Genomic DNA, 55,159 nt, shown 5'->3' with positions numbered 1-55,159 from the left:
CAGAAATGAGAGTGGGGCCAAGTTTTTCTATGATCCAAACCATTCATCCGTACTCCTCTCATCGAACAATTCCAGCCATCCATTTCACAAGATCGTTGCTTCTTTGTTTTATAGCCGTCCAGTCGACAGATACAAATCAGAGGGTTAGAATCGAACGATGGGAGTTGATTTTGGTGCATGGCCTATCCATAGCAAGGCCTTACAGATGAATAGTTTGGATCATTAGATGAGAGTCTCTCGCTTGTACTTCCATCGTACAATTCAAGGAGGAGATAAGAATATAACCCAAAATTTTCAATAATTTGAGTTTGCTGTTATCTACGAAGAAAGAATAGGCCCTGACAACCGATTGTCAGCTCCAAAACTACTATTGGGGTCAGAATTAAACGTAAATTTCAACCAATAATAGGTTTCGGGCTCATAATCGGTTGTTGCAATCTCAAGCGAACAGGACCTTAGGAAAAATTTCAATTTAGGGGCTATCGGTATTGGTTGCTGGCTTTCAGGTGTTGAACTCTAAGTGGAGCTGTCCCTTCTCCTATGTGCTCTCCTCGCATGACCCATAAACCAATGGTAGCATACAATTTGGGGGTCTCAAAGGGCATGTAGTCATGTACATAAAATCAAGACTATTATTGATCTGTAGAACATCATGAGGCAACCCACATGGTCTTAGTTCCATCCAGATGTACATCCCATGCGCATGATGGATTAAGAGAATCAATAGTTATCTTAGTGGAACCCTAATAAATGAGGATTGATGGATCAAGAACTTAGTATCATCTTCTTTTTTATTTTATTTGGTTTTTGAATGAAAGTGTTTTCATAGAACATTAGTTAATCAGATTGTGGAGGAGAGACTGCGAGGGTGGAAGAGGGAGGAAATTGCGAGGGCATGAGTGAGGAGCGGGTAAGAAGTGATTGAAAAATAGGAAAAAGAAAAACTCTATTCAAAATAGAGTTTGTTCTCCTTATTTTTCCGCCGCCTCCCACCATCTTATCAATCATGCCATCTGCTGAGGGTAAAATCAGCACCCCCATGAGATCTCGACATGTGTCACCAGATCATTCACCGACCCACACAACGTCGCCACCCAACTTCTTTGAAGCCCATACTCCACGATCTTGTCTACCACGTCACCAGCGGCCGTTAGGAGGCAGACCACACGAGAGAAGGGAGGCGACCGGAGAGTGAGAGGCAACCCTCTTCTCCAAGCTTGCCCCATTACTCCCCTACTCCGTCGGAAACCACCGCATTCCTCTTGTTTGGTATAACGTACTGAACCACTTTAGCTTTGCTTTGGTCGTCCTTTCATTGCTGGTTTTATCCTGTGGTGTAAAATTCTAACTTTGTCAGATTGGCTGCCCCGGAACCATAGCTCTGGGACCACTAGCGCTTTCTCTCTGAGCGCAGGTCCATAGACGGCAGAGCTCTACCAACTTGCTCGATCACAGGGACGGATTTTGGCACAATCACCATCTCAACACTCACCCTCTTCAACTCTCCTCCATCCTGATTCCTCTCTAAACCCTTGGTAGACTAATAGTCCATGAAAAAAAAATTCATAGTTGCCAAAAGATTGCCCAAATGAAAATGACATTACGGCCATACTTGGCAACCTTGAAAAAAATATTCCATGGAATTTTTATAGGGCTAGTTGTAAGAGCTGGACATAGGTGGGAGAGGGAAATTTTTTTAGAGCATGGGAGCGAGGGGAGTATGAAAAACTCCTAAAAATTATGAAAATAGAAAAACTAAATATAAGTAGGTATTTTCCTTTCCCTATTTTTATGATATTCTTAATGCTCTCTTCACTCTACCTAACTCAGAGTCTTTCCCTCTCCCTCTTTATCCACCACTCTCTCATAATTGGGCCCACAGTTATTTCATGGAATAATTTTTCCTTGCACACATGGCCCATCTATTTATTGCTTTGTGTCTCTCTCACTTGGTAGTTGGTACATCAGTTGGTAGTTGGTACATCAGTTGAGTGACAAATACATATTTGGAAATGATTTCTACACTCAAATGTTTTGATAAACAGACACTCTAATTGTTATCGTGTAGTATTTAAAGGGTTGTCAGAGGAATATTATGGTTCTCAAAGAGCTCTTAAAGAACTTTAAATACTACACGACAAACAAGTGGAGCGCATGTTTATCAAAACAATGGAGCGCTGAAATCACTTCCCATGCATATTTGTTTCTCTTTCTTCTTTCCTAACATGCCCCACCTGCAAGATTAGTGTCTCTGATTACATTGTTATGATTTGCCATGCAAGAGGAATTTTCGTGTCTTATGCAAGAGCTCGCTCCCATTTATCTCCCGTGTATATCTAGAGGTAAAAAGAGCAATGAGATATGATAGCCTAGGGATTCTCAGAGTCTCCGATTTGATCATATTTCTTGTATTTTTGTAGGATTTAGACTGTGCCAGCCCTGTGTGTCTTGTAAACCTGCCTGGGGACTTGTCCTTTTTTTCTCTAGTTAAATCATCGGGTCGAGGCCTCGGTACAAAAATTTTGGGGTAAAAAAGGGGATCACTTGTGGGCTCAAAAATATCAATAGACTAAATCGTTAGGAAAAATTACAAGACAACTGAAGCTTCTTAAATGCCATATTATTATGCGATTTTTGCTTACATGGCAAAATAATTGCTTATTAGTCCTTAAGAAAAGCATATTAGCTGAACAGTCCTACTTTTAGAAAACATTTGCTAAAAGGTCCCTAAAACTCACGAACTTCAATTTTCTCCTTTAGAAAATTTTAAATGGCAAATTTACACCCCCACCCCCTCGCCAACCCATTCAATCCGTTTTAGCGTTTTTTTATATTTCCCTTGCAATATTTTCCGAAAAAGTAGGAAATAAGCAACAATATTATCTCTTCCAATATTGACTTTCCCTTTGACATTCTCCCTTCTTCTCCTAAGATTAGAAGCCAAACCCTAGTTCTTATTCCCAAAACAAGACTAAAACCCTACCGTATTGCAACAGGTGGCCGTGATCAAGAACACCGAGACCTCCAACCGTATTACAAAATGCTTTCTACTTAGGCCTCATTGGACTGTAGGAATTTTATTGGAAAAGTTCGGAAAGGAAAAAAAAATCTAAAATTTCTTATTTCTTACACAATGAAAAAGATAAGGTAAACGAACCCTATTTAATTTTTCAGTTAGGGACCTTCGGTTTATGATATTATCCCTCTAAATTAATAAGACATAATTCCTCAATGAAAAAAAATTCCATAGAAATAATTTTCCATTAGAGATATTTTCTTGCAATCCAACCAAGATAGGAATTTCTTAGAAAAGTTAGAAACGAAAAATATTCCTAAAATTTCTTACTTCATTTATCTATAAAGAAAAGATAACTCAAACCGACCCTATTTAATTTATTTTAGAGGAATTTTTAATTTTTTTAGTTCCTAAAATAATTTTTTTGTCGAGAATATTGGAAGAGATAATATTGTTGCTTATTTCCTAGTTTTTTTTCAAAAATATTGGAAGGGAAATAAAAAAACGTTAAAATTGATTAAATGAGTTGGGGGGTAAATTTGCCATTTTAAAATTTTTACCCGAGAAAATTGAAGTTCGTGAGTTTTAGGGACTTTTTAGCAAATATTTTCAAGAAGCATGACTATTCAGATAATATGCTTTTCTTAGGGACTAATAAGCAATTATTTTGCCATGTAGGGACTAATCAGCAAAAATCCATATTATTATTGAGGAATGATAGATGCAAGGGCGCTCTGGCATAAAGAGCCAGAAAATGGCCCTTGATTGGATCCACGTCATTTTCGGTTTACTTTTAAAATGGGTTGAGAACGTAAAAACGGTTGTACATAATGACGTGGATCCAATCAGGGCCCTTTTCCAGCTCTTTATGCAAGGGCTCCCTTGCATCTATCATTCCTCTTATTATTATCAATCAAAGTTAAGATCATGATCAACATGTGGACTCGATTCACTTAGAAGAATGATAAACATAATGATATTGGGTCTATAGGCAAAACCAAATGTCTTGATGGCTTCCCAAGCTCTGTATTTCGCTGAAACTAATTGAATTGTCTTCTCAAGAAGTGTACATCTAAAAGAGAGAGACAATCTTTTTTGGAGAAACAAGAAACTCACAGTCCTGGATCAAAAAGTGCCTGCTTATCTCATGGAGATGCTCTTACCCTCTGAGATCTCATGGTGTACAATGAAAGGAATATATGTTGAACAATGAGGAGAAGGTAAATAACTGAACTGAAGGCAAACAGAAGCAAGTACTGAAATACCATTATTACCAAAATGGATGAAATAACCAAAGCTAATGGCTCTTCCTTTGTTACAAAAGGAAGGTTTCATATACAATACCAGATCACTAATCTCCCTAAACCCATCTTGGGTTGGAAAAAGGAAAGAACAATAAATAATCAAAGGGTTTCTGTTGACAATGCCTAAAACCTCTAGGGTGCGTTTGGATTGCCGGAATCGGGAATCGGTATGAGTATATGATACCGACTTAAGCAATTCCAGGGTTTGGCTGCATTTTGCAAATGGAATGGGAATGAAAATTTGAGTCATAATGGAATTAACGTGGGAATGTTTGGCGCATTTTGATACCCGCCTAAGGGGTGGTATTCTGATTCCCATAAACAAGAGAGAAAAAAAAGGAGTGAAATCTCGGGTCGATTTTAGCTTCTAATAATATTAGGTTTTCCTCACAAACATACCTCTCATCTCCTCTTCTCTCCGGATCTGCAACTCAAAATAGGTTTCTCCTCTCCAGCTCTATAAATCGAAACCAAGTTAGAAAGTATGCATCTCCCTCTCCCTCCCTCTCTCTCTCTCTCTCTCTCTCTCTCTCTCTCTCTCTCTCTCTCTCTCTCTCTATTTTTGTATTTTTGTCGAAGCCTACAGATGGGTCTCTCTCTCTCTCGTTTTTTTACAAAACCCAGATCTCTTTCTCTCTTTTTCTTTTGAAACTTTATCTAATTACATATTTTCCTTTCATCTGTTTTGGGCATTTCTTTGTGGATGCTTCTTTGAGCCACTTGTATACAGGAAATGGGTTTAGGGGCGATGCTCGAGAAGTGTTTGAGGAAATGCCAGTTAGAGATTTGGGTTCTTGGAATGCCATGATTTTCGGGGTTTGCCCAATGTTAAGTGGCTGAGACATTGGGTGTGTTTGAGTAGATGATGTTGCAGGGATGAGGATGGATTGGGTTACTATCTCAAGTACTTTCCCTTTTTGTGCGCCCTTGATGAACATCTTTTGATGGGGGTGGTTGATCCATGTCTACATGGTGAATAGTGGGTTAGATTTTAACATTTTTGTGCCATTTGCGGAAAGCAAAGCCATTCGACAGCTGAATTTTGCAATAGAGAACAGCCTCCTCAAATGAATTGAATGAATAAGACAAAATTTGATGACAATTGAGCATGTGTGGTTCTCTCGTGCAAAGGTCAGCCATGATATGGCTTTCCACAAAATTGCCTAGGAAATCCCATTGGGATAATATGAAAAACAAGGGAAGTGATATTTACGCTCCTTTTGATCACTCCTTTTGATCACTAGGGACACCAGCGTCAGTGTATCAATGGCAAAAAGGGGGCTAATGTACTTTTTGTCAGAAAAATCTAGTGGCTTTGATTGCATGGCTTTGATTGCAAAGTACACTGGCAAATGGGTGTCCCTGTTTATAAAAGGGGCGTAAATATCATTTCCAAAAAAAAATTACTGAAAATTGATTCCATTCTTACGCACGATGGTACCAAACACTAGAATTGGAATCATGACTGATTCCTTTGTCGAATTTCGATACTTACGCAAACAATAGAATTGGAATGAACATTCCGTTTACCAGGGGAATTGGAATGGGATTGGAATTTGTTACCCATACCAATTCCTGATTCCTACAATCCAAACGCACCCCTAGAGTACAGCACCTTCTTATTGTCCTCCTGCAAAACCATTACTAGAACTGATCCTCCTCTTCCTCAGCCTCTCCGCAATGGCAAAGGCCAGCTCAAGGGATTGGGAAGCATTGAGCCTAGGGTCGCAATGGGTGTGGTACCTCGAACTCAAGTCATCAAAGGTCACTGTCCTTGATCCGCCAATACATTCGGTAACATTCTGCCCTGTCATCTCCAAGTGCACTCCTCCTGGGTGGCTTCCCTCTTGTTCATGAACATCAAAGAAAGCCCGCAACTCGGACTGGACAATAAAGACGATGATATATAACACATCCAGTCAGTCCAATGTAAAGGGAAGAAAAGATAGCAAAGCTAACAAATTTTGTTTTAGAGATAATTATGAATCTTACTCTGATTGCATCAAATGGGCGTGTCTTCAAACCACATGGAGCCTTGATAGTGTTTCCATGCATAGGGTCACTTATCCAAGTGACGATGAGCCCAGCTTGGCGTACCGCTCTTATCATATGAGGAAGCTTCACACGCATGTTCTCGGCTCCCATTCGCGCGATTATGGTCAACCTTCCTGGCTTGTTGTGAGGGTTTAGAATCTCACACAGTTTAACAAGGTCCTTCGGATCCATCTTGTCACTCACCTGCATGGGGCACACATGCAGGTCAGAAAGCAAACCAATTCTTGAAGATAAATTTCAAAAGAATCAGCTGAATCATATAGGCTCCATCATTTGTAAGCATTGCAATTAACATCAAAATGAGACTTTCACATATTATTGTCTCTGTTACTACTAATATCTTCATCTCCGTCACTAATATCATTTTGTTACTAAGACTGTAACTACTACTATTATTAATTATTAGACTTTCACATATTATTGTCTCTGTTACTACTAATATCTTCATCTCCGTCACTAATATCTTTTTGTTACTAATACTGTAACTACTACTATTATTAGTTATTAGATGGTATTGGACCCCTAACTTTAAACAAAAGCGTCCCTTGGGCCATAGACCATAGGGCGTGTATCTGAACCCCATAATTTTTCTAATTAGATGAAAAGAGACAAATATAAATTCAATGTAAGGCCTAAGCTAGTTTCACATTCAATTGTTACCTTTATGCCTAAAGGATTCGCCACGCCACGGAGAAATTCAACATGGGCACCATCTAGCTGCCGAGTCCTCTCACCTACCCAAACCATGTGAGCTGAACAATCATAATAAAGCCCAGATGTCGAATCCTCCCTTGTCAAAGCCTGCTCGTATGGAAGGTGAAGACATTCGTGAGATGTCCAGAATTCAGTGGTAGTCATTATCGGATGTTCACTAGTCAATCCAGCTGCCACCATAAATCCAATAGCTTCATCTACTCTTTGAGCAAGTTCCATGTATCTGTTACCAAACAGCCAAATTTGGAGATTAAATAATCATCATCATAATCAAATACCCCCAAATGACTAGATATGTTTCACTTTACTCAAATATCACAGTGGCTATCTTGCAGAAAATGAGTTCAAGACCACTGTCTATGATAGAGATAAAGCTAAAAACCTATCGGAATGAGGAGGGCGCTTCAGAGGAAATCAGAATAAAGAACGAGATAGCATCAAATCACCATCACCAAAGCAAAACAATCCGAAATGGAGAAAAAAATAAAAAAGAAAAAGAAAAAATAGAGAGAGAATCAATTCCAAACCAAAAAATAAGAGGAAAAAGATAACGATCTGATATATATATATATATATATATATATATATATATATATATAGGATACCTGTCTCCCTGTTCACTGTGCTCAGTGAAATCAAGGTTCCACTGTGAGACTCTCTGCATTGCCGCATACCCACCAGTAGCAAAAGCACGGAGAAGATTCAAAGTAGCTGATGACTGGGAATAAGCTCTGATCAGCCTCTGGGGATCTGGCATTCTAGACTTCTCATCAAAGACATCGCTGTTGATATTGTCTCCCTGATAACTAGGGAGCTTCACCCCATCTTTGGTCTCGTACGGATCAGATCTGGGCTTTGCGAATTGGCCAGCCATCCTTCCCACCTGTAGCATGTTCAGAGAAGAGGAAGGGTCCGAGCCATAGAGCCATAGAGCCAATTTAGATTTCATGCCAAATTTTATGATTAAATGAGAAACAGTCACAATTGAAAACCTAATATCTGGTGCAAGGAATATAATGAAACTCTAATATCTGTTTAATAACTCTTTCCCTTATTCAGAAGTCTAATAACTCTTTCCCTTACATCTTTCAAAAAAAAAAAAAATGTTTCTGAATATAATGAAACCCTAATATCTGTTTGATATCTTTTCCCTTTTTTGAGAAGTTTAATATGTTTCTTTTTTTCCCCTTCTCCAATCAGAGATGCAAGAAGTCTAATGCTGTGCTGCAATACATTTTACATAAGTTTTTTGAACTTTAGTCAGGGACGAAGAAATCTACTTATTTTGGACCTAACAGGTGCAAAATCATGGGAGTTCAATAAATTATAGGACAACAAATGCTTCACACCCCAATCATCCTTCTTAGAAATAAATCTTACCACACAGGAAGGTCCACAAAAACCCAAATCGGAAGGTAAATGATAAAGAAGAAATTCAATAGTGCATTGCTGGCCACAGATCATGTCACTACAGATGATTAGAATCTAATGTGATGCTTGTATCAATCGAATTAACAGAGGAAAGTAAAGGCAATGTGTGAAGCGATAGAGTAAAAACCTCAAGAGAAAACTAGAAATTGACAAAAAAGAAAATTTATATCCTGCAAAATTGTTAACAAATCACAATAAATCAAGTAATATCCATTTGGATGATTAAACAAAACACTTTCTGCAACACACATAATAAAGTCCCATAAAATCAGAACGCAAGAAAACTGTGTGATTCCATAAACAGACTTAAATTAAATAAAATAAATTATCATCCTATTCAAACTCAGAAACTACAAATAAGCAAATAAATAACCAAGCTAGATCAAAGCTACAAAACACACAGATATGCACACTGCACTGGAACTATGGGCGTAAAAATTTGATTCATCAAACTTCAATATTGAAATTTACGAGAGAAAAAGAAAGAATTTACACATGTAAACACTAAGCAGCCGTTTGGATACACGGATTTTAGACTCTAGGTTTTAGTTTGAAAACAGTATAAAAGAGGGTTCATCATCAGGCTGTTGTATGCTGTCCTGACAGCGTTTGTTGGATTTTAAGTAAGAAAACCAAGTTTTAGAAATCTCTCCCGCATCCTAAGATTTCTAAAACCTAGAAACATGGGATGATCTGCTACTCTCTCGCTGATGGAACGCAAGGTGAGAAATAAGAAAACGCAAGGCGAATATTTCACAGCCCCTGAAAAAGATATTAAAATCTCTTTCCGCATTTCCTTGTACCCACTATTTGCAAATAATTATACTTACTTCAAAACCATGTGCACATAAGATTATATGCAAATAGATTTTGGAGGTATCCAAATCTAAAGAGGCCCTCGACAGGCAGGTGCAATCTTTCCTTTTTCTTTCTAGTTTATCTTAGACAAAGAAGAAGGACTATATGATAAGTTGTTTCAATAACAATTCATCTATACGTCATAGATTAGAATTTTAAAATAAGAAAACGCAAGGCGGGTCCGCTTCTTCTCTTTTCTCTCATCTACAACTTTGAAGAAATCCCATATTCTAAAATCCGCATATCCAAACGGCCCCAAACTATTGCATAAAAGAGGAATCCCAGATGACCCGCTAACATCCACAAAACACATCATGAAAATCCTAAGGTCGTGTTTGGATTGCAAGGAAAACATTTCTCACAGAATTTTTTTTCTTGAGAATTTTTTTTTTTCCACAATTTACAAGAAAATGATATGATTGTGGTTAATTTTGAGGGATATTATCATAAATTGAAGGTCACTCAAGTAAAAATTGAATAGGATTGGTTCAAATTATCTCTTTTCGTGTGGAAAAGAAAGTTGAAAATTTTAGAAATATTTTCCTCATAGTTTCAAAACTCCACCACATCATCATGGACTCCAGCAAGTCGACTCCCTTTTACCTGGTCACGTTCTTGTCCAAGTCAGTGTTTTGCCCAGCAAAGTCAATCAAAACTCCTTTGACTCTCCATAGTAGTGACCGAGTGTACTCAGCTACATCAGCCAAGTACAGCCGAGTACTCGACCGCGTTCTGACCAGGATTTGCTTTGGCCGTGTTCTGACCCATTTTCACATTTTCAAACACTGATTTTCCTTTCGAAACTTTTTCAGAAAATTCTTACAATCCAAAAGGCACCTAAGAAGGAAGTTGATTTTTTCACCCCCTGTAGGATTATTCGCCCCCCTTTTTAACTTGATTTGACATAAAAAGGCCTTAAAGTCTGCCCACAATTCCGTTGAAAGGGGGGCACATAATCCTACAGGGGGGGGTGTGTGTGAAAAAACCATCACCCCCTAAGAAAAGAACAACTTTCACACACAAGAAAATCCAAATAATAATCAGCAAAAATTCACTCAGCAAAATATACACACACATCACCAAAAACCATAATTACAGAGGGAAAAAACAAACAAACAAACAAACAGGGTAGCACAAAAACAGAGACGAAATAAACCACAAAAAATTTCATGATTTCATCTCAATAGAAGCAAACCGAATTCCTCGTAAAAAAAGAACCAGTCTACAATCTAAAAAACAGATAAAAATATCTCACCTTGATGATCGGCATCTGAGCTCCGAACGTCAAGACGACTCCCATCTGCAACAAAACCCTAAAAGTGTCCCTGATATTATTCGCATTGAATTCTTTAAAACTCTCTGCGCAATCCCCGCCCTGGAGCACAAAGGCCTTTCCAACGGCCGCATCTGCGAGTCTCTCTTCCAATTTCCTCGCTTCGCCTGCGAATACAATCGGAGGAAAGCTCTCAAGCGTCTTCAGAACGGATTCGAGATCTTCCTTGTTTGGATATACAGGAATTTGAAGCGCTTTCTTTGTTTTCCAACTGTCCAGACTCCAATTCCAAGATCCATTTTTAATCACAACAGTGGCCGAGGGTTTTTTGGCCGGATCTGTGGCTTGGACTGCAAAGATCCTCGTTTTTGAGAATAGGTTCTTCGAATTCGGTTGCAGTGAGGCCGTAGCAGTTAGATTTCCGGCACCGGAGAGCGCCATTACCGATCTGATTGAAAGATCTGTGATTCAGAGTTTTAGTTTCCTTGCCTTTTTCTCTCTGATTAAGGTTTCTAGAGAGAGAGGTCTAATTCGTTGAGGAAAATTTCAGCTATTTTTCTCTTGCTTGGTCTGTCGCTCTGATGTTGTTTTAAAGACCCCGTTTAATGTCACGTGGTATGGCAAATTACTACTGTGCCCTTATATTTTCTATTTTAAATTGCTTACACATGGATTCTTTTAGGGCTCCAACTCGAGCCGAGTTTTACCCGACCCGACCCGAAAATAGCCTGGGTTGGGTTCAGGTTTCATGGGTTTTGGGTCAAGCCGGGTTGAGCATCCAAAAGCCTGCATGAATCTCGGGTCGAGCGGGGTTTGAAGGGGCCCGACTCGACCCGACCCGAGTTACATAAGTTATATAGTATGTACTTTTTTTTTCTACTGTTAGTTAAAAGTTAAAAGTGAAAACCCACGCACCCACTGCTATAGTATGTGAGTGTAATTTCTGCTTCTATGAGTTGAGTTGATTCAAGTATTTGATTCAGCATTGTTTGATTGTCATTACAACATTGTTTGATTCAAGTGTAATGTGAGTGTAATTACATCATTGTTTGATTCAAGTGTAATGTGAGTGTAATTTCTGCTTCTATGAGTTGAGTTGCCTTGCCAAACAAGAGTTTTACTTAAAAAATTGTGTTAACGTGAAAAAACCCAACCCAACCCGACCCGAGATTTATCATGGGTAGCGCCGGGTTTGGGAATCATGGGTTTTCCAAAAAAAAACCCGACCCGACCCGACCCGAGATATTTCTCTGGTAGGGTTGGGTTCTCCAAAACCCGACCCGCCCGACCCGAGTTGCAGCCCTAGATTCTTTCCTATCTACTTGGATTTTTTTCTTCCGTTTTTCGTTATGAAAAGTTCGTACGGTTTTGAGAAAATTTACACGAGTAGTGGAAATGTACGGGCAAAATAAACGGTAGTGAGCCAGAGGTTTTTAGATGTCACGTCTAGACTAGACCAGAGATTTTATAAGGTGTAAGCCCTTATGGTCCCTTTGTTTTTCAAAAAGTATTGTACGAACCACACTATAAGATGATCCAAACCGTCCTTGTAATGGGCCATAACGTAAATAGGTTGTGCCAAAAAAAATCATTTCCATAAGATGATCTTAGCCATTCCGATCAATAAAGGTTTCCATAATATGCAGTTCATCTATAGATCGGAGGGTTGTGATCATCCTGTAGAAATATTTTTGAACAAAACCAACTGACATGGACGGTTTGGATCATTCTATGGTGTGGCCTGTATAGAAATATTTTTGAAAAAAAAAAATGTTCATGGATTATTTGTTTAACAAGTAGAGGGGCAAAGGGGTAGAGGAGAAGAAGAGATTTGAGGGGGGCGTGGGTGAGAAGTGCATGAGACAAAGTTGGCAAATAAGGGAAACAGATTCCTACTCTAAACAGGGATTTTTTTTTTCTATGTCTACCAACCTCATCACGTGCTCTCCGCACTCATCAGTCCTATCTACCCTTCTCTCACCATGGAACCAAATATTTTTTTCGTTTAGATGTGTTAAGATTATTGAAATCAGGGACTGGAGTTGCCATTCTATACAATTCAGCCTGATTCGAGCATTTTGTTAATATTATGAATAGAATAAGGGGGTTGATTCGTTGATCCTAAGCTCTTGATTCATCAATCCTTACTTGGGTTTTGGCCAAGAAGAAGCAAACAATTTTTTTTTTTGTTGTTGTTTTGAAGTCATTTATTTTAGGCATGTGATGCCTTTTATGGATGGGCCAAAGGCCATATGGAATGTCTCATGCCTTTTTATAGATGCGACAAAGGCCATGTGGAATGTCTCATAATATTACAACGTGAACGGTCTTGATTGTACGTACGGGCCTTTGGCTGGGACCCAAAATACCTTATAATATGAAAGGGAAGTGACATATTCACCCTCTTTTACTCCTCTGTCCACCCCCTCTAGTGTATTTATGACTACTCTTTTCAGTTTTCATGCAACACGGAGTTGCTGGAGGAAGAAAATGGAGATCTGGGTGGTCTTTTACTGATTTTAATGAGTATGTTCTATCTAAGAAAGACATAAAAGTAATACGATGATATCAAAAAGCTTTTTTATCAATACCACTTTTCATCCCTGCTTTCTGCGCTTTCAGCTTCTGATAACTATACCTCATATTATTAGAGGCAATGTCACTGTTACTTAGAAGATTAACAACATCACAATAGTTTGCTTCAACACTTCAGCAAGCAACGGGGCCCAAATGTTCGAATAACATGTAATTTGTCGCATTCTACTTTGTCATAATATAGTAGATCTTGTAAGATCTAACCGTTGGATCGTTTGGAGGTTAGATTAGATAGTCAAGTTTGATTAGGCAACTTAATCACATTAGAATAATCACCTTCTATCTTTAACTTTGCCTTTCCCTTTCCCTTTCCCTACTTATCTCTTAAGTGCACGATATAAACACTATTCAGGGTTGATTGTAGTACTCTAAATTTAGTATATTATTTTCTAAACATATTTGGATCCACTACAATTCAAATAAAAAAAGGAAATGATATCTACACCAAGGTGTTTTGATAAACAAGCGCTCCACTTGTTTGTCGTGTAGTATTTAAAAGGATTTCAGAGGAGATTACGGTTCTCAAAAAGCTCTTTAAACCCTTTAAATACTACACGACAAACAAGTGGAGCGGGGAAACACGGGCGCATATATCATTTCCCATATAAAAAAATAGTTAAATTTTATAAGGCGAGAAATGATGAAAACAATTTTATTCATTTTTTTTAATTTAGTTCCAGTGGAGTCAAGACTGCACGTTTATTCCGTGGGCTTGAGCGTGAGATGGGCAGTATCAGAATTTCAAAAGAGGAATATGCCCTTGGGGGGTAGGTCATAGGTGCACCCTACACGTGCTTGATGGGCAGGTAGCACGTGCTCATTAACTTAGTAGTTAGCATGTATGTTTGGTAGGCCCATATATGCATGTGAGATATTTTCTGCTTAGAAATGATAAATGTCGTTACTTGGGACACCCAGCTTGCAGTGTACGATGGCAATAAGGTCCCTTAAATCCGTCACGTCATAGATGAAGTGCAGCTGGTGTCCACTCAATGGGTGGAGTCATTTTTTGGGACCACAATACTTTTATAAGCCGAATATCAGCGCAACCATGTTTTGTCTTATATGCAAACGATGTAGCACAGCCATGACTTTTTTTTTATCCTGCCCATGTTTGGATTGCAGGAAACACATTTCATGTGGAAATTTTTTCCTAGGACTTTTTTTTTGTCCCCACGGTTTAGATGGAAATGATATAGTTGTGGCCATTTTGGAGGGATGTCATTATAAAATGAAAGGAAAATGACCAAATAGAAGGGGTTTCTACTGACTATGACATTTCAAGAGGGGTGTTTTCTAAATCACCAATCAAGAGTGTATATGACTAAAATGCCTTTGACTCTCTCTCTCTCTCTCCCCCTATCAAATCACCTTTTTGAAATGATTACATTTAGAGAAAAACAAATCCCAAAACCCACCTTTTTCCCTCTTCTTCTTCTTCCTCCCACCTACCAAAAAAACGTACGTATGAAAAACCCAAAAACCTCCATTTTTGAAACCCAAAAACCTCCATTGTTATATGTCAAAAGCTCCATTCTATTGCTGAAAACCTCATTTTTAGATGTGAAAGCCTTCCTAACCCTTCATTGCATTGCACAACGCCTCCATTTTCAACAAATATTGGAAAAAAAACGTTATTGGATTTGGAAATCTTAAAAATCTTCACTAGAAACCACCATTCCATTGCAGAAAGCTTCCATTTAATGGAAATGTGTGTATTTTTACCCCTCTCCCCTCTCTTTCCATTATAAGGCATGTTTATAAACTTGAATGAAAGTTTTCCATGTTAAACTACTGTCTTCCATTGCAGAAAGCCTTCAATAACTATTTAATCTTATTTAAATTACTTTAAACACTTTATAATTATTGTTATTTTTCTGTAAACCACTAATTTCTTAAGTTTAACCAGTATTTCACTACCATAAACCGGTACTGAAGTGGGTGTTTATAAGTGGTTTATATAGCTTCTTTGGTTAAGAATCATCCGTAGTGGTTTATAATCGTAATTAGTGGTTTATTAAGGCTTACCAGTGGTTTAGAGTGTTTATAATTGGTTTATAAGGATTTATAAATGATTTATACAGGGTGAGCAGTAGTTTATAGTGTTTATAAGTGGTTTATATAGGTTTATAAGTGGTTTAGAGTGTTTACAACTGGTTTATATAGGGTAAACAGTGGTTTATATAAGCCTATCAGTGATTTAGAGTGTTTATAAGTGGTTTATGTAGGCTTATCAGTGGTTTAGAGTGTTTATCATTAGTTTATACAGGGTAAGAAGTAATTTCTGGTGTTTATAAGTGGTTTATATAAGCTTATCAGTGGTTTAGAGTGTTTACAACTGGTTTATATAGGGTAAACAGTGGCTTATATAAGCCTATCAGTGGTTTAGACTGTTTATAAGTGATTTATGTAGGCTTATCAGTGGTTTAGAGTGTTTATACATGGTTTATACAGGGTAAGAAGTAGTTTATGGTGTTTGTAAGTGGTTTATATAGGTTTATCAGTGGTTTAGAGTTTTTACAACTGGTTTATATAGGGTAAACAGTGGTTTATATAAGCCTATCAGTGGTTTAGACTGTTTATAAGTGGTTTATGTAGGCTTATCAGTGGTTTAGAGTGTTTATACATGGTTTATACAGGGTAAGAAGTGGTTTATATAGACTTACCAGTGGTTTTAGAGTGGCTTATCAGTGGTTTATAGTGTTTATAAGTGGTTTATATAACCCTATCAGTGGTTTAGAGTGTTTATAAGTGGTTTATATAGACTTACCAGTAGTTTTAGAGTGTTTATAAGTTGTTTATTTAGGATTACCAATGGTTTATAGTGTTTATAAGTGGTTTATATTGGCTTAACAGTGGTTTATAGAATTTATAAGTGGTTTATATAGGGTAAGCAGTGGTTCATATTTCCTTGTCATGACTTAGTAGTGGTCTAGAGTGTTTAAAAGTGGCCCGAGTTATCTTAGTAGTGGTTTATGTTGTTTTATGGAGATTTAGTAGTGGTTGAAGTTGTGCATAATTCTAAAATGGCTGCTTTACTTGTTAATTGGAATGATTTTTTTCAATTGGTTATTTTGACAATGGTTTAATTTTGTGTAAACAGAAGAATGGTAGAACGAAGAGCTTCTTTTATCTTACACGTCGACGGCTTTGTAAAGGATGCGGTATCATTTGAATACATCGGCAGGAAGAAGTTGCCCGTAATTGTGGGTCGAAAAAAAATTGTGAAAAAATTGGAAGCAATTAGGGGTTTAAACCAAACTTTAGGGCTCTAAACCATACAATTCTAAGAAATTAGGGGTTCAAACAAAACTTTACGACTTTAAACCATATATTTCTAAAAAACATAACCAAACTTTAGGGCTTTAAACCATAGATTTCTAAAAAAAAATTAGGGTTTTAGTTGCTGATTTTCCAAACTGAAAGAGAGATAGAGAGAGTACCAACCCTAACTTATTGGTTTGAGTCTAAACTGATTTGGGAAAATTATAGAGTTTTCTAAATTGATTTTCCAAAATATACGGTTTTCTCAACTAATTTGGAAAAATATAGGGTTTTCTAAACTATATTTCTAAACCAAACCTGGAGGTTTAAACCAATAATCTGTGAAAATTTGGGGAAAATTTGGGGTTTAAACCAAATTTTAAGGCTTTAAACCATAGATTTCTAAAAAACTTAGGGGTTTAAACAACTGAAAGGGAGAGACTACCAACCTGTGAGAGGAGGTTCACTCAGAATAAGAGGATACCGGAGAGAGGTGCACGAACCTGAAAGGCATTGTGACCCTCTAATGGACGGTTGGGATCATCCCATGAGAGAAAGAGGGCATTGTGGCCCTCTAATGGACGGTTGGGATCATCCCATGAGAGAGAGAGGGGCATTGTGACCCTCTAATAGACGGCTGGGATCATCCCATGAGAGAGAGGGGGGCATTGTGGCCATTTAATGGACGGTTAGGATCATCCCATGAGAGAGAGGGGGGCATTGGGGCCCTCTAATGAACGGTTGGGATCATCCCACGAGAGAGAGAGAGAGAGAGAGAGAGAGAGAGAGAGAGAGAGAGAGGGGCATTGTGGCCCTCTAATGGACTGTTGGGATCATCCCATGAGAGAGAAAGTGAGAGGAATTGTGGCCCTCTAATAGACAGTTGGGATCATCCCATGAGAGAGAGAGGGGGCATTGTGGCCCTTTAATGGACGGTTGGGATCATCCCATGAGAGAGAGGGGGGCATTGGGGACCTCTAATGGACGGTTGGGATCATCCCACGAGAGAGAGAGAGAGAGCCCTCTAATGGACTGTTGGGATCATCCCATGAGAGAGAAAGAGAGGAATTGTGACCCTCTAATTGATGGTTGGGATCATCCCATGAGAGAGAGAGAGAGAGAGAGGTGACGGTATTTTAAAAATGAGGGTATTTTTGTCCTAAACCCTTGCAAACCAGTCACCATCACTATAGATTGGTTATTTCCAAGTCTCCCCTATTCATATGTCCTAGTCAGTAGAAAGTCCTTTCATTTGGTCATTTTCCCTAAAATGAATGCCCTTCTAAATAAAACTCAGAGCTTCTGTGCTACAACTTACCTCTTTCATTTGTGATCAAACAATGGAAATCTAAGAAATTTAGGAAAAAAAATTTCTTTTCCAGAAAACTCCAGATTAGTGTAGGCATGCCAAGACCCAGCTTGAATGAGGCTTTTGTGTTTCTAAAATGTATTCCAAGAAAAGATTCTTAAGTTTCTTAGGACCCAGAAAATAATTTCAGCTTCATACACTGGTCTTGCCAAGTTTAAAAAAGAAAAAGAGAAAAAAAAAAACCATTAAAAAGAAGTGAATGTCTAATTCACTACGCATTTCATTGATTCTAGTTAATTCTTTTGTGATTGCTAACCTCTTTCTTTACAATACTTCCTGTATTAGAGTTATCTGTAGAAGGCCCCTCAGATGATGACATAGGAATCAAATATTCAAACATGTAATGGATCTTATTTCAGTCCATAAAATATCCATGAAAAACTGAAATTCTTTGAAGCCTATGTAAGGGAAGACCAAAAAAAGGCCCCCTGAAACTGAAAGTATAACTGGCAAAGCAAGGCAGGACATATTAGGATGCATGATCTGCAACTAAGAACCAGTTGTGTCTGAGTTAGAATTTGTTTTGAGATTCAGGTCGCCATGACTTTTGGTAATTCGTCTGAGCCACAAGCTAACAGGTTTTTCCAAGACGGCCACTTTGATGTTACTCCACACATCTGACTTAGTAGGAAGCTGTGCAATTTTCTCTGCAATTTCCATGTCTTCAGGTAGAACATAGCCAAAAACAGTGTACGCTCGTTTCCATTCGTTATGATTTGCGAGGCTGATAAAGAATTCGGGTCCTGAACTGATCCATGCAACTGACCCTCTCTTTATATCTGGACATGCTTCCATTTCTATCGGGTTGAACGCGACTCCTTCGGCTTCAAGAGTTCCTTGAATCAATGCAAAAGGAGGGCCTAAAGGAGCCTGGATAGTTCACAACAAGTAACTTGATAGGGGAGGATAAAAAGACCACCATAGTTTGCAAACCAAGTGAACTTTATATACTATTAACATGCCTGATAAAGATAAAACGACAATATGGAGATACCAACACCTTTAACCAAAACATAAAGGAAACATAATAAGTCGAAAAGAACAAATAGCGATCATTGGACAAAGCATTCCATTGGTCTACTCTCTTTATTTACACAAAATGGGATCTAAGGGTTGAACATGTCTTCTTAGTTTACATGATTTTCCTATTTTTTTCGCTTTCCAACAGAAAAAATCAGAATTATTGGAGACACACTATATGGTAAAAGTTGGACCAGGCTGGGCCTGCTCTGAGTTTGTCAAAAAATGAATTGGTTCAAAGAAAACCCATCCAAGTACAAGGAAAAGGCTAAACCAAAACCAGGCACACCATCCTCCCGACTAAGAAAGTCTAACTCGGTTTAACTTGAGCTGACTTGGCAGCCGATACCAAGTTATGATTCCCATTCCAGCCCCAATAAACATACTTTAAATATAATTTTTTTATCACCATAATAGCCATTGCAGCAATTATTGGAGCTGTCCTCCACGGGGACAGTAATTATTGGGTAAAAGCTGTTCCTGGGATAGGCTACCCTCCTTAGATAATCTTATCTTGAATAAACCACTGGGATTGGCTACCCTGTTTGTATAGTATACCCTATAAGTTGGCAATGTTCTCGACGTGACCGATATAGCATGCCTATCTCAACTCAACTCAACTCAACTCAACAAAGCCTTTGTCCCAAACTAGTTGGGGTTGGCTAAATGAATCATTGGATAGCAAGCCTATCCAATGACAAAATAAACCGTAGCTTGTTATCCCCATGGAGAAAAACCCAATGGATATTAGCCCCATAGAAAAGCACGCAAATAAAATTACAAATATTTCTATTTGTTGTGTTGTTCTAGCAATTTGCAGCTCTTGCCGAGAAGCTCAATAATAAAGTTTTACTGTTAGAGGCAAACAAAAAAGGAAAATCATGAGCATATGAAGATGTATACATACCAATAGCAGATGAGTACATTTTTTTTAATGAACAGATGTATACATATTTATAGCAGATAAATTGGACTAACCTAATTAAATAGGCAGCAATTAATGAAAATTGTAAAGAAATTCAGTCTTACATCACTGATGTGGTTCCCTTCTGAATCCCAAGAGCTTCCCCGGCCTTCTGCACGATAAAATTGGCAGCCTGCACAATGGCGTGCTCTCAACAGCTCAACAATGTAGGCCACAGAGCGTGGGGCACAATCAGGGAGAAGCTGTACCAAATCTAGAATTATCAGAGCAGGGAGATAGACAAGTGCTTTAAGAACCTTTCAAATAAAAAGTGAAGTGAATGGAGGAAAGTGTGTTTGTCAACTTGGAAGATAGTATGGTGTTTTGACAATAACAATAGCTTGAAACGACAGACATGTGAAACACTCAAGTATGAAATGAAATCCAACTGAGATCTTTCATTTCTCAAATTTTAAAGAGAACACAACGGAACCTGATGACACAAACACATAAAGGCCAAAATGACAGTTACTGCCCTAACGTAGGACAAATGAAGGCGCAAAACCAACGACTGAGATCTGAGAGTCAACCCCAGTTTCAGCGAAATCATCAACCACGGCCTTTGCCTCCAATGGGCATGGGAGACCTTGCTAATACATGTTCTTAAGAGCCAAGTAACTAACATACACAATAGTAAAATCTCACACAGACATGAGACAACAGCAAATCCAATTACAAAACATAATCGACACATGCGTTCCACTTTACAAGAAGGGGGCATAAGCAATACCCAAAGCATAAGCCATATACATCGATTGAAAAATGAGCACTTACCTTTATATGAAGGATTCCATATTCCGACTCAAAACCAATGATACCCTGTATGAAAAAAGCTCCACCAAGAAGAAAATGTCAACAACACAACTCTCACCAAATTCAATAACTCATTCAATAAAGAGAAAAACAACCAATTGTATGTTTTACAGAAAGATCATAAAGAATGAAGACTAAGTGCAAACAAAATATATGAGAATGGGGGAAAAGGCAAAAGCGCCTCTAAACTAAGAATAACATGAGGGATGACGACAATACAAACCTTTAGAAATATATAAAAGAGCATAAACTACCATTTTCTACCATACTCCCCCCTCTAACTATGCAATGACTCTAATCCAATGGAACTTGTTGCACAGATTAGCATGCATGATCCTTGGTAAGGCTATATTAGTAAAATGAGTGACCTGGCTTCTATACACTATCTGACTTGGAATGATTATTTCACTGGAAACCTTTCATTTTTATGAAGTAACAGTCTATATCCATGTGTTTTGCATGAGCATGATAGACCCGATATTCTGACCATTGGATTGATCTATGATTGTTGTAGTACAAATTACTGCTTACTGTTTTGATATTCAATTCAGCCAGAACGTGCTAGGTCCATGAAAGATAAGCAACTGCTGTTATCATGCCTTGTCCCTGCCTTTGCAATAAAGTTTACAACAATTTTCTCCTTTTCGATACCCAACAATTATAAAATGCTACCCTTGAAGACAGTAAACCAAGTTTGACGAAACAATATTTGACTTCCTATGTATTCATTGACAAGATATATAGTGTGCTTAGAGAATGTGATGCCGAAGTCTCCCACCAAACTTCAGAGCATGGTACGCATTGGTTATCAGCTGATAAAGGGATGGAGATTTCATAATGGTAATCAGATTGATTTGATTGCCCAGATCAAAGGTCGAAAGTTAGTGACCCAATCCGAGGAAACGGAATGCATTAATAAATTAGTTTCCTATTTCTGACTTGGAGAGAGTATTTTTGACTTGCCGTTCACGTAGAATGGAGCTTAACGGGTTATAGGGCAGTAAAAGGAAATTAACAGATGATTTTTGCCTATTGTGGGAACACTTTGGGCAGCATTAAATGCTTGGTGCCCCATTTAGCGAACAAGGAAAGCACGATTTGTGATAGGGAGACCCCATGAAACCCTAGCCCACACGATTCACATGCCTGTGGAAATGGCCGAGCTGTCTAAGCAACCGCCCATCTTGTGAGTTGAGGAGATGCTTACTTGATGCGAAGGTCCACAACAACAGCATTGTGGAAGAGTTTCCATATGAAGACGCATCCTTTGGAAGGAATGCACTCCCAAATTTGCTCACCCTAAGGTTGCTCAGAAATGGAAACCGATCACCCGGCCAGAGGCAGAAACTGAATCACGATGGGAAATTCGGGAAATTACTTCCCTCGACTCGAGGGAGCACCTCATCCGAGCACGTGTGTGTGTGTGTGTGTGTGTGTGAGAGAGAGAGAGAGAGAGAGAGAGAGAGAGAGAGAGAGATTATAGGGCCCGTTCTAATCTTCATAAACCGATTTTTACTTCTTAAAACTATCGCAAAAACAGTCAAGTTTTAGGGGGAAGGCCATAGACCTATTTCCGAGTTTAGAACATCAAATGAAACGTTTGAAATTTCTATTCAATGCAGTTAAAACTGATTCAAATGATCAAACTATTAGAAATCAATCCATTGGAAAAAAGGAAATCGGCAAAAAGGTTTCTTGATGGACCTCTAGAAAGAAGATTTTTCACCTCTGAACTTTATGCACACTCTTTCATCTTCTATTCTTCTTTTGCTTGAAGTTTTGAAGCACTATAACTTTCTAATGTTTCTTCATTTTGATTAAACTTGGGAAGTTTAATAGCAACCCCCCTCTTGTCACGAGCAATTATTTAAGGGCCTAATCAATTATTCTTTATTTCCATTGTCAATGCTGGGTTCATTAGGAAGATTGAAAATAGTCCGACTCTGCTTTATTATGTTATATTTGTTGGTGCTTCATGTACTAACGTCATAAATTAATGCATAATATACAACATACTACAAGTTATATAAATAGTTTAAAGCATAAGTGCATGAGCAAAACTACTAAATATACAGTTTAAGTAGTATTATACGTGCAAGTAAATGTTATATGTAGATATACATTTATATACTTGTATTTATATTATACATGACCTAATTCTTTTGTCCCTTCTAGTTGTAAGCTCGCCTAGAGCAAGGTAAAAGCATACTTGCCCAGAGGGACTAGTTGCCTAGGCCCTTTCGCCCTAGGCTAGGATAGGCAAGGCATGTTAAAATTTATAGTGGTTCCCTTGAGAATCAGACTACTTAAGGTAGGTAGTTACATGCCCTATGCATCACCTTGACTAGACATAGTCTTCTCACAGAGAAGCACTTAATGCTTGGTTTTGGAACTTACATCACCAGAGTGATGCAGGACATACGCCATTTATTTGATTCAGCTTCCTTCTTGACATGGCTTCTTGTCGATGTGGATGAGGTTTCTATTTTAATTCAGGATGAGACCAGCATTCTTCCCATGAAAGGTGGTCTTAAATGAAGTACATTCGTTATATACAGCCCTTGGATTAGTTAACATAATTATGTTAACAATGTGAACGAGTGCGCACACCCACAGATATATAGGGAAATGATATCCTCACACTCTTTACACTTTTCTAATTGGCTTTTAAAGGTTGTTACAATTCCCAAAATGCTCTGAACAACTAATTTAAGAAAGTGTACAGTAAAGAATAAAGGGCCATTAGTGAAACAAGGGAGTGAGAATATCATGTGTGTGTGTGTGTATTTATATGTATACGTATATGCATATATGTGCATATATGCATATTTGGGAAATGATAAGTGTGTGTGTGTGTGTGTGTGCGCGCGCGTCTCTGTAGATGTTATTCTCACTTCAATTAATGAGTGGAGTAGATCCAATGGGGTGTTGTGACTGGGTTTTTGCGAGGGTGGCCTTCAATTCAGCATTCCTAATATATATAATCTCCATTACAAGTTCAGAAATGGAAGAAAATCAAATACCTCTCCTTTTCCAAAAATAAGCCCGGAAGTCCAAAGAACTCTGTCACCTGCCTCTTTCGTCTCAGGGAGCAAGGGATCCTTTTGTTTCTTTAACCAGCACTATAAAAAGGAAAAAAATCAGGATTATGTAAGGGAAAAAAAAGTTGTCCTGCCAACAATACTTTCCAAGTTTAGGACATAAGAAAGGTTGATATATCATGCAAGTTATTTTTCTTACTACAGTTGCCATGTTGAATTTCAAGACAGCCATTCAAAGAAAAATTTGAATTTCAAGACAAGACAAGATGTCTCATGATTTCTATTAGTTTCTATAGAATTCCTAAGTAAATCTAGGAAATAAGACATGCGGAAGAATTCTGGAATCAGGATATGCTATACAGCAGAAGCTACTAGCTGAAATTTCAGATGGTTTGTATGGAGTCTTCTTTATCAGTTTATTTTTATAATAACTCTATAGTAATGCATACATCAAAACTAGCTTATTTGACAAAGCAGCTTATTTTACGAAATAATCAAAGTGTATATGTGTAGCTTATTTGACAAAGCAGCTTATTTTACGAAATAATCAAAGTGTATATGTGTCTTGTCGGAACACAGAATTACAAGCATTGCTTGCAGGAAAACTTGTTTTATTCTCTTTGTTTGATAGACCTGCTGCCTTAAGGATAGCAATACATTATTTCCTTGGTTTGGTTGGGAGACAATGCAAAGTTACACTCATCAACTCTTTCCAACTTATGTAATTGGTAGGACTTAGGACCATGTCTTATTTACTTTAGAGTAAGATAAAGCAATGTTAACATAAGAAGCTGATATTATATATTAAATACAATTTGTGTCTGTGAGTGGATACTTTCAGAACATTTTACATCTCCCTAACAGCGGCTCACACACAAGGCACATGTGCACGAGACTCAGACTGTTCATCTAGCATGCCGATTGTGTTGTGGGTAAACCATATCCCAAAAATGATGTTCAAACAGATGATCTTAACTGTAGTATCGGCTGGCTTCTAAGGATTCCACCTGGAAAATTGGAAAAAAAAAGAAAGAAGAAGACCTATAAACTACATTCAACGAGTGAAATTCCTCTAATTGGACAATTAGGATCATTAGTGTTTTTTTTTTTTTTTGGGTTATGGACTTACAGCCCCTCCATGGTGTGGCCCTCTAGATGAAAATTGTGGAAGTTGTATACATGCACGTGTAGAGGGGTAGAGATGAAAAGTGGTTTCCCATAGTACCCCCTCCCTTTATGGAGGAAAAGGAGGAGGACGGGAGGGGGTAGGGAAGGAAATTTAGATGTAGATTTAAGTATGTATGTATGGATACATGGAGACCCCCTCCCTTTACGGAGGAAAAGGAGGAGGACGGGAGGGGGTAGGGAAGGAAATTTAGATGTAGAATTAAGTATGTATGTATGGAGAGAGAGAGAGAGAGAGAGAGAGAGAGAGAGAGAGAGAGAGAGAGAGAGAGAGAGAGTTGGTTGTCATTAGCTCTATAAACAAACAATCTTCCAAACATTTCCAACACTCTTTAAGCCCTACAATTATCCATATCCTCCTGATCCTCTCAAAAGAAATCATATCCATGTAACTTTCTTTAGAGGATCTGGTAAGTAGCCACAAACCCACTTAAATAAGAAAACCCTAGCCATCAAGGTATAGGGCTATCTGACTTAAATAAAGCCCATATCCTTGGATAAACATTTTTGTTTATCTATAAAATGAAAATGATAGTTTACAACTTTCTTGTGGTGACTCACGTGCTACACAGGACACTCTCGAAGAGTTCTAGGCAACAAACCCAGTGCAACCAAAGATGATTTTGATGAAAATTATAGTTATTCCAGGATACAATGTGCAACATCACGGTGTTTCTTAAAAGTTCTTGCATGAACTAGCTTACCGCTCCAGTTAGCACTAGGCATTGTGAACTGTGATGATGGCTAAATATATCAAACATCTCAAAACACCTTATAACTTCTGATTATGGATAAGACTTAAGAGATAAGATATAAATATTTATAGGGCAACTTAAAATTTTGTGGAAATCCCATGCCCTTGAATTTTAAATTCCATTTTTAAACAACAGGTCATACTGCATAGCAAATTTATGTTGAGATATCAGTCTTTTCTTTTGACCTCATCCTTTGTAGAAATAATTAAGATAAGATTCAATTAGTTGGTGGGGTTCTTATATAAGGTGCTAGCCAAAGTTCTAGTGGAAAGAATGAAGGTCTTACCAAATATCATCTCCTCTAGCCAATGTGCTTTCATAAGTGACAGACAGATTACGGGTTCTTCCCTTATCGCGAATGAGACGATAGATTACTATTCCAAGATGGGTAAGGAAGGTATTGTGTGCAAGCTTGATATGGAAAAAGCATATGATCGGGTGGAATGGGATTATTTAGACTATCTACTCAATCGTATGGGATTTGGGATCAAATGGAGATCGTGGATAAGGAATTGTGTCTCATCGGCATGGTTTTCAGTGATTATTAATGGCTCACCTAAAGGTTTTTTCAAATCCTCTATAGGTTTGAGACAGGGGGATCCTCTTTCAACTTTCCTATTTCTTCTAGTAGCAGAAACGTGAAGTAGGCTATTGGATAAAGGGAAAGATGAAGGTCTAATTGAGGGATTCGAAATTGGGGAAGGACAGTTAGAGGTTACTCATTTGCAATTTGCGGACGATACCTTGCTCTTCAGTTCTCCGGACAGTCTTAAAGTGGTAAATCTAAAAGCAATTATCAAGTGTTATGAAATGATATCGGGACAAAGATCAAACTTCCACAAGTCCAAGGTGGTATTAATGCTCAGCCAGAGAAGGTGTATCGATTGGCAGATGTTATGGGATGCATGGTGGAGTCCTTTCCTTCTACTTACCTCGTTTTACCTATTGGAGTTGGTAGATTGAGGAAGGAGAGTTGGGAACCTATAGTTGGCAGAGTGGAGAAGAGGCTAGAAACTTGGAAGAGGAATTTAGTATCCAAAGGAGCCAGACTCACATTAATCAAAGCAGTGTTGGCCAATATTCCTATATATCAGCTTTCGGTCTTCAAATGTCCCATGAGCATCATTATGAGACTAGAAAAAATACAAAGGCGATTCCTATGGGGAGGGGCAATTGAAAAGAAAGGAATTCCATTGGTGAGCTGGAAAGAAGAATGTAAACCCATTAAGGCAGGTGGCCTTGGCATTAGACGAATCAAGGAAACTAATCAAGCGTTGTTAAGTAAATGGCTATGGAGATACGGAGAGGAGGAGTATCACTTGTGGGCAAAAGTTATTGCAAAAAAGTATGGATCGTGTATTGGGCATTGGGAATCGAAGGATAAATTCTGGAAAAAAGGCAAAACTCCATGGAGGGATGTATTGTGCTGTAAAGCAAAATTCTTGGAAAGAATAAGGTTCAGGGTCTATGAGGGGGACATGGTGAGATTTTGGTGTGACAAGTGGTGTGATGATATTCCCTTAAAGGAAGCTTTTCTGCGTTTGTTTGCATTAGCTTCTGTGAAGGAGGTAATGGTGAAGGATTGCTTTACTAAAGGAGATAACAGAGTTGTGTGGTCTTCACCTTTTAGAAGAAGTTTTTTTGACAGAGAACTCGAAGGGGTGGAAAGGCTTTTTGAGAAATTGGAAAAGTGTTATATCAAACTTGATGGGAGAGACAAAAGGATTTGGGTCTAGAACTCAGATGGGAAATTCACGGTTAAATCATTTTACCATAACCTCCTACCTTGCCTCGCTACCTCCAAAGTAGCCAAAGTATGGGACATAAAAGCACCACCGAGCGTATGTATTTTTGGCTGGGCAGCTGTTCCTGAAAGGATACAGACCATTTATTTCCTCAGAAAAAGGAATATGTTGATAATCAATCATTGTGCCCTTTGCATGGAGGATGGTGAAGCTGTGGATCACCTTTTAGTACATTGCAAGATGGCTAGAGTGAAATGGGGCCGATTATTGGATAGACTTGGGATAGCATGGGTGTTCCAAGCTAAATTCAAGGAGCTATTCGAAAGCTGGGCTACGGCACCATGGAAGAAAAAAGGCAAGATACTTTGGCAAGTTTCGTTTTTAGCCATTATCTGGGTTCTCTGGAATGAACGGAATGCAAGGACTTTTTAGGGATATATAAAGGGATCGTTATTTCTATTTAATAAGGTGATTACTCTAACCATATCGTGGGTTAAAACATTATAAAGCTTTAGATCTGTATCGGCATACGATTTATGGCATGGTTGGAAAGAGAATTGCAAAGGGTCTAGTAATAATTCTAAAGTACTTCAACGAAGGTCGCCGCCTACACAAGGAATTTTTAAAATGAATTTTGACGGCTCCAGTTTGGGGAACCCGGGTCCATCGGGTATGGGAGGTCTATTGAGAGATCAGGATGGATTATTAGTTTGGGCCAAGGTTGCCAAGGCGGGAATTGAAAGCGGGATTCGATTCGGGATTCGAAAGCGGGAATCGTGGGGTTGCCAGAGAGTCGACGGAGATTCGCCGGGGATTCGCCCGGGATTCGTCGGGGATTCGCCGGGGAATCGCTGGGGAGTTGGGATTCGCTGGGGATTCACAGGGAATCGCCTGGGAATCGGGGTTTTCATAAATTGGGAATCGGGGTTCCCAAAATTGGGAATCGGGGTTCCGACGGAATCGATTCAGGATTCCCCAGAATCGGGGAATCAAATCAAATCACGATTCCGATTCGCGATTCGGGGAATCGCGAATCCCCACCCTCAGGTACGAATCCTGCTTCCCTGGTTTGGGCATTTAGAGGCCCCATCGGTGTGGCGGACTCTAATGAGGCAAAAGTTCGCGTCGACATCATGGAATCAAATTACTACAAAATGCGGACCTAAATAAGGTGGTCGTAGAAGGTGATTCGCTTAATGTTATCAGATGGCTTCGAAGATCAAAGGTTGTTCCTTGGCGATTCACATCTCTATTTGATGAGATTCAAGATAGAATTGGGATGGCTTCAATTTCATTTAATCATGTGAGGCGGATAAATTGGCAAGAGATGGTGACATGGTGTACTAGGGAGAGTATTGAGTTTTTCAATTATCTTCCTCCCTAGTTCTTGTTGTATTTTCAGTCTTATGATTATTCGTTGTCCATTGTTTCCTATATGATGTACTATCTGGGATCGTCTCGATCCTCCTCTTTTCAATATTATTATCGTTACTATTCAAAAAAAAAAAAAATGTTCTTCTGGATCTTTATACTACAATCAGCATCCAAAACTAACTGTCGCAATCAATATCAGCAAGTAAAATCTATATTTTGAAAGCCGAATGATCTAAAGTCTAAACAACATTTAAATGACCCTATACATTGAAAGATCTCAGCCAACACTCACTCAGTAATTCAAAGTTAAAAGCCGGTCACGGAGCAATGATAATTGCCACACGAAAATTTGGAAAAAAAATATATAAAAACATGTTCGTTTATGGATTTAACTTTTGACTTCGATTGTTTCCCTTTAAGCAATTTTCTCGCGATGCATGTTAAACTTATTTCAAGAAGAGAATAAATACACCCAACCAATCTCCCTTGGGGTCAAGAACCATATAAACATTGGGTATTTTCATACTCCAATCAGCTAAGGTACTACGATGACATGAGCTTCCATTTGGATATTGACAATGGACCTTCTACCACAAGCAAGTTTAAAGACACTCAACTCTGTATGAGTCTGTGAGATGACATGTGGCATTTTGGAACTCTACACCTCTTTTGCACTCCCTTCTGAAAGATCATACCAGATCCCCTACCCTGCCACTCATGTTTAAGCATACACTAAGCCACTCAATCAAGTATAGTTACACACTCATGGATACCAAAATACTTCTAAATTGAAACAAACTACCTCTCTCTTAACTACCTGACTGTTAATGGATACCAAATCCCTTCTAAATGAAAGCACACCACCTCTATCTTAAACTACTTGCTAGTCGTACATTCTAAACAAGGTTTTTTTTTTTTTTTTGAATAGGCAAACGGGGGGGTTAGGCAAGACCCCTACCAGAATGAATAAGAAAACATAAGATAACACGATTACATCCAAATATAGCAGCAACCCTCACTATCATTTTTTATTAAATCAGCGAGGGGTGAGGGGATAGAATGCAAGTCTACATCTTTCCCTTTAACTGGGCACTCATTTTTTGGACAAATAATCTGCGGCTCCATTTGCTTCACGCCATGTGTGGGAGAGCTTCCATTCACTGAATTCTTCCAGAAAAGTTATGATTCTCTCTCTCTCTCGTAGGTTTTTTCCTCCATGGGTAAGTCCCGTCACTACCTATTTTAAACAAGTTAATAGCATCAACTAGAGGAAAAATAAGATCAGAACTTTAATGGATACCAAATTCCTTCTAACTGAAGGCACACTACCTCTCTCTCTTAACTACCCACTGGTTGTACATTCTAAACAAGTTAATAACATCAACTATAAGGAAAAATATATATATACATCCCCATATTTTGTCAAAGACATCTCCCCTCTACTTTTTCTAGCGATATTGAAACCATTTATTTTTCTTTCAGTTCGTAACAGTATTCCATATGATTTGGCATATCAACCCTAAACAAATACTCAAACAAATCATTCCTCTCTCTCTCTCTCTCTCTCTCTCTCTCTCTCTCTCTCTCTCTCTCAACATTTTTCAGAATTGGGAGTGAATCTTATTTTCCCAACTTCAAATTTTAAGTTCCCACATTTTCTCCATAATGGTATTAGTTCCCATGTTCTTTAAGCCCTTCATGCATCTTAAAGTTCTCTCCCAGTACCAATAATGACAACAACAAAACCTATTTTCTCATATGAAATGATAATGCTAAAAAAACAATAAAGAATCACCATATAGATCAAGCATTAATAATGAAACAAACCCTAAAAACTAAATCTCCAAATCCAAAAACAAATCAACATTCATTATCTCAGACAAAAAAAAAAAAAAACAGCATTAAATAAGTAAAACCCCAAAAACTCAAAATCTTAAAAAACACATAACCATACAACAAAATAAAACCAAACTCACCTCACCAAACTTATGTCCACATTTCTCCCTATTCACGGTTAAATCATTTTACCATAACCTCCTACCTTGCCTCGCTACCTCCAAAGTAGCTAAAGTATGGGACATAAAAGCACCACCGAGCGTATGTATTTTTGGTTGGGCAGCTGTTCTTGAAAGGATACAGACCATTTATTTCCTCAGAAAAAGGAATATGTTGATAATCAATCATTGTGCCCTTTGCATGGAGGATGGTGAATCTGTGGATCACCTTTTAGTACATTGCAAGATGGCTAGAGTGAAATGGGGCCGATTATTGGATAGACTTGGGATAGCATGGGTGTTCCAAGCTAAATTCAAGGAGCTATTCGAAAGCTGGGCTACGGCACCATGGAAGAAAAAAGGCAAGATACTTTGGCAAGTTTCGTTTTTAGCCATTATCTGGGTTCTCTGGAATGAACGTAATGCAAGGACATTTTAGGGATATACAAAGGGATCGTTATTTCTATTTAATAAGGTGATTACTCTAACCATATCGTGGGTTAAAACATTATAAAGCTTTAGATTTGTATCGGCATACGATTTATGGCATGGTTGGAAAGAGATTTGCAAAGGGTCTAGTAATAATTCTAAAGTACTTCAACGATGGTTGCCGCCTACACAAGGAATTTTTAAAATGAATTTTGACGGCTCCAGTTTGGGGAACCCGGGTCCATCTGGTATGGGAGGTCTATTGAGAGATGAGGATGGATTAGTAGTTTGGGCCAAGGCGGGAATTGAAAGCGGGATTCGATTCGGGATTCGAAAGCGGGAATCGAAGGCTCCTGGGATGGTTGGAAGCGGGAATCGTGGGTTTGCCAGAGAGTCAACAGAGATTCGTCGGGGATTCGCCGGGGATTCGCCGAGGAATCACTGGGAGTCGCTGGGGAGTTGGGATTCGCAGGGAATCGCCTGGGAATCGGGGTTCCTATAAAGTGGGAATCGGGGTTTTCATAAATTGGGAATCGGGGTTCCCAAAATTGAGAATCGGGGTTCCGACGGAATCGATTCGGGATTCCCCAGAATCGGGGAATCGAATCGAATCACGATTCCGATTCGCGATTCGGGGAATCGGGAATCCCCACCCTCAGGTACAAATCCTGCTTCCTTGGTTTGGGCATTTAGAGGCCCTATCGGTGTGGCGGACTCTAATGAGGCAAAAGTTCGCGTCGACATCATGGAATCAAATTACTACAAAATGCGGACCTAAATAAGGTGGTCGTAGAAGGTGATTCGCTTAATGTTATCAGATGGCTTCGAAGATCAAAGGTTGTTCCTTGGCGATTCGCATCCCTATTTGATGAGATTCAAGATAGAATTGGGATGGCTTCAATTTCGTTTAATCATGTGAGGCGGATAAATTGGCAAGAGATGGTGACATGGTGTACTAGGGAGAGTATTGAGTTTTTCAATTATCTTCCTCCCTAGTTCTTGTTGTATTTTCAGTCTTATGATTATTCGTTGTCCATTGTTTCCTATATGATGTACTATCTGGGATCGTCTCGATCCTCCTCTTTTCAATATTATTATCGTTGCTATTCAAAAAAAAAAAAAGTTCTTCTGGATCTTTATACTACAATCAGCATCCAAAACTAACTGTCGCAATCAATATCAGCAAGTAAAATCTATATTTTGAAAGACGAATGATCTAAAGTCTAAACAACATTTAAATGACCCTATACATTGAAAGATCTCAGCCAACACTCACTCAGTAATTCAAAGTTAAAAGCCGGTCACGGAGCAATGATAATTGCCACACGGAAATTTGGAAAAAAAAAATATAAAAACATGTTCGTTTATGGATTTAATTTTGACTTCGATTGTTTCCCTTTAAGCAATTTTCTCGCGGTGCATGTTAAACTTATTTCAAGAAGAGAATAAATACACCCAACCAATCTCCCTTGGGGTCAAGAACCATATAAACATTGGGTATTTTCATACTCCAATCAGCTAAGGTACTACGATGACATGAGCTTCCATTTGGATATTGACAATGTACCTTCTACCACAAGCAAGTTTAAAGACACTCAACTCTGTATGAGTCTGTGAGATGACATGTGGCATTTTGGAACTCTACACCTCTTTTGCACTCCCTTCTGAAAGATCATACCAGATCCCCTACCCTGCCACTCATGTTTAAGCATACACTAAGCCACTCAATCAAGTATAGTTACACACTCATGGATACCAAAATACTTCTAAATTGAAACAAACTACCTCTCTCTTAACTACCTGACTGTTAATGGATACCAAATCCCTTCTAAATGAAAGCACACCACCTCTATCTTAAACTACTTGCTAGTCGTACATTCTAAACAAGGTTTTTTTTTTTTTTTTTTTTTTAATAGGCAAACGGGGGTTAGGCAAGACCCCTACCAGAATGAATAAGAAAACATAAGATAACACGATTACATGCAAATATAGCAGCAACCCTCACTATCATTTTTTATTAAATCAGCGAGGGGTGAGGGGATAGAATGCAAGTCTACATCTTTCCCTGTAACTGGGCACTCATTTTTTGGACAACTAATCTGCGGCTCCATTTGCTTCACGCCATGTGTGGGAGAGCTTCCATTCACTGAATTCTTCCAGAAAAGTTATGATTCTCTCTCTCTCGAGTAGGTTTTTTCCTCCACGGGTAAGTCCCGTCACTACCTATTTTAAACAAGTTAATAGCATCAACTAGACGAAAAATAAGATCAGAACTTTAATGGATACCAAATTCCTTCTAACTGAAGGCACACTACCTCTCTCTCTTAACTACCCATTGGTCGTACATTCTAAACAAGTTAATAACATCAACTAGAAGGAAAAAAAAAATACATCCCCATATTTTGTCAAAGACATGTCCCCTCTACTTTTTCTAGCGATATTGAAACCATTTATTTTTCTTTCAGTTCGTAACAGTATTCCATATGATTTGGCATATCAACCCTAAACAAATACTCAAACAAATCATTCCTTCCAATCTCTCTCTCTCTCTCTCTCTCTCTCTCTCTCTCTCTCTCTTAACATTTTCAGAATTGGGGGTGAATCTTATTTTCCCAACTTCAAATTTAAGTTCCCACATTTTCTCCATAATGGTATTAGTTCCCATGTTCTTTAAGCCCTTCATGCATCTTAAAGTTCTCTCCCAGTACCAATAATGACAACAACAAAACCTATTTTCTCATATGAAATGATAATGCTAAAAAAACAATAAAGAATCACCATATAGATCAAGCATTAATAATGAAACAAACCCTAAAAACTAAATCTCCAAATCCAAAAACAAATCAACATTCATTATCTCAGACAAAAAAAAAAAAAAAAACAGCATTAAATAAGTAAAACCCCAAAAACTCAAAATCTTAAAAAACACATAACCATACAACAAAATAAAACCAAACTCACCTCACCAAACTTATGTCCACATTTCTCCCTATTCCCACAAAACACCCATGAATCACACAAGCAAGGCCCATCTCCACCGCACATCGCCTTGCACGCCCTGCAACATTCCTTTGATGAATTAAACTTAAAATCCGTACCCCATTTAACAGCTGACCCCCAAAGCTCCAAATTCTCAATCCCCTTACAACACTCCTCTGATTCCCCTTCTTCTCTCAAAATCCCCTTCTCCTCTGCAAGCGAAATAGACAACGACGATAGATTTGATGGCCGGAAAGCCACAGAGAGACCCATATATACAAGAGAACATGAAAAAAGACCCATCAATAGGAGGATCACGAATGCCCAACGGCTAGTTTCGGATTCATTTGGTTTTCTTGCCATTCAGAGAAAAAAAACCCTAAAATTTGAGCACTGTGCGTAGTACGCTCACCTGTAGACCAGACTATTTGTGTCATCGACTCATCGCCAACAACATGAACCTCGTACAGCATGGACCCACCGCCACGTGTAGGGTCATGAATTTTTTTCGTAGTTAAAGTACCCTTATCTCACCTGATCATGCTAAAAAAGACGTCCTGAAAATATTGATTTTTGCATGCCTCAATCTTGGAAATGTGATCGTGTTAATCAAATCATGCCAAAACGTGGGTTATTCATGCCAACTTTGTCTTCTGACCAAGGTAGTGTTTGTAGGAAAAACAATCCACGGAAAATAATATTTCATGGAAAAAAAAATCCAAGGTACAATATATTTGTATGATCGAACCTCTAAATCAATTAAGTAAAGATCGTGTTCTTCAACCGTGAGGTCGGAGGTTCAATCTCAGCTTACCCACAAAAACAAGTATATTAGATATGCAATTTTAAGGCTTTCTCTAGAAGGAAAACACCTTATAGCAACATAAAATATGTCGCTATTATTCCATTGCTATAACACTTTTGTGAGACCGATTTTCCTGTCGCGAAACTCATTAGCGACAATTAAAAAAGGAAGATGATATTGCCACTCCCCTGCATTAAGCGCACTCTCCCCTTATAGCGTCAAATCACGCTATAAGGGAGCGTGCGGGTAATGCAGGGAGTAAAAATATCATCGCCCATAAAAAAAATCGATCACTGTTTGTCACCCATTAGGGACTATTCCTTGTAATCGTGGATAGATATATTTTATGGGAAGTGATAAATTCACCTCCTTTTGCACTAGAAGGGGCTGGCCCGGGGAAGAAACGGGGGTATTATTTTATTTCTCATATTTTATAAATTGAAATAAATTGTATTCTTTATTATGAAAACTACATATATCCCTAGCTATAAGTATTTCTACAGCTTCGTACATTCTCTCTGTGCTGTGCTTGTGCATGTGTATGTAATTCTGTTATGTTGGTTATGACATGTAGAGTAGGAGGTGCAGAATTGATTGGGTTAGTTAAGGGTCACATTAGGTTCTCCTTTGATGTTTTGAGAACGGTGGTAGGTGGTGCTTTTCCTGTTTGTTTCATTTTATTAACCTTGTACTAATTAAGTTATTTGCCTGTACAAATTTTCCGTTTTTATTTTGGAAGGAGTCCACACAGATCTTTGAATTCTGGATTCATAATTGTTTTGTAGTGTTCTCTTATGAAGGTTGCAACTCATCTCCGGTTGCCATGGATATGATAGTGCCATTATTAAAATATGACAGTGCCGATATCAGTGCCTCTCTCAATCTTTATTGATAAAGACACATGCTGTTAGAATATGTGAGATCTTACAGTCAGATTACGTTGAAGCACACCGTTGGATCACCATGGTGCTAGATTAGGCAAGTGGGTTGAATGGGGTAATCTGGCCAGATTAGGTAGCTAGCTTAAATTAGCAATTAGGCTAATCTTAGTAGGTAGGATTTCTAGAATTATCTCTTGCCTTGGTTATGTTTATTTCTTTCTATGTTTATCTTGTATGTGCCTTATATAAGCACACCTTGAGATCCATTGTAATTAATCCAAGAATAATAGAAATCCTCTCAAATTTGACATGGTATCAAAGCATAACGATCCTCTGCCCTCAGCACAACAAAGATATTGTCTTCCACCGGCGGACGGCCGATGTAGCCGTCCAGCCCAAATCTCTTAGCCTCTTCCGCTCTCTCTTAATAGCTCCACTTGTCAAACCATAAGTCTAGCCTCTGTCCCTTCCTTTATAATTCCTAATTAAATTTCTACCTATGTTTTCTTACATCTAGCCCCACCCCAAGATTTGATAAAGGCAGCCCTACATTATGATTTCCATGTGTTTCCTCTTATATTCAAATCTTATCATTCTCCTTGAAACAAGTTTTTTTGTCCCCCACTATTAATATTTGCACCGCTCTTTTTTTACACTATCCAATGTTTCTTATGATCTTGATGTTCGCCAATAATTATTTTTCTCGGCCTATCATTGCTGCCCATCTCTTTGTTTTTCCCCTTAAAAAAAGAAGAAGCATGCACTCTTCAAACCCATGAAATCGTACCCTTTTTAGTCGTACTTTTCTTGCTGATATTTGTTGCTACAACCCGCTATTTGTCGCCTCTCTGCATATTTGTCCGACTTTTCTCTATCCTTCAATTCTACTTTTGTTTGTCTCTTATTTCAATTGAGGTACCTCTTCGAGGTGCGTACCTGAAATAAATCGTTCTACTCATTTGAGGGGCCGTCATTATTTGAGGTTCGTGCCTGAGAGAGTCAAATTCCATGAGGATCGGTACTTACTGACCCATGATTTCTCGCCCATCGTGGCCCATTCTTGCCCATCGTGGCTCATTCTTGCCCATTCCGGCACTGGTCTATTTTGACCAATTTCTTGTTCATTCCAGCATTGGTCCATAGTGACCCATTTATACTCACCCATCGAGGCTTGAGTATCATCCAGCTCCTTTGAAGCTATGATCTATTGGCTTCTAAGCCCTCTCTACAAAACACGAACAAGCGGCGTCTTCTTCGGCATTCAGTATCGGTTATCGTCAGCAACAACATTAGGGGATATTCATCATCAATCTAGCAGTGCTCTTCAAATCAAAAGATTCTATTTTCTTATGGGGAGAAATTTTTATTTTCTTATTGAGGAATTTCATTGTAATCAAACGTATGCTGATTTTTCAATCCACATACGTTTGAGGGGGCATGTTAGAATATGTGAGATCTTACAGTCAGATTACGTTGAATCACACCGTTGGATCACCATGGTGCTAGATTAGGCAAGTGGGTTGAATGTGGTAACCTGGCTAGATTAGGTAGCTAGCTTAAATTAGCAATTAGGCTAATCTTAGTAGGTAGGATTTCTAGAATTATCTTTTGTCTTGGTTATGTTTATTTCTTTCTATGTTTATCTTGTATGTGCCCTATATAAGCACACCTTGAGATCCATTGTAATTAATCCAAGAATAATAGAAATTCTCTCAAATTTGGCACATGCAGTCATTATTTTTTTATATGCCCCCGCTATCTTCCCAGTCTCATTCACCACCCTATCGATTTTTGACCTCTTACATGGTGGAGCCTAGTTGTATTAAAACCCCTTTTGCTTGTGCCCATTTCTTTATGAAAGATTAAACCTTCATTTAAGATTCGTTTTGTTTTGGATTTTGAGAACCGATTGTGAGTCCAAAACCGATTATTGGACTTAAAATGAAATGTAAATTCGAGTCCAATAAAAGATGGACAATGGGTTCTCAAAATCCAAAATAAAAATGGCCCTGCTCATCTTAGACTTAAAGAACCGATTGTGAGTCCAACAGGGAGGAGACAGGCGTTGGATTTACTTGAAACTTACTTACTAAAATAGTGGTAGGTACTGTCTGGTTGTCAACCCCGTGGAGTAGTGGTAGGGAGTGTCATTACCAACATAGAGAGAAGATAGAGGAAAAAGAGAGGAAGGAAAAGGCAGCATTCCTAAGAAATCTAAGCAAAAAAGCCAGTTTTTTGTGGTTTTTGGCTTGAATTTTATTGGGAGGAGACAAGTGTGACACAAGCAAACAACTAATGATCAACCAGGAGACATCCTTGGTAGTCTCCGGAGATTTCAGTGATATATTAGCAACCAAACAAGGGATTTTGCTGATGTGGCACTCAAATGCCAAGAAAGACCCCTAAGCCACACCTGCTCTTATGCAACCAAACATAAGCTAAGGGTCCGTGGAATTTGATTATGCCTATTCATCCAAAAAACCCTTTTTCACTATCATACTTACACACTTTGCCGTATTCAGATGCAGACACATCAATACAATATATTACCATATGTGGATGCCAATGTCGGCCAACATATTACTATGCTTGCTGACAGCACACTGAGGAGGGCGACGCCCCTGACCGTCCTTCCATGCATGTGGGCAAGACTATACAGGATTTCTGGGCCGCATACATGGTGAGTTTGGATCACCGGAATCAGGCACTGAATCGTCATCTTATTCCAATTCCAGCGTGTGGTTCAAAATATGAACAGAACCAAGGAGTAGAAATGACACCGGGGCGGACTTAAAGAGCGAAAAATGCTAGAATCTATCTCCAGTTCCAAGAGAAATATTCTGATTCCACAATGGCGGGACCCTCATGCGCTGGGCCGCCTTTTTTTTTTTTTTTATCCTGTTTTGCTAGCAACCCTTAAATGCCTATTATGCCGACAAAAAAAAGTTTATAGGGACTTTAACAGTAACATTTAATATTGCTATAAATCAATTTACCTACCATGTATGATTATTTACATGCAATATATTAGTAGTGAATATTAACCATCCATTTCTATGGATTTTGTATTTCCCGGAAACTATATATAGGTAACATTTTACATCTAAGGGCAAATGATACACACAATTAGATATTAGAATTGCATGATTGGTGTGATTTTTGGGCAACAAGAGATCCAATGCAACCCTATGACATGTATAAGATTTTAAATGAGCTCGGGGGCTGGCGCAGCCCAAACACCAAAGAACTAACAAACCAAGAACGAATTGACAAAGAGAAGAAAAAAATGAAAATGTCACATATGCCGTGAGCTAAAATTTTAGGGAAAAATACACTTAGACCCTGTGGTTTCTGACACATTCAACTTAACCCCTCTCGAATTCAACGCATCCTCCTCCAACAAATCACCTACCATTCCTCGTTCATGGTCAGTGATGTTGATTTTCAACTTTGATCGCGATAGACTAGGATAGGATGTTCTTACAAGTCCCACTATTGATAACAAATGAGCAAATGTTCTCGGCCGCCGTACATGTAGTGTGAAAAATATCTTTTCTAAGATGGTTGTTGGAATTGTCTCGAGGTGAAACCATTTCCTTTCGAATAACCAAGGCTTCCCTAACACCACCTTGTAGTCTTACTATTTCATCATCATCCTCGTACTCATCATAGATTGGTTCATTTTGACTTTCCTTGCTTGCATCAATAAGCAACTGCTTGCCCTCTTGATTTAGTAGATGTTGATAAAGCCATTGATTGTAGTTAAAAGGAGGAAATGCTTCTGCATTTTCTTCTTCATCTTCTTGCAGGTGTGGATTTTGAACTTTCTTCGACGGGATCGTGTCAGTTCCAGATGTGTCCACCATGTCGAGGCTCATCCTCTCAGCTTCAAAGTCACAAGCTGGACTTACTTGTGTTTTGGAACCCCTTTGAACTCAAATATTCTTTCTACCGCGCATAATCAATCCAAGAACTCTTACGCGGACAATCTACCATGGAACTTGGGCACCTCTATTCTCAGTCCGGATTCCCTACTAGGGGTGTCCATTATTCGGTCATAACCGAATAACCGAACCTAACCGAATTGGTTTGGTCGGTTTGGTTCGGTTTTTTTCCTTTTCGGTTCGGTTTCGGTTTTTCTTTTTTGGAAATTCGATTATTCGATTTCGGTTTCGATTCTCAAAAAACAATTCGGTTAACCGAAATCATGATAAAAACCATTTTTTTTTTAAAAAAAAGTACTATATGGGCACTCCGTAGGATGATCAAAACTGTCCATTTGATTTATCACAACTTAATTAGGTTGTGCTCAAAAAATCATTTCGATTGGATGATCCCAGCCCTCCGATCGAAACCGAGATTGTGTTTTTTTCCCCTCTTTTTTCTCACACTATTCAGTTAACTGAAATAACCGATTTTTTTATCAGTTTGGTTTTTAAAAATTTCGGTTTGGTTTAGGTTACCGAAATTTGATAATCAAATTTCGGTTATTTCGGTTCGGTTATAACCAAATAACCACCCCTATTCCCTACTGCGGTTGTCTCTTTCACGTGGGTTCACTAAAGCCCCCATTTGCACCCTCTCATGGAAAGGGTTCAGACAGATTTCATCTTCCTCCCGGCTAGGCATTCCTATTAATTATTATATTACATCAATAAAAAATGGGAGGCCAAGAAAAAGGAAATGGAAAATTCTAGTCAAGAACCGACAACACCAGTTGCATCCGTCTTTAAAATAATGGTTCGAAAAGTGAAAAGGCATAATATATATTAAGTTAGAAGAACATATCATGAGTAATCCAATCAAAACACGCCAAACACATAATCTAATTAGCGTTTAAAACCCTAATCACATGGCTCGATGATTGATATGTGGCATCCCTGGCGACTGGCGACTGGACCATGAATCAAAATCACGATCGATCACTTGAGTGAAACTAAATTAAGCTTGTTGCCCTAGAAATAGGTCCAACCCCATCTTATATAAACCTTTTTTTTTTTTTGGGCTAAGGTGGAAGGTAAGACTCAAAGACACGGGGAGGAAACAGGGGAAAAAACTTTTTTCAATAGAAATATTTTTCATGTGCAGTGCAAACGGGCCCTCAAGTTCTACTGCATGCTAAAGAACCAAAACCTCCTTTGAGCGGCTAAAATTTCCTCGATTTTCTTAAAAACCTTCTCACTATTTAGAGGAAAGTAATATATGGTTATAGCTTATTTAGAGGGATTTCTTTCTATAAATAAAACTTGAAGTGTGGCAGTTCAATTTTTATTTTTTTTCATATGTAATTAAACAATGGAAGAGGAAATTCTGGAAAAGCCCATGTCAAATACGTGCATTTTTCTCAACAGGTTTGGCCACCTTGAATAAATACTCCATAGAATATTTGTGGGGCCAGCTGTGAGAGATGGGTGGGCATTAGAGAGACTTTTAGAAGTGGGAGTTAGGAGGAGTATGAAAAGGTTCTTAAAATCAATTCAAAATAGGTATATTCTTTTCACTAACTTTTTTTGCTAAGTTTGGTTGCTTGGAGTGGCTCGGAGAGTAGTGGAATAGGAAGTCAAAGGGAAGAGACAAGAATTGTATCTGCCTAGAATTACTTCGGAAAATTATGAGTAGTGTTTGGTTGTGCGGCAAATAATGAGAGAGTAGGAGAAAAAGTAGGGGGTGTCATTACCAATATAGGGAGACAAGAGAGAGATAGAGAGAGAACATCATTCCCTAGAAAGTTCAACTATAATTCTTTGCTTTTGGAATAAGGTATAAGACAGAGACAAACAATCATTACATGAGAGAAATTCAAGGGAATCAATGGGAGTCCAATGCATTCTGGCAACCAAACGTGGAATAGCATGCCGAATCCAAACCAAATTCTCTATCTCTCTCTCCCTCCCCCCTTCCTTAAGTGCCTCTCACAAACTAGAATCCATGAAATATTCAATGGAATATTTTTCATTGTTGTCAAACGTAGCTAGTGTGATTCTGCATGGCTTACTCCATTAATGCCGGAAATCGTATATTCCCGAATTTGAGCTTGACATTACTTTTCCCATAAAGTCAGTTGGATTCATATAAAAAGAAAGGGGTGTCAATATCAAAGCATGGAGGTGAGAATATACCATATGTATACGCTATACAGTCCCAATGAAGCACGAAAAAAAAAACGCGTTTCGTTCGTTCTTGTGTCGCCTTTTTTTGACATATTGGAGAGCAGAGATCTCCCGGTTCGATTTTTGAGGATTTAAAACGATCGGAGCCGTTGGATTGGATCGCTGAAATAGCTCGAAAACCGCGCTCTTGCCCAAAGAAACTCCTCCGTTTTCTCCTCCCTCTCAACGACTCAAAAACCCTCTGTCTTCCTTTCTTCTCTTTTTGTCTCTCTCTCTCTCTTTCAGACGGAAAGAGCTTTCCGACGGAGAATTTTCCGGCGGATTTCCGGCCGGTAGGCGATTTTCAGATCTGTTTATTTTCTTACTGTTTATTTATTTGATCTGTATTTTACGCTTTCTTTTGTTTGTTTTTCCCATGGATGGATTGAATTTGGGAATGAAGGAAATTTCTAGGGTTATGATATTTGCCACTTGTGGTTTTTTCGTTTCTTATTTTATTTTAAGAGAAGGATTTGTTTGAATTTTGTTGAATTTCTTTTTTGATTGAATAATCTTGTCGAGATCGTCTTTCCTTTTCGTCTTCTTGCTTAGAACGATCGCAATCTTGTTGTTGTTTCTTCTAAATCCTCTCTCTCTCTCTCTCTCTCTCTCTCTCTCTCTATATATATATATATATATATATATATATATATATATATGAGAATAATGTTTCTCCGCTGCTCAGCTATAGCTTATCTGAGCAGTTGCTTTAAAAACTCACATGTGGCCCACACTTTTGGGGTGATCCAAAGCATTCATTTGAAAGGCCCTTCCATGGATAGCGTGTACCAGAAATCAGCGCTATAGGATCATCCTAACCCAATCAAAGGTGGAGGGGAAAATGGACAGACAGTGTTTCTCATGATTTTTTCCCTCCACAAATGGCAGGGTTAGGATGATCCTGGAGGGCTCATTTTTGGTACACACCCTATCCATGGAAGGGCCTTCCAAATGAATGCTTTGGATCACCCCAAAAATATGGGGCCACATTAGTTTTTGAAGCAGCTGCGCATGAACACTTTTCTCTCTCTCTGATAAGCTATCTGAGCAGCTGCGCAGGAAAACTTTTCTCATATATATATATATATATATATATATCTGATTGCAATGATGAATTTTCAATCGTTTGGATTATAGTTCTTTGATTTCGAGCTGTTTTACATCATTGTAGATACAGGTTTTCGTTGTTTTTTGTAAATTTTGTCTCTCTCTGTGTGATGTGTCTGTTTTGGGGTTATTCTTGTGCTTAGGTGTTTCTTTATTTCTGATGATAAGCTATCTGAGCAGCTGCGCAGGGACACTTTTCTCACATATATATATATATATATATATATCTGATTGCAATGATGAATTTTCAATCGTTTGGATTATAGTTCTTTGATTTCGAGCTGTTTTACATCATTGTAGATACAGGTTTTCGTATTTTTTTGTAAATTTTGTCTCTCTCTGTGTGATGTGTCTGCTTTGGGATTATTCTTGTGCTTAGGTGTTTCTTTATTTCTGATGAGAAGTGTTGAATTTGTGGTATTTTTTTGCAAGGTTAAGATGCTTCTGTGGTACTGCTTTTGAAGCCTAGGCTTTAATCTGTAAGGGTTTTCCTTCAGTAAATGGGCTGCTTTCATTCGAAAGCTGGAAAGCAGTTCCCAGGACACGAGGACCCTGTACTACTTGCTTCTCAAACAGCTTGTAAGTTGAAACATCTCTTGCCAAACTTTGCTTCTTGTTATTCGCGTCGCATTTTTATCCATGGAATTAGTTACTGAGTGAGATTTTCGTTCTCCGATTTTCGTGTTGCTATGGTTTTCCTGTTACTGCTGTATATGGCATTTCCTAGGGTAGAGAGGACAATTACCAACCTTTTTAAGTTTTAACAACTTGTACAGTTGGATATTTGTTTCTTAGAAACAAAGGTTCAATAAGTCACATGCTCTGTTTTCCCTTGTCAGTCATCTATGGTATTCTTTTATTTCATTTGTTTGTGTTTAAAACTTGTGTGTTCTTTCTTCCTGTGTATGTTGTCTTATTATTGTCATTTAGCTTATCGACTGAAAAAATACAGAATATTTAAGTTTCTACGTTATTTTTAATAGGATTAGTCCCAAAAGAAACCTCATGATCTGTAGAATCACATATATGAAAAAAAGAAGGCATGAAGATTGCCTGAAGATTTGAGATATCTTCTCTTCTCGGTCCACCTCCCTGCTTAGCCTTTATTCATCTTTGAAGAAAAGCCCAACTGAAATATAAATCAAATGTGATTCAAATTTCGTGGATAAACTCCTCTTAACTCTTGAGGAGAGTTTTAGTCCTTTTAGGAGAGTGCTATGTGTGACCTTGAAGGTTATCCAAACAATGGGTTATGGGATATGATAATCACACACAAAAAAAAAGGGTTATGGGATATGAGTCCAAGTTGCACTTGAACTCCTATGGAGCAACCATGCCCCATTAATTTTTTTTAAAGGTAACAGACATTTATTAAAAACTGTAAAACAGATTACATCTACCGGGACGAGTCGTCCTACTAATGCATCCTCTGTACAGTGTAATTCCCCAAGACCCCTTACATAATAATAAAGAAAGTAAATCACTCCCTTAAAGAAGCCCCTACAAAAGTCACGGGCTTCTAGCATTCTTGTAGCATCCATTCCTGCATTTAGCTGATGAGGAGTATACCCAGTAACAATAAATTCCAGCAGCCAATGAATGCCCTGCACATATACCAAAACTTCCTCAATCAAGTCCTGTGGGGCAAGGGCTTGCATACAGAAACAGCAACTTGAAGATCGCCCATCCCCACTTTAAACCAGCAAGCAAGAACCAGGCTTAAACAACAGCAGGACTGCAGACCAGAGAAGCACCCAAACTCGATACTCACAGCTTCGTAACTACCAGAGGACAACATGCCCCATGAATTTTCTCTCTATCCTTTATCAACTAATAAATGTTCATATAGAGCATCCATATGTGGTGGTTAGGGCCCACATGCCCAATACACAATTTAATCCCATATAAAGATAATAATATTATGCCCTTTTCTGCAGGGTCTTACATAGCCGTCCTTCCACCATCTTATAAATACAAATGAACCATCATCTTAGGCCGTGGATATAAGTCTTGCCTGGGCATTATAGGTCTCACATGTCAATTTGCACTTCAGAGAAAGCTAGTGAAAAATTCTTTTTGCAGATGGGATATATACATTGCACATTATATATGCACTATATAGATTAGAAATATTTGATAAAACTCTTTTATCAAACACAATGAGCCTAGATTTAGAAAGTGCAAATCATGGTGAGCCCATTTCACCGGAAGAGGTGATGAATTCCATGTCGGGCACCTATGATTCCTATGAATTCAATGCATTATTTGCATCAGTACAGGTACGGGTGTCGAAATTCGACAAGGATATCGAGTATTGGATTCGAAAAACCTCAAAAAGATATTCATAGATTTGTCAAAATATTTTAATCAATTGTTAAATTTTAATTTTTTACATAATAATATGGTTATAACTTATAACCAAGGTTTTAAATTTCAGTTTCGGAATGCGTTTCAGTCCTCACCTCGGACGAAATCTATCGAAATCAAATAAAGTAATATTTTATCCCATAAGAAATTTCGGCGAAATTAACGAAATTTCTTTAATTTCGGCTGAAATTCGGGATAATATTAGAAAATGAATAAAATCCAGATTTTTTGGTGATATTCCTTAAATTTCGAGTTTATCCAATTTCGGTTTCGGTCTCGACCGAAACCCGAAACTTCGGATTTCGGTCGAAATTTAAAACCTTGGTTATAACAAGTAATATATAAAAAAATTAAATAGGTTAAGTAAATATAATGTTTTATTTTATATAAAAACTTAGTATTCGAATGGAAAACTTAAAACATGCGGTAATTGTAAAGTTGCTGAAGTATTTTATTCAGAAAAAATAAATAAAAATAAAATCAAAGAGATCTAGAAGTGTTGCAAAGAATCCCAAATTATTAGAATCCGACACGGGTACTTCCCCCATTTAGAAGAATCTGTGTAACATGGCCCTAGTCTATAGCCACGTATCAGGCATCACTGATTGGGACCTTAAAGTAATGTAGTGGGCACACAAGGGTACACAGACCCCTCAGGTCTAAGGGCATTTAGTCCGCTGCTAGTGGAACATCTTCAAGACACATCCACAAGATGTTCACTCAAATAGGTCATGTCCAATGTGTATCTACCAATACATAGTCACAGTCTGCTTTGGAGTCTCGTCCCAGTGACTGAGATGGGTCACCCCACCTGATTGGTAGCATAATAAGTGACAATTTTCACAGATTGAGATTCTCAATCTCATCCTGACTTGTGAACCATTTTAGGTATGCAATGCATTGAATTCCATATCTCCTGCCTAAGACCTTAGTCTTTGACATGGAATCCATACTATGCTGTCTATGGAACTCTAGTGTACAAATCTAATGTGCCACTGAAATAGCACCCATGTTGAGAGAAGATATGTTCTTTATACAAAAGAACTCAGTACAAGTGTAGAACAATTCATTAATGGAAAAAATTTCAGTACTATAGTCCATATGGATTTGAGGGCATACAATAGTAACATTGACATTACGCCGGTATTTCTATTTCTCACGACATTATAGCAAGTTATATTTAAGTAGGGGTTTTTTTAACAGAGCAAACCAGGCTTAATTATTTGGTCAATTGACATTGTAACAAGGCGGCATGAAGCAAAAAGCAAACAGCTTTCAAGGGATGTCAACTTTTGTGTGACGATCCTCTATTTTTCTGTTGCTCACAGGCACATGATCCCATGAATTCTTGATAAATTTTGGGACCCTATGATCCATATTATCCTTAGCTTGTTCTCTGATATTTAGACGTGATAAAGGATTATATGATTAAAAAATTTCAACATGTTTTGAAATATCTAAGACTGAAACTTGCTTCATCTCTCTGTCTGATGCTTTGGCCGAAGGTAACTAGTCAGATGTGGAACTTCGAAAACACATCAGTGATGAATTGTAAGAGAAGTAGGTTTCCAAATTTTAGATTGACAATACCAAATGTTAGATGTAGCACAACCCTATGGGTGGAAAGGGTTGCAGTAATTTTCATATGCTCGCATATAATGCAATGGTCATTGTGCTCAATGGAATGGGTCTCGGTTTATCACAAGGAATGGAAAGACGTTTACAATGAGGAGATGAATATCAGCCATTCAAAAGTAGTTTTTGTGGTTGATTCTGTTGGATGGTCATTATGAAGGTCTGCATTGATGAAGAACGAACTAGTTAGCAGAATACTAGCTGTAGAGAAACAATCGTTTAAGATGCTTGTTGGATGTAATGAATTATTTCTATTATAAAAATTGGAGTACGATGAATTCTGTTCCCAATAGGAAGTCTGGTATAAAGATACATTGATCACAGAGGGAAACCTATGATATCCTGAATGAAGTTTCTATTGGAGTTTCAAAGTGTGTTATCATGGAAAGATATTGACGACACCTGGTAATGATGCCATATCTCCTGAACAAGGTTTAAAATCTGGGTTTCGGTTTCGGACGTAGCCGAAACTGAAATTTCGGCCGTAATACCGAAATTAGGTAAAAAAAAAACAAATTTCAAACTTGTGCCGAAATTTTGGCTGAAATGTTGGAAAAAAGTAAATTTCAGCTGAAATTTGGGACTCTGGTTGAAATTTCGGTTTCCGGTGGTTTTGGACCGAAATTTCGGATTTCGGTCGAAATTTAAAACCATGCTCCTGAAGCTTGATGTAACTTCTGATAGTTTAAGGGCTTGTTGAAGCACATAGTGGATGTGTATGCAATTTTGAAGGCTAGTCATAATATTTCTCGTCTTAGGAGAACTGAAGACCCATTAGATAATTGTTTTCTATTTATTAAATTTGTTATTGCATGGACATATACACACAAATCTATTCATTTAACTGCCGAATGAACAATTACACCGCGATTTTCATTTTTTTGTCTATATCTATCTTGTAAATGGAACATTTACTCTTCTTCGTTTGAAGTCCCCTCTGTAAACCCTTCCATGGATATGGTATCTTTAGGACTGATTAATCAATTTTCTTGCTTTTTCTGTGCTCCATGTTGGGAGAGAATTTTATGGTGATCTGTCCTGGGACGGATCTATATTATTGCTAGGAGATCAGCTTGGGTTTATCTGTACACTCATTTTGTGGCCTTATACTTTGTGGAAACTGGGCCGATTTTTTCCTTATTTTATTTTTCCAGTCAGTGTTAGTGAAGTTGAAGCACTGTTTGAGCTGTTCAAGAGCATTAGCAGCTCTGTGATTGATGATGGGCTAATAAACAAGGTAATATATACCATTGCATACATGCTTGCCAGCTTATGTTTCCTCCATCCTTATTTTTTTTGCTACTTGAGTTTGGGAATGTTATTCTATTGATGCATATTGGACCTGTACTGACCTTGTTCTCTTCTATCTCATTTTTTTCCGTGACAACAAAGCTATCGATCTCTAGCTAATTTCGTTTTGAGTTTATCTGAGCTATTGGTTGTTCTGTGAGCCCTTTCTTTTATGTTTCTAGTGCAAACTAAAGAGAATTGGTTGTTGCAAGTGTTGGCAGTTAGAAACCTCCAAGATAATATTGGGGAATGGGAAGGGAATCCCGTTTCTAAATAACAATTTTAACATGATGGAAAATTGACAGAAGTTGTCTTTTCCACTGTTGTTCATAAGCAAATTTGAAAGAAAAGCTGCAAATCAAGTGGCTATTAGTGTATCATGCAACTCTGATAATTATGTGAACCAATTTTAACTTTAGTGTTTGATTTTGGACTCAACTCTCAGTTAACATTGCTGGTGTATTTGTAACTTGGATTCTTAGACCTCTTCAGGTTATTCAAAGCAATGACAATAGTTTGTCTTTGTGGTTACTCTTACAACTCTATTCCTTTCCATTTGATAATTGATGCATATGCCATAGCAATGCATTGGATTATTATGGTAACTCCATAACTTGAATATTCCATTAGTTTTTTTTATTGGCAATGGTTTATTGGAAAACAAGACCGTGATGGTCAAATAGTCAAATACAAGACAAACAATATTCCATTAGGTATTAATTACTTTTTTTCTGAAAAACAAGAGGGACTTATTAAAGGAAAAGAGGGAACAGGCAATTCCTCTCATCTTGTTTTTACCTTGTGATCAATTTGGGGAGTTTTAAGGATGTTATTTGGATGACCTCCTTAATCTTTTATAAAAGATATGGAAAAAAAAAACTCCGTGCTTTAGAACTCATAGTAAAAATTCTGCGGCTGCAAACATGAACCCGATGTAGAGAAGATCAAGGTTGACTAGTCTTCCCAGATGAAGATCGTGAAAGTTGTCAATATTGCTGATGTTGACATGCTACAGGCATTGAATGTTTTCCCTGCATATAGATTTTGAAAAGATGGTGCACATACATGATGTCTTTGCCCTTTTCACTAGAAAGGGTGGCCTCCTCCTTCATGCAGATTTTGACTCTGTGGTGGATTATTCATTAAGAACCTCATGAATCAAGGATTTGTAAGGATTCATTAAGAACCCCTATGACTGCTGACGTCAGTTGCACAACATGATGATGTCACCTGGGACTAAGTAAAAATGCAGGACAAACATGAACAGTCTTGCTCTAATATCAAGTTGTGATTTAGTCAATGAATCCTCTAGAAAAGAAGAGACAATAAAGGAGAAAGTAAAGAAATATGGAGGGAGAAAGAATAGGAAAGAAGACGTGATTGAGTTCGTAATTAGGGTGGATGTCCCACCTTATTTAATTATACACTAATCATATTCCAAAAACACCAAAAACACCCCCAAGGGCCCATTTGGATACCTCCCATTTATATTTGGATTTGGAATTCAGTTTTGAATACAAATTGAATAGATCCGGCAGCTCATGTAGATGGAGACAGAGAGGGAAGGGGGTACTTCCTAGTGGAGGGGAGAGGTTGAGGAGCTAAGAGGGGGAAGGAAACTGCCACATCTGTGGATTTCCAATTTCTTATTTCCACAGCATATTTGGAAATCTGATTTTTTTCACGGTCAGCTGCTGAATTAGAAATCCAAGAATTTGATCCGATCCAAATTACAATGCAAAAAGGGCTGCAAATGTGAGAAATCCAAATCAAAATCTTCTTGGCATCCAAACGGGCCCTAAAGGTGACACACATTGTACAGTGATATGATAGTAACATTTCCCAACACATAATTTGATAATCCAAAACTATTATTTTGAGAATTTCACATTTTCAGTTACGACTTTTATTTACGGTGAGTGCTCAGCACACAATGAGGAAATCAAAATTGCATTAGTGGGTAGTTCTGTGCAATGATTCATTTTTTTCTTGAGGTTACACTTTTTTTCAAAAAGAGATCATAATGGCACATATGGTTTGCATTGTATGAACTTAGTTTGAGATCCAGTAATTCCAACCATGAAAACTTGACTGTTGGGAAAGGAAATGGCAATTTCTGTTTTGAATCTGTTGCTTGTTTGTAAGTCAGTCATGAGAAATTCCATGATACTCCAGGACACAGTTTGGAGTTTGGACCTTCATTTCCTTTGGAAGGGAGCTTTCTTTATTTCCCTGTCCTATGAAGCCAAATGAACATTAGAAGTCTGGTTATGCTAATGTTGAAAAAACGTTAACAAGTTCCATTGACTTATTGATTGCAGCTACCCAGAAAGTTTCCAATTTTTCCATTATACTTATGGATATTTTTGGGACTGAATGGCTTGTGGTCATGACAATGTATAGTACATTAACCTTATTGTGATTGCTTTCAGACTTCTAGCAATAATACTTCTCTTACCGAAGTTAGTTGTAGTACTTAAGCCTAGTATTGAGTGGTCCTGGGTTTGAGATTAGGAATTATGTCCTCTTTATTTATGTGTAAGTGATTTTCTACGCTGCAGATTATTTTATAGAATTTCGTTGTTATCTTCTCTAGCGTTAGGAAATGTAAACTGTCTTGTAAACAATCTAAACTAAAACATTACTTCAATGTGACATTGTCATTGTTTCTTTTATGTATTCAGGAAGAGTTTCAGCTGGCTCTGTTTAAGAACAGGAAAAAAGAGAACCTCTTTGCAAACCGGGTACGTCGTTGTCATGCTTTTCCAGTTGCCCATTAATTGTTTGAAGAAAATCAAATGAAAATATGGTCACATTTGTAGTAACTCATAGTGAAATTGGCCTCAATTCAGTCATGCACATCAGCACTGCATATGAAATCGAATAATCTTCTATCAATTTTATATTTAGTCCGGTGGATTCTTATTTTATCAATACATTAAGATTTTATTTTTAAAAACATATTAAAAATGCCGATTGATTTTTATTTTCGCCTTCTTCAAGGCCCTCATCAGTGCTTACCCGTTGAGTAGGGTTAGTATTTCTAATTTCTGTTCTTTTTTCTTTTTATGCCAAGATGAATCTGGAACAATTTAACGCATTTGTTTATGCATGTCCTTGCACCACACCACCGCTTATACAAAACCTCGGGGCAAGGGCATTAAATAGATACAAAAGGTTATTTTAATCCTGATGCCACCAAGTGAAAAGACCAAGACGACCTGCTTATTAATTTATTCTCATGTAGGTTGGGTGGCATGTCTTAAGATTGGTTCACATTCATTTCAAGGGCCAAAATGACCTATGGATCAGGTTATTCCGAAGGGGGCTCTAGAAACTTGGATGATATGATATAAGATTGGGACATATCCCCTCTCATCCTATCAGTTCATTAACCACATTTGTGATCTGCCAGAAAATTTATTGGATGCTATTCCTTTAGAAAGGAAACTGAAGCCCTCATTAGCTTCAAACTATAAATGACTAGTCAGAAGCCCTGCCAAGTGATAACATGAAATTCTAAATGATTCTTCCCATGCTTCCAAGGTGCTTGCATTGCCATCCCCCCAAAAGCTCTTTTAAGTGTTTTTGGCTACATCCAAAACACTCCAAACCACTCGTAAGCTTGATTCCAAACAGCCTTTGAACCTTTGTACTACTGCACTAAAAGGTGGTCCACTCTTCTCCGTCCTTGCATAACATCCATTTGTTCACTAAATGGAATTTTCTCCTTTTTATCCTGTCATGTGTGGATCTTCTTCAATACCACCATTTCACCACTCTCTAGAGTTTATGAATCTATGACCCTGTATAACATTTAGGTCACAGGCTCAACCTTCTGGCTATAAAAAAATAGAAGCTTTTATTCATATTTTGACGTAGAAACCAAATTTATATTGTCGAATATTATACATATATTGGCCTGATCAATGGATCTTGATGGTTTCCTAGCTTTGCATTAATATGGCTATGCGTCAATATAGAAGAAATATACTCTCTTAGCAGACAGTTGGATTATCAATGGTTTATTTTTGTGAAGTGATGGTAGTGACATTTGATTTGGGCGTTGTTTTACTTTTAAAAAAAAAAATTGTAACAGAAATTTTATTAAAGGAAAATGGAAAAGGAAATTACGATTAGGAAAGAGATTGCCCCGCAAACAGAGATTAACTAAGAACACCATATTTAGCGAGTGTGTCCTTTTCATTGCTAGCACTATGGGGATGTGCAAAGTCCTTGTTTTACTTGTTATTGTATACTATTTTATTTTGCTTCAGTTTTGTGCTGTCTGTTGAAGTTAAACAACTTTCAGAATAAATGAACTCCAACAAGTTTCTCATTTGAAGTGCTGTCTCTGCAAAAAATAAAATGACAACCGGACTGGTGAATATTTGCTAAAACTGATTTTTTCTTCATTTCCTTGAATAATTTTTGCCCAGATCTTTGACTTATTTGATGTTAAGAAAAAGGGAGTAATTGATTTTGGTGACTTTGTTCGAGCACTTAATGTCTTTCACCCAAATGCTCCACAAGAGGACAAGATCGATTGTAAGTTGATCAAAATTAATTCTTACCTTCACTTTCATCTAGCACTACCATTTTCCCTTGCCTGCATGTATCTTTTATTGTGCCTTCTGAGTTTTATGTGGTCACTTTGCAGTTTCATTTAAACTTTATGATTTGGATGGTACAGGCTTCATTGAACGGCAAGAGGTAATTTGAATTTCCTTTGATGGATTAGTCGTACCGTTGAATTCATCATTATTTAAAACCTTTATCATGCCAAAAAATCAGAAATTTGCTTAGTGGTCTAGCATGTAATAATATTGGATAAATATTAGGCTGGGATGTTTGAAAATTTATCGTGTCAAGAACTAGAGAGTGGCTTGATAGCCCTGTATGTAATGCTATTACCTAATAGCCCATGGTCAGTGCTTTAAGAAAGAATAGGAGACCCCATTGGTCAAATACCATTAAAGATGGCATAGAAAATTGCAATCGTAACTTCTTTAAGAAAAATTGCAATCGTAACTGTCTTCAATGTTTTTTGACCAATACGGAGCGCCCTTTGCCCCTGATTTTGCAAGGCCGCCTTTGAATCTAGCATTCCTCATAGAGAAGAACAGAAAGCCATTTCTTGGCTTTCTTTTGCATGTGAGAACAGCCACAGAGGATCACTTTTTGGCAGATATTGTCTTATTCATTTTATACATCTGTTCTTGACAGCTTAAATATTGGATAGCTCTTACACAGCAATATTTTGGATTTGGCAGGTCAAGCAGATGCTAGTTGCACTTTTATGTGAATCAGAAATGAGATTAACTGATGAGACCATCGAGATAATACTCGATAAGGTAATCTAGTACAACTTTAACAAGTGTTATATAACTGTGTAGTCTCATTTCTATAATGGATCATGTGGATCTTATAAGTTTTGCATTCTGTTCTTCCATAGGTCCTCTCAGCAAAGATATTTGTCTAATAACTCTACCTTATTTGTAAGCAGACATTTCTGGAAGCTGATGTAAATTGCGATGGGAAAATAGATAAATCTGAATGGCAGAACTTCGTCTCTCGCAATCCATCCTTAATGAAGATAATGACTCTTCCATATCTAAGGTAACTTGCCTCTTTCCATGGATTTATTATTTCTTCCATTCTAAGAAAATACCATGCAGCTTTGCATATGTTTGGCCAAAAAAAAATGCTGAAATTATGGTTATCCACATTCCCTTGATTTAATGGCACTCCTCACTTCTTTTACACATCTAATTAGTTGTTATAGGCTGTTACATTTGCGAAAAAAGCTCCACAACTACCAAGCACAAAAGTGTCTCATAATCCTTTGATCACTAGTTAAATAATAGAACACAATCTGAGTTACCAGTCCCCTATATACAAGGAATGCTAAACTGAAGGGTGTCCATGCAAAAATCAGCTGCAAGGGCGCGCCTCTATTGGATCCACCTGAAAAGGTGAGAGCTGTGAAATGGCTTTTTGCGAAATTGCCTAGACATTGTATAGATGCTCTGCCCTCCTACTAAATTCAATGTTGCCAATACATTGACCTATTTCTTCTAGTCGTATGAAATATTATAATTTTGTGCCTATCATACATTAACTTATGAACTCATACAGGGACATAACGACCACATTTCCGAGCTTTGTATTCAATTCAAAAGTTGATGAAATTGCTACTTGAGAAACGGCCCTCCAAACACTACGCCGTCCCACGCCAACAATCTTCCACACTGATCAGGCATACTTAAAGTACAATGCCCAAGGTTCAATCAATGGAGGTAAAAATATGTGATGGTGATGCAGTATGTTCAAATTGGGGGAGCTCTGGTGGGGTTTCGTAAATGTAGATTCATATTCAATTCTGTGGGTGTAGAGTAAATGGTTATTAACTGAGTGATTTGCAGAGGGTGGTTACATCAATCAACTTAGTTTCCATTTGTCACTTGTCCAGGTTTCCATTTCTGCAAATTCAATCTTGGGGATTTTATTTGAGACATGGGCGCGTATTTCAGTATAAATACACAGCCAACAAAATTTAATCTAATTAGATGATCTAACCCCTGTGTATGTGTTGGTCCCCACTCTAGTTTGGCCATGCCCTAAAAATATTCTCCGTAGTATTTCGATCTGAGGTTGTTCATATTCATATTCTGTAGCTTTTGTTTTACACTATATTTTATCTGAGGGTCAAGATCAATCTATGGAGAAGATTTATGAGGCATGCCC

At 38.0% G+C, this 55,159-nt stretch overlaps 3 protein-coding genes across 4 annotated transcripts; 1 reads left to right on the top strand and 2 right to left on the bottom strand.

The window, feature by feature from the left end:
* Positions 1-5,755: 5,755 nt before the first annotated feature.
* On the bottom strand, positions 5,756-11,229 carry LOC143877153 (phospho-2-dehydro-3-deoxyheptonate aldolase 2, chloroplastic-like). Its single transcript, XM_077379024.1, has 5 exons — positions 10,634-11,229; positions 7,695-7,972; positions 7,036-7,312; positions 6,313-6,558; positions 5,756-6,203 (listed from the first exon to the last, which is right to left on the bottom strand). The coding sequence occupies exons 1-5, from the start codon at positions 11,090-11,092 to the stop codon at positions 5,940-5,942; spliced, it is 1,524 nt and encodes a 507-aa protein (XP_077235139.1). The 5' UTR covers positions 11,093-11,229; the 3' UTR covers positions 5,756-5,939.
* A 6,979-nt stretch (positions 11,230-18,208) lies between these two features.
* On the bottom strand, positions 18,209-34,699 carry LOC143877152 (uncharacterized). Its single transcript, XM_077379023.1, has 5 exons — positions 34,161-34,699; positions 23,700-23,798; positions 20,638-20,682; positions 19,929-20,066; positions 18,209-18,749 (listed from the first exon to the last, which is right to left on the bottom strand). The coding sequence occupies exons 1-5, from the start codon at positions 34,539-34,541 to the stop codon at positions 18,369-18,371; spliced, it is 1,044 nt and encodes a 347-aa protein (XP_077235138.1). The 5' UTR covers positions 34,542-34,699; the 3' UTR covers positions 18,209-18,368.
* A 7,332-nt stretch (positions 34,700-42,031) lies between these two features.
* Positions 42,032-54,929, top strand: CBL1 (calcineurin B-like protein 1). 2 transcript variants are annotated; one of them, XM_077379022.1, is made up of 9 exons: positions 42,032-42,306; positions 43,559-43,699; positions 48,277-48,359; positions 51,097-51,156; positions 52,852-52,960; positions 53,073-53,125; positions 53,686-53,766; positions 53,919-54,031; positions 54,551-54,929. In XM_077379022.1, the coding sequence occupies exons 2-9, from the start codon at positions 43,621-43,623 to the stop codon at positions 54,612-54,614; spliced, it is 642 nt and encodes a 213-aa protein (XP_077235137.1). In that variant the 5' UTR covers positions 42,032-42,306; positions 43,559-43,620; the 3' UTR covers positions 54,615-54,929. The 2 variants fall into 2 exon arrangements, with proteins under 2 accessions (XP_077235137.1, XP_077235136.1); XM_077379021.1 differs by having other exon boundaries at positions 42,034-42,306; positions 43,553-43,699.
* The last annotated feature ends 230 nt before the right edge of the window (positions 54,930-55,159 follow it).

The sequence above is a fragment of the Tasmannia lanceolata genome, unplaced genomic scaffold (assembly GCF_043159265.1).
Source record: "Tasmannia lanceolata isolate RefF3 unplaced genomic scaffold, GAP_Taslan_0.1 ptg000005l, whole genome shotgun sequence".
Classification (NCBI taxonomy): domain Eukaryota; kingdom Viridiplantae; phylum Streptophyta; class Magnoliopsida; order Canellales; family Winteraceae; genus Tasmannia; species Tasmannia lanceolata.
This window is presented reverse-complemented; position numbering and strand designations above follow the sequence as displayed.

Coding starts and splice junctions, on each gene's coding strand:
- CBL1 (XM_077379022.1), top strand. CDS start 43,621: ATGGGCTGCTTTCATTCGAAAGCTGGAAAGCAGTTCCCAGGACACGAG. Junction 48,360..51,096: donor ATGATGGGCTAATAAACAAG/GTAATATATACC, acceptor TTATGTATTCAG/GAAGAGTTTCAGCTGGCTCT. Junction 52,961..53,072: donor ACAAGAGGACAAGATCGATT/GTAAGTTGATCA, acceptor GTCACTTTGCAG/TTTCATTTAAACTTTATGAT.
- LOC143877152 (XM_077379023.1), bottom strand. CDS start 34,541: ATGGCAAGAAAACCAAATGAATCCGAAACTAGCCGTTGGGCATTCGTG. Junction 23,799..34,160: donor GTGGACATAAGTTTGGTGAG/GTGAGTTTGGTT, acceptor TCCTTTTTATAG/TGCTGGTTAAAGAAACAAAA. Junction 20,067..20,637: donor ATGGAATCCTTCATATAAAG/GTAAGTGCTCAT, acceptor GATTTGGTACAG/CTTCTCCCTGATTGTGCCCC.
- LOC143877153 (XM_077379024.1), bottom strand. CDS start 11,092: ATGGCGCTCTCCGGTGCCGGAAATCTAACTGCTACGGCCTCACTGCAA. Junction 7,973..10,633: donor CTCAGATGCCGATCATCAAG/GTGAGATATTTT, acceptor AACATGCTACAG/GTGGGAAGGATGGCTGGCCA. Junction 7,313..7,694: donor CACAGTGAACAGGGAGACAG/GTATCCTATATA, acceptor GTTTGGTAACAG/ATACATGGAACTTGCTCAAA.